Source organism: Melitaea cinxia, chromosome 14 (genome assembly GCF_905220565.1).
Source record: "Melitaea cinxia chromosome 14, ilMelCinx1.1, whole genome shotgun sequence".
NCBI classification, from domain to species: domain Eukaryota; kingdom Metazoa; phylum Arthropoda; class Insecta; order Lepidoptera; family Nymphalidae; genus Melitaea; species Melitaea cinxia.
The window spans coordinates 7366302-7438390 of NC_059407.1; the positions used below are offsets into that span (position 1 = coordinate 7366302).

The 72089-nt window shown below is 33.0% G+C and overlaps 4 protein-coding genes across 4 annotated transcripts; 3 read left to right on the plus strand and 1 right to left on the minus strand.

Moving 5' to 3' along the window:
* Positions 1–22609: 22609 nt before the first annotated feature.
* On the plus strand, positions 22610–24496 carry LOC123659885. The gene has a single exon (XM_045595047.1). The coding sequence runs from the start codon at positions 22610–22612 to the stop codon at positions 24494–24496; it is 1887 nt and encodes a 628-aa protein (XP_045451003.1).
* A 4282-nt stretch (positions 24497–28778) lies between these two features.
* On the plus strand, positions 28779–30656 carry LOC123659886. Its single transcript, XM_045595049.1, has 4 exons — positions 28779–28854; positions 29252–29458; positions 30128–30199; positions 30484–30656. Exons 1-4 carry the CDS (start codon positions 28815–28817, stop codon positions 30654–30656), a joined length of 492 nt encoding a protein of 163 aa, XP_045451005.1. The 5' UTR covers positions 28779–28814.
* Positions 30657–33509: 2853 nt separating this feature from the next.
* Positions 33510–34007, minus strand: LOC123659887. Its single transcript, XM_045595050.1, has one exon. The coding sequence runs from the start codon at positions 34005–34007 to the stop codon at positions 33510–33512; it is 498 nt and encodes a 165-aa protein (XP_045451006.1).
* A 1226-nt stretch (positions 34008–35233) lies between these two features.
* On the plus strand, positions 35234–48726 carry LOC123659888. Its single transcript, XM_045595051.1, has 2 exons — positions 35234–35643; positions 47493–48726. The coding sequence occupies exons 1-2, from the start codon at positions 35234–35236 to the stop codon at positions 48724–48726; spliced, it is 1644 nt and encodes a 547-aa protein (XP_045451007.1).
* Positions 48727–72089: the final 23363 nt, after the last annotated feature.

Consider the following 72089-nt stretch of genomic DNA (forward strand, 5'->3'; position numbering starts at 1 on the left):
GTTAGATTCCAACTCACGAAAGACATTTGTATAGGCCATATAGATATTTGTCGTGCTCTTGGCGTTGTGCTTGTGTATTGTGTGTGTTCCCGGACCCCCAACACAGGAGAAAATCCTACTGAGTACCATTAAGTGAATTCCATTGATTGAAGCGTTTATTATTTATTATTATTATTAATTATAAATAATTCAAAGACTAAAAATATTTATTATGAGTAAATGTTAAGCGATGAACATACGGACTACGGATGTTCGGATACGGAGTTCTAGTTTAGATAGCCCGGCCTAAGTATCTCTTAGTCTGGCTTGCAAGTGATAAGCAAATAAAGAAAAAGAAAAAAATTATACCAAATAAAGTATCCATCCGACACATCAAGTATCAAAATTGAAAAAAAATATTGTTGCTGCTGTAATTGACCAAATTTATAAGACATCTAAATGAGTGAGTGAAATTGAGTAAATTGCTTATAATTTTATAATAAATATGATTACAATCAAGTAGAATAAAAACCTAATATTTAAACTTAATAAAATCAGTATAAAATTCGTATTTATTGCTGTGAACGTTTAATTTGGTCCATTCAGCCAGGTTTAGACCCTTTTCAAGCCGTTTTTGCGCATTAAGTAAAACCACTCCACCCATTTTACAGAGCATACAGTTTTTGTTCGCTTCCTACTTCTAAACAAAAGGATACAAAACAAAGGTACTCGCATACACGTTTTAAAAATATATTTTATTTAGTATGATAAACATTACGAACATACTCTGTGAGTGAAATGCGAATTATATTATTAAATAGATTGATATAAACGCAGACACTCGACACACTGTAATTAAAGGTATACAGTAAGTAATTTTACAAAACTCATATCCATATTCCTGTATATATAAGGAATAATATTCTTTTAAGTTTTTATATAAAGTATATTATACCTCTTTTATAGCAGTAATGATATGTTTTGTTTATAAAAAGATTTTGACAACTGAATTGTATATAGGACTATCAATTATAAAAGAAATATTTTAATTTAATTTTAAGGAATCGGTAAAATAGCTTTAAATGTCGTTTTTTGTTTTTGCAGAGCAACACATGGTTTAATTTTCCGATCCCATATCTAAGTATTAAACTAGCGTCTTATATATATTTTGAATATATCTACAGATGTAAAATTTATTGAGAAGTTGATTTTTAAGCACTCCGTTATAAATAAAATTAAAAAAAAAAGACTTTTCAAATAAAATTAAATATTTATACCACAACACAACGCGTATAGAACCGCGAGAGATATTTTAATTTAATTTAATTTATTTAGGAAACAAACAGTACAATTATTAAAAAAAAATTTATAAAACTGATACATAAACCAATAAAGTTTCCAATAGTAAACAATTCATTTATAAGCTAAAAAGCACACATTAATAAGAAATAATCAATACACACAGAAATATAAATAATTCAAACAGTAGTAAATTGAATAATTTTGTAAACATGTGCGAATAGAAACATTTCATACAATTATCAATTAAATAATAAATAATTAAAAGATAATTAAAAGATAACAAATTCAGATATATACAACATTAAAAATTAATCATACCAACTATAATACAATTATAATTAAATTAATTTATAACAAAATCAAACTAACCTACTAGAAATTCATGAATTATGTAAATAATTAATGATAAATTAAAAATTTATTGCATATCGTAATTCACTCCTTAAAGATTGCACTGAACAAGTAGCAAAATCAATGTGATGAAAACATTGGTTGTACATTTTACATGCTCTAAAAGTAAAATTATTCTGCGTATATTTGGTCCTAGTTCTAGGCACATAAAATAGGGACTGATTACGTGTATTTATTTTGGGACACCTAAATAATATATTATTTAGTAGATAAGGGGAATCAATAAAATTACGAAGTAACTTAAATAAAAATATTTGGTCTTTCTCCAATCGACGATTTTCTAAAGAAGGAATATACGGGATATCTTGAATATGCGGCGAAGCTTTGTAACTTAAAAATTTTATAAATTTATTATTAATTTTTTCCAATTGAGCAACATGACATTTGTAAAATTTGGTACAGTTGAGCAGTATTCCAAGATAGATCTTACAAAAGAGTTATAAAGAAGAATAATTGTGCTGACATTTTTAAAATCACGTCCCACTCTCAACACAAAGGCAAGCATTCGGAATGCTTTAGCAGTAAAAAAATTAATATGTGACTTAAAAGTCAATTTGCTATCGATGTAAACACCCAAGTCTCGCACCTCGGTAACTCGTGTTATTGTCTCTTGATTAAGTTGATAATTAAAATTAATTGTGTTAGTCTTACGAGAAAAGGATATCACATAGCATTTTTTTTATGTTCAGATACATAGAATTCACTGAGCAGTAAGCACGCAATTTGTTTAAGTCACTCTGAAGTAGTATGCAGTCAGAATTATTAGATACACACCTAAAAATTTTCATGTCATCAACATAAAGAAGTATATCTGAATTCTCGAAAAATTTATGTATATCATTTATAAAAATATTGAAAAGTAGAGGACCAAGGTGCGAGCCCTGGGGTACACCAGAAGAAACGGGCACAAAAGAGGAAACCTTCACCTTTCACTGTCACTGCTTGGCTACGGTTATATAGGTAAGAAGAAAGCCATCGAAGTAGATCGCCATGTATACCGACTCTTTCTAGTTTATTTATCAATATTGCATGTGGTATCTTATCAAATGCCTTAGAATAGTCGGTATATACGACATCTACCTGGTAACCCTGATCCATGGCAATAGAAACGCGATGGACAAACTCACACAAATTACTCTCCGTTGATCTCCCGTCCACAAACCCATGCTGCTGACTCATTAAGAAAGGCCTAAGACTCGGATAAATATTGTCATACACAATTTTCTCAAACAATTTAGCAACAGTAGACAATTTTGAAATCGGTCTGTAATTTTCAACACTATGCCTATCACCAGACTTGTACACAGGAACAACGTAAGATCGTTTCCAAATATCAGGCATGATACCCGATCGTAAAGACATAGAAAACAAAAGCAGAAGCGGATAAGCCAAAGATTTGTGGCACAATTGCAAAAAAATAGGTGGCAAGCCATCCGGTCCTGATCCCTTATCAACATTCAACTGCCTGAGATATTTCATAACAATATTAACGGTAAGCTCAATACGTCATAATGACAAATTACTTTTAGAAGACACATTACCATGGGACCCATAAGAACTAGCAATGTTAGGCGGCGCTGAATAGACAGATTTAAAGTGTTCGTTAAAAAACTGACATATTTTGCTTGCATCGAAGGTGCACTCATTCTTGAAAAAAACATCTTTAGGTATATTTACTGAAGCTCTTTTAGACCTAATGAAAGCCCAAAAAAAATTACTATTCCTATTAATTTTTGATTCTGATTGATATATATATTTATCATAATACTCAATTTGGACTTGTTTTTAACGGTTTCTCAGATAGCTGAACATGTTGTAGTCAGATACTCGACCATAGATTTTCCATCGCCTATGACAACGCAACTTATCACATATTATTTTTATTAGACCATTAGTATACCAAAAAGGATACCTTTTATCGCCTTTTAAAGTTTTTATTGGAACATATTGCGAAATTATGGAGTTAATAGTATCATAAAATAAATTAACAGCATCAGAGATATCACCGTTACTAAGCAAATAACACCAATCAATACCAGATATGACTTCATTTATTTCATCATAATTAGCATTTCGAAATAACCGTACCTTACGAGGAGTGGAAAAAGTAGATCTATCATAAGCAATACTTAATTTCACCTTAATATATGTAGGTTAGAGTATTTAATAATAAAAAAATAACGTTAAATATTTATACAAACACTTATCAAACTTCTTTGGACAATAATAATATAGTTCAGAAAAATTAAACGATGAAATCACATAGCCTCTGGCTATTACTCAACAAATATAATATCCCTTTAGATACTAAGCAATAAATAACAATATTTACACAATGAACTTCAAAACACACAGTAATATTATATTCATAAATAAGTTACTTAATTTAAAAAATAGGTACCGATTTTGATGACATTTTTTTACGTATCATCATCATTATCATCATCACTTCAGCCTATCGCAGTCCACTGCTGGACAAAAGCCTCCACAATTTCGCGTCTAAAATTGCGTGAACTCATGTGTTTTGCCCATAGTCACCACGCAGGGCAGGCAGGTTGGTGACCACAGGGTAGGGTTTTTACGTGTGATGTCATTTAAATTTAACCGAGATCTAAAACGTACTTTTAAGCTATCCTTAATAATGCACATTTAATTTATTTATTTTGCTGTGCTGCAATGCTTCTTCTTATTATTATTATTGTTCATCCTCTTCTTCGTCTTCTTCTTCTTCTTCTTCTTCTTCTCAAAAGCAACGTATTATATATACCTCATAACTTTTTACTAGGTGCACCGGCTTTGATGTTTCTTTTATAAATCAAAAGCTATTACTTGTCACGTGGTCTTATTTAAATATAATCGAGATATAATGAGCACTTTTTGTAGTAATCTTTGATGACGCATATTTATGACACGGTGCAACGCCACGCCTCGCCAACGCCATCTATCTGAAATCATTTAAACTACTTCAATGAAGAATCGATCCAAGGATGCATCTACTATAACGTAGTGAGCTACAGCTACATTAGGGTAGCAGCTTATTCCTTATAAATAATTTTGGTGATTCTTGTTTTAATCGAAAGCGGATGTTTGTCTTGTGTCCCATTTGATGGAGATCTGATGACTACTTTTTGAGTAATCTTTGATAGCACGTATTTACTTAACTATTTTTCTTCTACTTGGGTTATATTATTTGTCAATGTAATTGAAGTCAGTTTTATTTCGTCGGTTTTACAATTATTTCAATGATATCGAAATTTTTCTATAATTATATTTCAAAGGTTTTTTCACAGCATGTCAGAAAAAAGGACGCTAACGAGCCGGTTAATCCGCGCGCGCTCATCAAACGATCCATCATAGGTTAAAACCAAAAAGTATATAAAATATCGTATGTATTATCTCGTCATTGTTATGGCATAAAATAATAGGCAATTTAGAAAGGCATTTGTCACTAATAATACTATAAGAGACATACAGCTAAATATTGTTTTTTATAGCATGTCATTGTTGTATAGTTTGTCCAGTGACATGCTGCACTTCAAATGATCAATTCATACAACACTAACAACCACAAACCAATGAATACAATATTAACAAAATAATTTGTGTAGAGCACAATCCCGATTTTTTGCGGTCGGCTTCGATTGCAGTAAGCGTCATATGCTACGGAAGTCTTTGTCTGTGAACAATACAAGTTAATTGTAGCGACTTACTTGTAAATATGTAGTTATTAGTATAAACAATGTAGGTAAAATGGTAACTTTTGAAGCTACTATCACAAGAGCTTATCAAATTCTAGTAATATATATTGTTAGCATGATATCGATTATTTTAATACGTTTCGTGACGTCGTGCAACAGTGTTAATAAAAATAGTCACCTACCCTCATTTATTATATTACTCGAATTGTTCTGTCGTGTATAAAACGAACGGTTTCACCTCGGCTAAGGCAGTCTTGGCTCTGGCTTGGCACGATACACTTGTTGTATCCTGCTAGTAGCTTAACCTAGACTCATTCAATAATTAATTTGTGCAATCGAATTAATTATTACCTATTACGATTAATTTGGCTAGGCGGGACGTATAACTCGAGCAGTGAAGGTGAGCGTTGATGCGCATTGCAAAGGGGGCCTCCTTAAACCTACACCTGGGTCGCAAGTCCTAGGCACTGCTCTGAGTTACTCCCTCTGCCACACGATGGATTCAGTACCCGCACGGTGAACCGTGAATCCATCGAATGCTAAGAAGTTAGTCTTCGCCCCCTTAACTAATAACTATCCCGCCTTCCGTGCTGCGTTGTCTTTCTGTTAAGTGAATCCTGTTTCATGATAAATCGTGTTTACTTGTGCAGTCAACATTACCAACTGAAGCCCACAGTAGACTGAGTACTCTGAGACGATGAGAAAGAGAAATATACCTTCAAGCCGAAAAGTATACCTTCTTCTTAATATCTAAAAATATAAACATTTTGTATTGAGAAAACAACTTTCGTGTAAATACAAAGAAATGCCGGTCTTTAATTGGGTATCTGCGACCTAACCAACTGTAAGTCGCACGGATCAGAGAATTACGTAGTTTGTCATTATTACTTACAAATTGTACAAACTTATCTTTATGTATGAAAGCCTTAGAAAGGACAAAATTTGTAAGTAGGTTAAATAAACTAACACTTTTATTTTATTTTTATATTGATATAATTCAAACAAAACAATAAAAATGTGTAATACAAAGCAGCATACAGAATATCACATATAATCTTTTAATATTTTTCTTGCATATGTAGAAGAATACGTATATAGAATATTTTTTGTTACGGTCCTAAGAAAAACGACTCGTTGAGCAGATTGGTTAGCCATTTGCGAATTTCTTTCGGCATTTGTAGAGATAAAGGCCGATAGCAGTAAAAGGGCCAATCAATTATGTGATAAGATCACGTTGACCCCCATGCGGTTGGATATTTATATAGAAAAACGTTACCACTCCTTATGTTAAGATAAATGCGTGGAACTCGCAAGGGAGAAGTTTTTGCTACTATGTAAGAGCGAGAAATAACTACTGATTAAAAAAAGAACTAATGTCGTTATGATGTCAGAATAAAAGGAAACATTTATCATTTTTTTTTTGTTACAATCGAACAGGATAACAATTACCTTTCTATATATTTAACGTCTGTTCTGAATAAAAGTTTCATAGCACAATAGTATCCGAAAATCAAATATAACTAGTAATTACTAAAGTGACATCTCGGTGAACTTAAATATCAGTACATAATAACAAATTATGCGTCCAGGCAGAGTTCAGTTGTTTCCTTAAATATCAGTGCCACTTACAGGCATTAAATTGTTTTTAACGAAAATGTTGGCACAAAATTAATTTAGTTATTAGCTAGCGATCGACTAGCGTGGTATTTATTAGATACAGTTACAATCGATCGCAGGCCTATCTCTTAATGCTTAAATTTACGTAATGAGTTCGCGAAATTCTCTACCAAACACTAAAAAAATGTTAGGAACCTATGTAAAAGTTGTTATGTGACAAAAAAATAGTATTGACGCTATAATATATGTATATGCAAAAAATAGCTATTAAAAAGTAAGAAAATAAAAACCAGATTGTGGTTTTTTAAAATACACTTAATAGCATATAATATAATCGAACCTAAGTTAATTGTTAGCAATTTATGTATATGATATAATGTTAGTAAATTATTAAATGGATGCAGTATCTGTTTGACTGAAATGAACGAACACAAAGCTTGCCTAGTTAAATTATGCTATCAAATTATAGTAATAAGGTAATGCAAATAATCTAATTAAATAATAATATTATAATAATAGTTTGCTATTGCTAATATAAATAATAATAATTCTTTTAACTCTCGTTCCTCTCATACAATTTTTAACAATTTTTGTTTATAATTCATAATACATTGCAAAAATGCGATTTTTAATGTTACCCTCACATTTCTACATAAATTTAACTGTTCTGTTTTGTACTTTGTTCGGTTGATGTTTAACTAATTAGCGGGTAATCAAATTTACATGCTGTTATCTGATGTTACTTTATTTATAACTTACATTTTTATGCAAACCTTATATTGTTTACATCATTTATTTAATTTTATATACAGGATAAAAAATAACAAGAAAAAATATAGATCGGATAAACTTGAATTGAATTTTTGTTAACTTGTAGGTACTTCCATATATTAGTATGCATGTTGTATTCATCTTAAAAGGTAGCACATTTACTTTTAAGTTGTTTTTTTTCTTTGTATTTACATTCATTGCTTTGTATCTATGGAGTTGCTAGGTGGATTAAATCTATACATATGATAAAATGGTAGGAAAGTCAAAACTGTACATTCAATATTTTTTTTAAAAGAATGGGGTGGGAGTGATCTATAATCGATACCGAAGCCAAAAATATAGTTTTTAGAATTTTTCTCTGTTTGTCTGTTTGTCTGTATGTATGTCCGGGATAAACTCAAAAAGTACTACATGGATTTACTTCAAATTTGGCACGAATATTATTAAGAAGTCGGGTCAACATATAGGCTACATATTATCACGCTACCACCTACGAGGAACGAGCAGTGAACCTTTATTTCCTCAACGCATTCTGTAATAACGTGTAATCTAACGACGCATATTTGAAGGTTGTTGTTATTATTTTAATAACCATGTCATAAGCTAGCTTCACACTATAAATAAAGACATTATGTAGTATATTTATTATCAGCATTGCACCCGTGCGAAGCCGGGGCGGGTCGCTAGTAAATAAATAAATAAAATTTATTTTCAATATATTATAAAAGAACTATTTTTCTTATACATATAGTTTTACGTACATATTATACTCGTATAATAATATAAAATTTAACGTAAGAACAATAAAAATCGTCAAATGATAATGATATTGTGGTTGTTAAAAAAAATCGCCTTAAATTTACATCGACCCGTAACTATAATGAGAATATATATGAGAACATCATGGAAATGAAACTAATTAACAATCACTGCTTTTGAATATAAAAAAAACATCGAAATCGATACAACTGACCAAAAAATATTACTGTCTGTAAAGTTGGTTTACGGAAGATAGTTTAACGTGACAACATTATAACATAATACAACGTAGATCGACGAAAAAATACTCAAGTAACTGCGCGTTATCAAAGATTACTCAAAAAGTAGTTATCAGATCTCAATGAAATTTATATGTGACCACATGACAAATATCAGATTTCGATTAAATTAAAAATTATTAAAATCGGTACACCCAGTAAAAAGTTATTGCGGATTTTCAAGAATTTCCCTCGATTTCTCTGAGATCCCATCATCAGACCCTGGTTTCCTTATCATGGTACCAAACTAGGGATATCCCCTTTCCAACAAAAAAAAGAATTATCAAAATCGGTACACCCAGTAAAAAGTTATTGCGGATTTTCAAGAAGTTCCTTCGATTTCTCTGGAATCTCATCATCAGGTCCTGGTTTCCTTATCATGGTACTAAACTAGGGATATCTTCTTTCCAACAAAAAAAGAATTATTAAAATCGGTACATCCAGTAGAAAGTTATGCGGTATAATACAACGCAGGTCGACGAAAAAAGCGTCAAGTAAAACCGCATTATTAGATATAGCTCGAAAAGTAGTTGTTAGATCTCAAATAAATTTAAATGGGACCAATTGGCACACACCACCTTTCGATTAAAAGAAAATTTGTCGAAATCGCTCCACCCAGTCAAAAGTTCTGATGTAACATACATAAAAAAAAAAAAAAAAAAAAAAAAAAAAAAAAACAGTCGAATTGAGAACCTCCTCCTTTTTTGGAAGTCGGTTAAAAACATCTCCTCGGACGCATATTCCAATCGAGTGGAAGAGAGATAGAAAAGAGATAGATGCGAGACGATGAGACATCCTTTTTCGTGCATGCAGCCGGCGTTCATCGATTTATTAAACGTTGTCACGTCAAAAACAGATATAAGAAAAAACCTGTACAACTTTATTTTAATCGGTTAAATATGAAAACATAAATGTATAATATTTTATCATGATTTGTAAAATTTGCCAATTAAAAACGTACACAACGATAATTTTTCCACATCAAACAGTTCCTAGCTGATGTAGAGCTCTGCTTGTATTAATTACAGTATGTAATTATATATGAGTTACGCATATTTAACTAGCTATGTTGTCTACAAGGTCACATTACGCTGCATTGATTATAGGTTAAATGACATTAACTCAAAAAAGTATCGTTATACACATGGGTAGAAATTCTATTCTATTAAGAGTATTTTCGTAACCTCTGCAAAGCCATACATTACAACCCACAAACATAAACATAGTCATAAATTTAAAAGCTTTTAAGCTGTCTGTTACAGATAAATTTTTATAAGCCTATACTTGAAATTAAAATAAAACTTAAATTAAAATATACGTGGAATCATGACGCTTCATGTTTTGCATTGGTACTTTTAACAATAACTAGTGTATGTTTATCTGCATTTAGACGTTAATTTCAATGTGTTTGTTCCTGTCGTTAAAAAATATATTTGAAGAGAAAGAGACAAAATTGCTTTTAGAAGAAAGAAAGTGGTTGAATTAAGGTTTAATTTTACGCGAATTCACTGCCAGCCATTTTGGTAACAAGGCAATATTAGTAAAAAAAATTGATCCTTATTGTAACATAATCCGAATCGAACCTACGTTATTTGATTATTTGTAACCAGTTAGTCTTAAGCTGTTTGTTTCGCTTTTATAAGTAACTAGCTGTGCCCGCGGCTTCGCCCGCGTCTAAATTAGTGTGTCACAAAGTTTTTCCGGCAAACTTCCAGTGAAACTCTCATCAAAATCGGCTTAGTCGTTCCGTAAACCTCCCTCTTGAAGCCCTGTCTCCATTGGTGAAACCGCATGAAAATCCGTTCAGTACATTTTGAGCGAATCGATCACATACACTTTTGGGGACTTTTATAATACACTAACTGTTGCCCGCGACTACGTCCACGTGGTTATGAAGATATGCATTACTATTAAGATGTTTAACGCAAATTATTTTTTATGTCAGTCACTTAAAATGCTTATCACACTGAGTAACTTTTTAAATGGCACAATAATTATAACTTAATAGTTATTTTTATAAAACCTCTTTATACACCACATTTTTAGTTTTATTTTCAAGCTACAGTATAAATAACCTATCAGGCGAACTTATAGCTGCTGTATATGTATCATACTAAATATAAACCCCAAGTAAGCCCGCTTAACGGTGGAATCCGTTCTTAGCGGACGTCTAATAACTATAATCTACTTCACTGCCAAATTTCATCTTTGTCCATCCTGGATGGATCATCCATGTTTAAGTGACCTTTCTCTTTTATATATATAGATTACGATGCATTATTTGGACACCTCCTCACCATCTAAAGAGCATACATTTTAAACTTCAAGTCTCTTACTTCAAAAACATAGGACTCTCATACAAACTCTCATCAAAATCGGCTTAGCCGTTCCGTAAACCTTCCTCTTGAAGCCCTCTCTCCATTGGTGAAACCGCATGAAAATCCGTCCAGTAGATTTTGAGGGAATCGATCACATACGCTTTTGGGGACTTTGTTTTATAATACACTAACTGTTGCCCACGACTACGTCCGCGTGGTTATGAAGATATGCATTACTATTAAGATGCTTAACGCAAATTATTTTTTTATTTCAGTCACTTGAAATGCTTATCACTCTGAGTAACTTTTTCAAATGCACAATTTAGTATAATTTAATAGTTGTTTTTATAAAACCTCTCTATACACCACATTAGTTATTAGTTTTATTTTCAGGCTGCAGTATAAATAACCTATCGGGCGAACTTATAGCTGCTGTATATGTTTTATACAAACTATCAATCAACCCCAATTAAACCCCCTTAGCGGTGGAATATCGTGAAATCCGTTCTTAGTGGATGTCTGTTAACTATAATCTACCTCCGTGCCAAATTTCATCTTTGTCTATGCCGGATGGATGGACCATTCAGCGGTTTTTGAGTTCTCGAGAAGAGTGAGTCAGTGACCTTTCTCTTTTCTCTCTTCAAAATCATAGGACTTTCATACAAACTACCAACCCCCGTTTTATGCCCTTAGGGATTGAGTATCGTAAAATTCGTTCTTAGTGGATGTCTACACCCTATAAGAAACCTACCTGCCAAATTTTAAGTTTATAGCCTTTATAGTTTCGGAGATTTCGTGATGAGTGAGTCATACCATCCCCCCATTTTAACTCCAAAAGTGAGTTTATTTTAAAAGATACATTATTTGAACACCTTCTCGCCATCTATAGAGCATATATTTTAATATTCAAGTCTCTCACTTCAAAAACATAGGACATTTATACAAACTTCCAACCCCCGTTTTACGCCTTTAATGGTCGAGTTTCGTAACATCCGTTCTTAGCGAATGTCTACACTGTATAAGAAACCTACCTGCCAAATTTCAAGTTTATAGCTGTTATAGTTTCGGAGATTTCGTGATAAGTGAGTTAACCTCCCTTCCCCCCGTTTTAACTCCAAAAGGAAGTTTATTTCTAAAGATACAGTATTTGGATACGTTCTCACCATCTATAGAGCATACATTTTAAATTTCAAGTCTCTTACTTCAAAAACATAGTACTTTCATACAAACTTCCAACCCCCGTTTTACCCCCTTAGGGTTCGAATTTTGTAAACTCCGTTCTTAGCAAACGTCTACGCTTTATAAGAAACCTACTTGCCAATTTTCAAATTTGTAGCTGTTATAGTTTCGGAGATTTTGTGATGAGTAAGTCAACCTACCATCCCCCGTTTTAACCCCAAAAGGGAGTTAATTTCTAAAGATACATTATTTGGACTCCTTCTCACTATCTATAGAGCATACATTTTAAATTTCAAGTCTCTTCCTCCAAAAACATAGGCCTTTCATACAAACTTCCAACCCCGTTTTATCCCCTTAGGGGTAGAGTTTCATAAAATTCGTTCTTAGCAAATGTATACGCCCTATAAGAAACGTACATGCCAAATTTCAAGTTTGTAGGTATTATAGTTTCGGAGATTTCGTGATGAGTGAATCAACCTACCATCCCCCGTTTTAACCCCAAAAGGGAGTTGATTTCTAAATATACATTATTTGAACACCTTCTCATCATCTATAAGGTATACATTTTAAATTTCAAGTGTCTTACTTCAAAAACATGGGACTTTCATACAAACTTCCAATCCCTTTTTTACCCCCTTAAGGGTCGAATTTCGTAAAATTCGTTCTTAGCGGATGTCTACGCCCTATAAGGAGCCTTTCTGTCAAATTTCAAGTTTGTAACTGTTATAGTTTCGGAGATTTCGTAATCAGTGAGCCGACCTACTATCCCCCGTTTTAACCCAAAAAGGGGTTGATTTCTAAAGATACATTATTTGGACACCTTTTCACCATCTATCTATAGAGCTTACATTTTAAATTTCAAGTCTCTTACGACAAAAACATGGGACTCTCATACAAACTTCCAACCCCCATTTTACCCCCTTAGGGGTTGAGTTTCGTAAAATTCGTTCTTAGCGGATGTCTACGTCCTATAAGGAGCCTACTTGCCAAATTTCAAGTTTGTAGGTGTTATAGTTTCGAAGATTTCGTGATGAATGACCTTTCGCGTTTATATATATTATAGATTATAGATATTGACTGTTTTAAACCTTGAAACAGGCTTTCACAAAAAACTTGAAAATCGACCGAGTACACAAAAGACCGGTGCTTATTAAGGTAAAATGAATACTCTATTTCATTATTTTTATTGCATACGTTTAGACATTGTTGTAAGTATGTGTATGTCAATGTAACATCTGTAACCGGTATTGGCTCTACGTGGGGTGGTCAGTTTCGTTGATAATAAGTAAGCCGGACGTGTATTATTTCCACAGGCAATCTTAGCTTAAGGTTGAATGTTATTCATTAATCACACGTAAGGATTAAGTTCAACTCCCCTATACACAATTATTTAAAATGTATACCGAAAAATGACACTGGTTTATTTTCATCAAGTATAAATAATATTTTATTAAATATAAAATACTATTAAAACAATATTAAACATTGCTTAAAACCTTCATAGTTAAATCCTACATAACTATATGGATCGCAAATCTCAAGTGAAATCTGTATTGATTTACTTAGTACTGCATCCATTTTACTCGAGAGGCATGTCGTCTTTAAACGCAGTAGTAAGCTTATGAAATAACATCTCACTGGCTCTACAATGTAGTTCACTGCACACAAACATCTCGGAAACTAGATACATCCTAAATCAATAAGGAATCTTATCGGAACAGCCCTACAGATATCGAAGGCGTTTTGCAAAACATATGCTATATATTTTTCTGTAGTAGATTTTTTTTTGAAGATGGCATCTGCAATGGGATGATAAACTAAATATTGACATTTTATAGACGTATAGAATAAGCGCATATGTCGTATTTATGCGGTATGTATTCTAAAAAATAAAAATCTGTACTATGATTTCTGTAAATTAAATAGTTAATTTCAAAACATCGTCTAGTAATAAATAATCTCAGTCTAAAAGTAGCAATTCAACTTTGTGAATTACTTATGTACCGCATATATTTTTACGGTGAGAAAAATTTGAATTGAAGCTTCAAATAAAAGTACTAAAGTAGTAAAAAATATACAAATATATAAAGCCTTTAATGATGGCTATAATTAAGTACCTAAGACGAACAACGACACGGCAAACGACACGGCGAACGACAACGGCAAATTTTTCTCTCCGACAAAAAGGTGTTTATTTCAAAAAAGCTTCCCAATGTTGAAAGCATCCATACATTATGGTTACTTCTTACCATCAAGCAGACGGCACGCTTGTTTGTCACCTTAGTAGTATAAAAAATGCATTTATATTGTGGTAATTACTACTTTACCTAATTGCCTAAAATAGTCTTAAGATAGTTTACCACATTGACTACATACCCAATTAAACCCAAAACCCGAAATTAACCCGTAGCACTCATAAATTCCATTTATAGCATTATAATATCGTGAAACCTCAAGCACTAACCACAAATACTGCGTCTAACCTGAGTTGGTTAATTGTAATAAAATAAATTAAGATGACCACCTTACGAAGCATATACATGATTCATGAAAGCAATAATAATTATCTGCCTTAGCATCATTACCTTCAACTTATGTAGTATATAACGTAATTAACTGGACCTGTGTACGTACTATGTAACTGAGTTATGATGATACAATGAGGTATTTAACTGAGGTAGAGCACAGCAGGAGCTAAAGTAAAAAAGGTCTAAATACGTGTGTCGTAGTAGCCATGGCCGCCGTGGTATAATCTCTAGCTCACCCCTATATTAATCAAGCGCAAACATTATGAACTACTACGAAAATTTATATTATTATTATTACAAGATAAAAATCCGATTTTATCCCTAGCAGCCTTCAGATAAATAATAGTCCTTTTTTTGTATGTATGATGGTACGTGGATGGACGTCTTTTAGATACATGGTTGTCTTTTCAATACCAGTGGGCCCCAACGACGTAAGTTCTAGTCGACAACAAAAAAAAGTGCCTGCGTACAAAGTACACATGTCAAAAGTGAACTTCTTTGGCAAACTAATTTTTAAGTCTCGTTTATATTTATACAAAGCTAAAGCTTTGGATTTCCGTTCCAGCTTCATCTATTTAGTTTTGCAATGTAATACTATCGATATCAATGTAACAACCTATAGTTTCTATAGAACACGCTAGGTGGCTCTGTTGTTCAACAAAAACGTTGCACATCTTCGTGACGCTAATATTATTATTATTGCGTTTCATCCGTAAAAATTTTACCCTCATGCGCCTAAAGAAGATTCACTTCAAAAATTAAGTACCAGTTTACTTAAAACTTGTTTCAACGTCTTATACCTAAGTCCAATTTAAGTAGTTTATGTAGTCTTATGTAGATACAAAGAATATTGAATCAAAAAATTCTCAATCCACCTTTTTTACAAAACATATATTTCGATGATACTAACAAAATCTCATATTTGAACTGTAATTGGCTACGTAACGTGTATTACGTTACAACCCACACAGCTGTTTTCCGCGAAAAGTCTCTAATTAAAATTGAAGTTTGTGATATGCTCGCCGAATGCTAAGCTGAACTCTCATTAATAATAATAATTATTATTATTTTTATTATTTATTTCAGACAAATTCAATACAATCAAATAGCCGTATACAAAAATAATTAATAAGGAAACAGAGAAAAAAATTAAAAGGATGAAAAATCAAAAAGGAATTAAAAAAAATATTTTTTTTTAACCAGTTATAAAAATGTCACACTTGTAACTTTTACTTGCCCATCTTATAAAGACAATATAAATATTTTTCTCTATTTTTAACCAGAATCTAATTTATCGCATCTTTAAGTTAAATTCATCTATTGATTTTATATTGGTTCTTCTTATATAGAACAAAGAATTATTGCGTTTGAAATTTAATTTTACTTTAATAATTGACCGTTGATTTTCTACGATGACAAAACTCTGATTTTAGTACCCTAATCTAACAATATCTTATCTTATCATCTGCGCTGAACTAATAATAACATTTTTTATCTATTATAGTATTTTTACAATAAAACGCTTTGTCTTTTATAATACTACTAGCTGACCTGGCGAACTTTGTATCACCTTATTTTTTTCTGAAATATAATAATAACATAATATATCAAAATAAAATATAGCCTATCTTTTAAGTTGAATCAAACTGCACACGGTGTGCAAATTTGACTAAAATCGGTTAAATAGTTTAGGAGTCCATTGAGGACAAACATTGTGACACGAGATTTATATATATTAAGATAAAAAGCAATATAGTCTCCGTTGTCAGTAATAACGGCAAAATTTGACGTGAGTAATACAATATTTTGAATTCACTTCAAATAAATCGAGTTAAAATGTCCTAAAAATAGACACTTAATAAATTGAGTGAAGAACTCCAACAAACACGTGTCCAGTTAAATATGAATCTACTCGGAATAATATTGGGAGTCTGTCACAACATACACAAAAGACCCAGTCAGATCAGAAAACAATATTCGTATGAATACAAAATAGATCAAAACAATAGAGATTTTTATAATTTCAACTTAAATATTAACTTAATATACTCACTTTGCGTAATAATTTTAAAACAAATCTTAAGAAAATTGTGAATACTTTATCATATTTTATAAAAATGTAATTTTGTAAATATGCTGTATTAATGTGAATATGCAAAAGAAAAAGTATGAAAATAATAATATTTATTAATTGCAAAACAAGAACATTTCCAAATTAAATAAAATAAATGAGATAAAATTATGCAGGTTTCACGTCACAGATATAAAATCAGGGCGTTTTTCTGCACCATAATAACGTCACGATAAATTCACGTGCGAAATTATAATATCATTTCGTATTCAGTAACGAATTTTATCAGACGGTTTTTTTATTGGTTAAAATTAAAGCATATTTGCTCGGGTTTTATGTTATACAACTGAATTTTCATTTATTTATGTAATAACTTCATAAGAAATTTTTTATTCTGTAAAGTATAATCTTATAGATATTACCTGTAACTTTCATCATGTTAACTTTCAACCTTAATAGATTTTATACAATTTTGCTGTTGTAGTTCAGTTTATTTCATAAATACCTATTTGTTTTAGGTAAAATTACACTAAAGCAAGCGATATTCATAATATCGACGTACGAATTATTGACATAAGGAATAATAGGCGAAATTAACTTTTAAGCTTTCATACTTGTTTGTATTATTAACATCATATGTAAAATTATTTACGATATTATACGGCTTAACCTGTAATATCCCAATGCTGAGCATAGGCCTCTTTCCCCATCTAGGAAAAAAATTTGGAGCTTAATTCACCACACTTCCCCAAGCGGGTTGTCGCATATTCCCTACTATGAGAAACGATCGCTATCAGGTGTACATAGGGTCCAAACAGCAAATATAAATTTCAAATAGACGGAAAATAATATATCAAAGAGCAAATTATGCTAATTCCACTTGCCGTGAGGATCAAGAGCACAAAGTCGGATGGTCAGACTCACTCAATAAAAAAAGGTCGCACAGATTTGATTTGTACCGTAACAAACATGACACGAGCATAATTTATTCTCTTTACCTATATATCTTGGGATTAAAGTACCGGTTAACGATCAAATATGTTTGAAAAAAAAAACAAACGTATTTTTGAAGGAAACGAGGAAGACAAAGATCAAGAGAATTATCTAAATAAGCCTTTAGCCCAGATTTTCTTCCTGCCAACATCAAACTGTTATCTTTTACGATTTTTGACAAACACCATCGTAAACTTTCAATATTGTTTGTCAGATATCAGATCCATCAAATATGGACCGCACATCAGAACATGTTAACTTTTTGACAAACGTGTAATACATATTACAGACAGTTCGGTCGATTAAGCATACTTCAGAGATATATTTATTGACCGAGAAAATTTAAAGTATAAAAATCCGAACTTTATTTCATTAAAAAAAAAAAATTTTATTTACCTAGCTAACCCGGTGAACATTGTACCGACTAGGGCTTCCAATCCTGCAAGCCGAAAAGAAAAGAGAGAAAGTATCGCAATGGATTGTGGACAAACGAGATGCTATTTATGTTGAGGTTTAACTTGGGAAGGCTTATGCCCAGTAGTAGACTTCAAGTAATTACTCAAATAGAAAGAGACTTTTCAAAACTTCATCAAGAATCAGCCGCTAACTTGAGCGGTTTTCTTGTCTCTTATACTTTAATAAGGTGCCCTAAAATTGTTGCAATACACACTTATATATAAATACAACTTTTATCGTCGTCAAATATACAAACGCTTTTAAAGCGTGATATTTTCGTCAAAATATAACCAAGTGTTTCCTTATAAAGTAAGGATAACAGGAAAACAAAAATCAGTTCGATCAAGATACGTTTGTATGTGTAAAATATATTTATCCTAAATATGTTTTAGGATAAGATGTTTTTATCTGTTCGTGTTTTAACAACACGCACTCGGAAATAATTTTATTTATCCTCTTTATCTATTTTTAACTTTATAAATGAAAATAAATCTGAGTTTGAGTGTGTCAAAACTAAAAAAATCTTCCAAATTAAATCTCTCTTCATGCATAACAACTACAAATATCAAATATCAAAATATGCAAAGGGATTTTTGAACATCTGTGTAAAACTTGTTTTATATCCCTATGAAACTTTGTTTTGAAAATACTTTGCTAAAAATAGTATAACATTACACTAAATAAATAAATACTTAGGAAAACAACATTTGACACAAATACTGAGAAATGTTTATGATCAACCCTAGTGATTCTGAGAATTATTTCGTTATCTCTTACTTTCTTGGATCGCTTTTTAATACACAGTTTATATTGACCAAAGCCTATAGCCGCTACTGCCTGCTCATTCAACTGACTATTTTCCGAGAATGTTTTTTCTAATTCATCTTTATTTAGCTATACACGTGTTGTTACTTGTCTCCTATAACGACTAACTTACATTTGACTTACGCTCGAATCGGAACTTGTTTTTGATTTCGATATTATTAGTTACATATTAATGGAAACAAGATTAAAACCATGCTCTATCACAAATACAAGACTGGCTTGAGATTAAATAACTTAATCGTAAACACAAATGTTAATGTTAAACATCCGAATTATAATTTAAACATAAATAGAAAAGGTCTTAAAGACTCTACAGTTATTATATATATCAATATCATAGACATCAATTTAAATGCAAAACATCAGAGGAATTTCTACATCCAATCCTTCACGCTTCGAGTAATTATTAACAGGTCTTTTGTTTTCCGTGTCTGGTGTTTAAAGCTGGCACCAGCAAAGGTGGTGAATTTACATGGAACGAATGGATTTTCTTCACAAATAAAATAAATGGTAAGCTCTAGATTTATGTTAATTTTTTTGTGAACTCCCATCAAAAAATGTCACAAGCCACTTCTGGTCTTATATTTTTATATTAGGTTCTGTCGGAATTACCTTCCAAAAACTATTTACTGCCTTAATAAATAATGTATATCAATCTTTTCAACAATTTTGCACTCTTATTACCTACCCTTAGTTACTTTTGGTGCGAATAAAGTGATAAGAAATCGTAAACTATGCAGTTAAGCAATTAATATATATAAATGAATGAATTTATAGATAACAAAATAAAACTAACATTACTAAAATGACTGACAAAAAAGCCTGGATAATCATAACACATTGAACTTTTGAACCAATAACAACATTATGTATATTCTTGCACCTAGATTTATTTAAAAAAATTCCCTGTATAAAAATGAAAAGTATTCATATAATATATTTGATGTGTATTGTATGTATGTATTTTATAGCATATCAATGCATTTTTATAAATAACCCTTCCTTGGCAGTCGGGTAAAAATATAGATTTTTAAGAAGCGCTTCAATTATTTTTGATTTTGTGGGACTAAAGCACAGCTTCCTTAGAGACACGCAATTGTGGCTATTTAATATCACATAATAACTAACAAATACAGTAAGGTACATACAATATGACATACAATATAAATTTCTCTAATTTACATATAGTAGAAACATCCTCAGACGGCAACAAGGCAACAGTAATCACTGGTAGTTAGCAAGTTGCCACTATTCAATGGCAGTGCAGTGGAAAATGAGCAGCACAATAATTGTTCCTATTGTTCGCACTCTTTACCCTTCGTATCTGAACTCATGTTATCCTGGTAGAATATTCGACGAGTATGTACTTTTATATATTGTTTGTGTGTTTTCAGTAACATAAATTATCTTTATCTATATTACTTTATAAATACCTAGCTGTCCCCGCGGTTTTGCCCACATTAATTTGAGAAAAAATATGTTAGAATGTTATATAGCTTCCTTGGGTAGATGGAGTATCCGACACAAAAAGGATTTTTCAGAGAACACGATCGAGTAGTTCCTGAGATTAGCGCATTCAAATAAACAAACAAACTCATTAGATTTATAATATTGGTATTGATATAAAAATGTAAATAATTGATAAAGACTTTGCTGAATTTGATACGACACAAATTTTATGAATGTATCATACCATAACTTTTAACTGTTTATATTAGCAGACACATTTACTCATCTTTTTTACTAATACTTATCGACCAGATATATTTTTTACTATTATACAGTAACTTCATATAAACAAAATTCAAATGTATGTACTTCAACAACGACTAAAAACTAAATTAAACTACTTACAATTTCGGCCATGTAAGTCTGCCATCTAGCTTGATTCTCTTTTTAATTAACAGCCTATCCTTGTTACGGCAAACTGCAAACGGTACCTTTCAAACAGACTTTTGCTACTCTATAAACATTCAATAATGAGCTACTTACATTTTTATTTAAAACGCAATTTGCTATGTATATCTATGCATTAAATACTGTACGAACCAAGTCGTACATTTGCGAATCAGCAAATTTATTAAATAAATTGGTTATCAATATAATAATTATTCAGTACGTTTCGATCTATCAAGGCGATCGCGCGTGCTCGCACACCGGGTCATTTGATCATTATCAAGGATCAATAAATTAATTTATTTAATTAATTGTGATTCGGGTTTATTTCATATTAACAAGAAAAAGTGTGTAGAGTCGATCAAGGACGCTACATCCTTTTATGGTCCTTCGAGCTTTTATGGTCCTTCGAGAAAAAACTGACATTTCGTGAAGTAAACTGTGGACATTAGATTACAGACTATTTTTTATCGAAGAATTTTTAGCATATCAATTTAAGTAAACATGGAAGATCTTCTATCAACACAGCAGCAGTTGGTTGGAGCTATTGAGCAGCTCTACAGCAATTTCAAGAAAGACGGGCCGGAACGCAAGACCGGTGATTACATCAGAAGGAGACTTGAAACGCTAGATAAGTATTGGGAGGAATTTCAAAACAACCACCTTAAATTATGTGGTTATAGTGACAAGTCACATGATTATTTTATGACCGAGCAATTGGACACAACTAGGGAGCGCTACGAGCATGTCAGGTCCGTCATCGTGAATTATCAACCACGTGACGCCAAACCGGGCACTCCGCTGCTGCGGCTATCGACTGCACTGGCTGGCGCTGGGCCGCCGCAGCCGCCCACGCGTGCCTCGGCGACGGCAGCAAGGACGGAAGCACATCAGGTAACTTTCAGGGCACAGGGCGTCAATAGCAGGACAGATGAGTTGCTAAGAAAGCAAGCGAGCAACTTCAGGGCGCTTCAGAGAAAGGTAGCTAGTATTAACTTAGATACGGAGTTAGATAAATGGGAGTTTGACGATTTATTAAAAACGTTACAATCCCGGTGGTCGGCTATAGATACTTTCTAGTTTCAAAAATACATATTATAATAATTCACCAACAGAAAATCGCTTAAATTACAAGAAACCCACATACTTTACACAATCAAAGGTTTCAAGTAGCAGAGTTCAAAAACCTGCACATACGGCAAAATTACCGTGTCACTTTTGTTCAAATCGCGAACATGGCTTATATTATTGCACAAAGTTTCTAGAGTTGCCTAATCATATGGAACGAAAATTTATTATAGACAAAAATTTATGCAAAAATTGTCTTTATGATCACGAAGGCAAAAATTGTTATTCTGAATCGCGTTGTCGAGAATGCGATGGTAATCATAATACAATTTTGCATGACGTATTTTGCAATAAAGTATTTACGTCGAAAAATACAGAGTCGAAGATTTCGAAATCGGACGTGGGTAATACACATGTTTCGGTAAATTGCAAAGACCCTGAAATCCTGTTGGCAACAGCCATGGTACAGGTACAAGCTCGGGACGGTACATACCATAACATTCGAGCCCTACTAGATCAGGGGTCTGAGACTACTCTCATATCAGAGAGAATAGCTCACATTTTAGGTTTACCACGCAAACATTGCAAGGGAACTATAACTGGAATAGGTGAAAAGGAGAGCAATTGTAAGGGGATTATTAAAATCAAGTGTAGGTCTAATCAAGAAGACTTTTCTTTCGAAACAGATGCGTATATCATGAGAACTTTAATAAAGAATCTGCCCTCCTACAGCTTTCCTAAACCAGAGTGGCCCGCATTAGAAAATTTGCCTTTAGCGGATCCTTACTTCAATATGAGAAGACCGGTAGACCTTTTACTTGGAGTAGATGTTTTTAGTAACTTACTATTAGACGGAATTTATAAGGCGGGGCCCACTCTACCGATGGCTCAAAAAACGCGTTTAGGTTGGATTTTGAGTGGCTGCGTAAAAAAGAGTTTTAAATGTAACATAATTGTACATAACATCGACGATATCTGTCAATTTTGGCAAGCAGAAAATATCTCAGAGCCATCTACTATATCACTTGCCGACCAGCAGGTCATTGATTTTTATAATAAAAGTACTATACGTCAGTCGGATGGCAAGTATCAAGTGCGCCTCCCCCTTAAAAATGAAATAGAAAATAAATTAGGCCAGTCAAAATCAAAGGCCATTGCACAGTTTAAACAGTTAGAAAGAAAGTTTGTTAAAAATATAAGTATAGCACGAGAGTATAAATTATTTATAAACGAATACAAGCAATTAGGTCATATGATACACTCAAATAATTCCGATTCATCCGGTTTTTACCTACCGCACCATTGTGTTATTCGAGATGAATCAACGACAACTAAGTTACGGGTGGTTTTTAATGCTTCCGCGCCTTCCACTTCCGGTTTGAGCTTAAATGACTTCATGGAAAGAGGTCCTAACTTACAACAAGATCTACAGAGTCTTCTTATCAAGTGGAGACAGTTTAGATATGGGTTTACTGCGGATATTGAAAAAATGTTTAGAATGGTTTGGTTACATCCAGATGACCAAAAATATCAAAAGATCATTTGGAGAGAATCGCCGTTAGATAAAATGAATATTTTTCAATTAAAGACAGTGACATACGGCACCAAGGCCGCGCCGTTTCTGGCGATGATGACACTTCGACGTTTAGCTCAAGATGAGAGACAGAATTATCAAGAGAGTTCCGCGCCGAAAGTTATTGAATCATCATTTTACATGGACGACTTAGTCTACGGATGTCATTCTATCGAATCAGCAAAGCGTTTAATAAACGACATTATTTCGATTTTAAAGTCAGGAGGGTTTAATTTACGAAAATGGAAGGCCAATAATCAAGATATACTCCCAAATAAATATAGTAATATAGAACAAATCAATTATGACTTTAAAAACACCGAGTCATCAAAAACGTTAGGCCTGAGTTGGGACCCACAGCAAGATCAATTTACATTTACCTCAAAATTAGACTTCATGACGAAAAACCCTACAAAACGTATTTTACTTTCAAATATATCAAAATTATTTGACCCACTGGGCTGGCTATCTCCAATTTCAACTAAAATAAAACTATTATTTCAACAAGTATGGCAATTACAATTAAAATGGGACGAACCTTTACCGGAAAATATATTGAAAGAGTGGGAAAGTATGAAAATTGACTTAGAAAATATAAATAAATTTTATATACCTAGGTGGTTAGGAACAATAAAGAATAATGTCATCGAACTCCACGGATTTTCAGATGCGTCAACAAAATGTTACGCTTGCGTTGTTTATTGCAAGGTAATGACACATGAACAGACATCGGTAACTATGATAGCAGGAAAATCAAGATTAGAACAAGATTAGATTGAAACAACCGTGTGCCGAACTTGTGACAGACTAAATCATCTTTATTGAAAAAAGTTATACATAGGTGGCGCTACTTGTAACAATTTACAATTTATTAATTTTTTTGTTATCTATATTATAACACCCCCACTTAACAAAATAAATGTGAATTCCTAAACAAAATACATAATATTATTTGTCCTTAATTCCCAGTATATTCATAAACTTATAATGCTTAGTTGACAAAAGTCCTTTAGTTAACAAGTCTGCAGGCATTTCCTGAGTTGAAATATATTCAATATTAATTAATTTATTTTTAACAGCATCCTTAACATAATGAAAACGCACATCAATATGCTTTAATCTACTATGTGCCTGATGACTTGTTGCTAATTTTAATGCACTTTGATTATCACATTTCAATTTAATAACATGTTTAACACCAGTAAGCTCGTACAACAAATTTCTTAAATAAACAGCCTCTCTAGATGCTTCTGAAAGAGCGACATATTCTGCCTCAGTACTAGATAAAGAGACACTCCTTTGTTTTTTACTTTGCCAGGAAATTACTGAACCATTCATTACAAAACAAAACCCACTGTAAGACTTACGATCTAAACTATCACTGGCCCAGTCTGCATCCACAAAACCAGTCAGCTCTACATTATTCTTATGATATGTTAAACAATAATGTTTTGTTTTTTGTAAATATTTTAATATTCGTTTAGCATAACTAAAATGAGTTTCATTATAACAATTATTAAACTGACTGAGGTAACTAAGAGAATATGATAAGTCTGGTCTAGTCAAAACTGCCAAATACATAAGGCTTCCAATTAGATTTTGATATGGAATGTTTACTACACAGTTTTCAGCCTTTTCTAAATTTAACTTACTCTCAATAGGAGTATCTATAGTTTTACAATTAGACATATTAAACTTAGACAATAATTGCTCTATATATTCCTGTTGATCTACAGTAATAGTCTTACATTCTTTATTTACATTAATTCGCATACCTAGGTAACATTTAACAGGACCTAAATCTTTTAATTTAAATTCAGAATTTAATACTTTTTTTAATTTTTTAGTCTCAGAATAACTATTCGAAAAAATTAAAAAATCATCAACATAAACAGCTACTATAATCTTAATATTTTCACAAAAAAATGTAAACAAACATGGTTCAAATTTACTTATTTTAAAACCAAACTTAAGCAAACAATCTTTTACTTTTTCATACCAGACTAAAGAAGATTGTTTAAGTCCATATATAGCTCTTTTAAGTTTTAAGACCTTTCCAATTTGCTTATTTTCAAAACCTTCTGGAAATGACATATAAATATTTTCTTTTAAATGACCATTTAAAAATGCCGTTGTTACATCTAAATGTGTAATGTCCATATCCCACTGTACACTTAGAGCAAACAACATTCTCAGTGTAGAATGTTTTACGACAGGAGAAAAAGTGTTCTCGTAGTCTACACCCCTTCGCTGCGTAAAACCTTTAGCCACGAGTCTTGCACGATATCGCACTTTATTATTCACATCTAGTTTTTTATTTAACACCCACTTATTTTGCACAATTGATCCGTTACTTGATATATCAACAATTTCCCATGCATCATTGTCCTCGAACGACTGAAGTTCCTCTCGCATGGCCTGCTTCCACTGATCAGCTTCTGGTCCATTCATAGCTTCTTCATATGTCATCTGGTCTTCGTACAGACTCATATCTGTTTCAACACACATATTGCTATAACCATATCTATCAGGCTTTTTCTTCTCTCTTACTGTTACTACAGGTTGACTTATCTTAGCAAGATTCTTCACCTCATTCATCGGTAAACAGTCTGAGAAATCATCAGAACTACTTGTTTCACTCTGTTCTTCTACATAGGTAATGTCATCATTACTTATCACTGTGCTTACAGAATTGCGTTCGGAGTCAGATTCTGTGTCATTGTGCTTCTTCGTATGACCTAATGATGTTCCTTGACCTTCACTTATATTGACCTGTGTCATTTCTGGACTATCATTGGGTTCCAAGATGATAACATCTCTGCTCGTAATGACTTTGTTACTTTTGGGGTTGTAAAGACGGTAACCTTTTACATTATCAGCATATCCCACTAAATAATGTTTTATAGCCTTTTTATCCCATTTCAAACGTTTTTCTTTGGGCACATGAGCCATCACTACACTACCAAAGATTCTTATGTGACTGATATTTGGTTTTCGGCCAGTCCAAACTTCATAAGGAGTTTTCTTATTTAATCCTGAAGCTAATGTTCTATTCTTTAAATATACTGCTGTATGTACTGCTTCTGCCCAGAATTTCTTCTCTAATTTACCATCATAAAGAAGACATCTAGCTCGCTCAACTATAGTTCTATTGAACCTCTCGCACATACCATTTTGTTCAGGAGTATAAGGATTAGTTCGCTGGTGAATTATTCCACACTGTTTTAAAAAGTTCTTCATTTCGTTTGAACAAAATTCTGTGCCATTATCTGTTCTAAAAATTTTAATTTTATAATTTGTTTGGTTCTCAACCATGAGCTTAAATTCTTTAAAACGGGTAAACACTTCACTTCTGTTTTTCATGAAGTAAACAAAAGACATTTTGCTATGATCATCCACAAAAAGCAAAAAATATCGAGATAATCCAATGGATTTTGTTTCCATCGGGCCACATACATCGGCATGTATCACTTCTAGGACTCTCTCACTTCTATGACTACTATTTTGAAAAGGTAGTCTCGTCTGTTTTCCTTCACAACACACTGTACAGTTAGCTTTACTTATGTCTGCTCTGTTAGTATAATCCATACCTTCTACAGCACCTTCCTTCATGATATTCATATCACTACTATTAATATGACCGAGTCTTCGATGCCAAATGATATCAGAAGCTACTGTAGCCGAGGCTGCTAACAAACATGCTGGTTTGGTCTGTAATCTATAGACCCCGTTTGTCATTTCTGCAATACCAATTAAAGTATTTTCTCGGTTTCTGATATAACAATGTTCATCACTGAAACTAACTTTGTTACCATTCTTTATTAAATTACTAACTGATAACAAATTCGTCGTGAGATTTGGAACACACAACACTTCTTTGACAACAATATCATATTGTAACTTGCCAACAACTGTTGTAATCTGTGTTTCTCCTGAACATGTCACAGGCATAGTCATACTATTTGCAACTGTAATCTGATTAGTCTTTAGGTTATGTGACGCGTTTATTATATTTTCTTGATTATTTATCATGTGAGTGCTGGCTCCAGAATCAATATACCACTCGTTTTTGCCAAAATTACCATTAAAGAAAACTGTATTAAATGCATTCACTGGTTTATCCTTTAATAATGGACACTGATTTTTATAATGGCCGGTTCGTTTACATTTATAACATTTAATTACTTTGACAGATCGAGTATTCGTTTCCGCAGTTTTGCCAACCTTATTTTTTCCTCGCTGCAAACCTTTAGATGTCAAAAATGCACTTTCCGGCTCATTGCTGCCAACATTATCACACATATCGATCAATTTGGATTTTATGACATCTGTTGAGATTTCGATTCCTGAATGTTCGATGGCCATTAACCAGGGGGGAGACACTTTCCTATAATAAGATGATTAACAAAGATAAAACTGCCATCTGTTTTATGGGGTAACAAACTTTTCGGCAAACAGTGTATATAAGCCTCAACAGGTGGCACTATAATTCAGAATTCAATTAAGTATTCCCATACCAAAAATTTACTACCATTTAGGTACAACTTCATGGTTCTAAAGTTTAAAAAAAAAACTTATTAGGTATTTTTCAATTCAATATTAGACAAAAAAAAACATTATATTTTTGTATAATTAGTCAAAAATTAAGATAATTTGACCACAATGTTCGTCTTATTTTTTTTTGTCCTCTGAGTTTTAAGTAAGTAGTATTTATCAATAAAAAAGTCAAAGCTGGCAGCCCTAACTGAACGTTATACTGGCTTTTTTCAAATCAGTTGCTTTATAAAATTTTGAATTATTAAAATTTTGTGATTCAGTTTTGCCTTGGTATATAATTTATTTTGCCATTTAATTTTCGTTTTGCGTTGACTTGAGTTGTTTCTCCTCCGTATTGTCGAAAGTTATTGTTATTTGCGCTTCATTTTCCTTCTACGTTGAGTTGAGTTTCGTCTCCTCCGTATTTACTGAAAGTTTAGTGCTTCAATTTGAGATAGGGCTCTAGAATTGCGAGAAAGACGATTGTTTTATTGTGATAAAGTTTGCGAAGGACGCTGATTCGTGTTAGATACTAAGTGTGCCTGAAATTGCAAGAATGCCGTGCTCCTGCGCTTTTGGGTGCAAACCTTCAGCCGGTAAGCTTTCATTAAATTGATTAAAATAGGTACTAAATTCTTACGAAATACTTATAATACATATCTGTAAATTATATACGAACTATTTATAAGCTTAAAACTATAAGCTTTGACTATATTAGTCATCTGAATGTTATAACATCTTTTCTAAGCCCTCAGTTTACTTAAAATTTTGTAAACTTAAGTTAGAAGGAAAGAAGTAATAAATAAATAAATTGATAAATTACATGACACCAGTTACCTGTGTCCAAAAACAGGAAATTGGATTTAGTATTCCTTATATGTTATATAGGACATGATCGACTGCCTGACCATAGCAGATGTCTCTTCGTCAAATACAATTCAATGGATAAACTTCAAACACATTTAAAATTCATCACACACCTTTTTTTTTTAGGTGTTCCAATGCACAGATTCCCCAGTCAAGAAAAGTTTCCTGAGCGCTTTAAGACTTGGGTTACTCTCTGCGGGGGAAAACTTGAAACATCTGCTGACTATAATATTTATAAGGAGAAAAGAGTTTGTGATAGGCATTTTGTCGAAAAAGATCACAATCGTAACAAAAGACTCAATGCTTTAGCAGTTCCTTCACTTTATTTGGCAGGTAAGAACTATTATTTGTTTAATTTTTTTATCTATATTTATTATGATACTGTACTAGCTAACTCACCTAGGGTTTCAGTGAGGTAAATAACTACTAAACAAATGTGTGATTCACATACTACCAATTTTAAATGCATGCTGGCTGATCATTTCAAGATCCTTTATAGTTTTGATCGGAGGTGATTTCCGGTGGGCCTTAAGTGGTTGATGAACTTGTTATTGGGATAGGTTATTTGCTTATCTGTCCTGCTTTTTTTTACTTAAAGTACTTTTTTTTGTTTTTGTTTAAGTTTAATTAAAAAAAATAAAATAATAATACACATACATTATATATAATAATTTTAATATTACTTTAGAGTAATATGTTACAAAATATATATCAAAATTCACAAGCAGGCCAGGTATTCAAAGTACATGACACACTACTCAGAACCTAAGGCTTCATCTTTCAGAAAATAAGTTATGTCTTAAGGCCCTGGGATCTTGGTCTATTATATTGCAATTACAGCTTTACATCAATACTGATGCTTGGAAGAGTAAGGGATGAGATGGCATAGCTACTCATAAACTTTAGGATAATTATGACAACATATAATAAACATGATATACAAAACTTAAAGACAGGAATGTAAAAAAAATGCTTTAATTGTTTTTATTTCTCTACTTACAGAAATTCCATTGTTTCAAGCACTTGAGCCTGATATGGAAAACGTTGCAAGATCATCGAAAATCAATAAATCAGGTAAAGGATACAACTTACTATCCATTAAAAAGCAACAAAATTGTTTTCTTTTGATTTATTTAGGTATAATTTAATTTGCATAGATTATTACCTCTTCAGGTCAATGAAAATGGTCTTAACATATTATTACATTATGTATTTCATTTTCTATTTTAATTGTGTAGTATGATTTTTATAAATAATTTCATTGGAAGCTGGAAGATTGGATTCATTTTTTTTTCTCCAATCATCATTAAAAATATACACTACATATTATGCATAACCTAAAATTATTTGAATTTCAGGGAAAACTTCTAGCACTGCAGACACAGTTTTGTCTCATGTAATGGAAGAACACAATTACTTTGCTGCTAGAAGGGAAAGACAACCAGCTTTTAAAAAACGTAGGTGTAATTTCTCTACTATATATCTTGGACAAATTACTCCTGACCCTCTTTACAGTTTTCAAGTGATTTAATGTAATTATTATTTGTAGGTTCAAGAAAACACTGGGGTTCAACTGCGCTCAAGTCAGTAATATGCGTACTGAAATGAAGCAGCTACGTAGTGAAATTTGTCGTTTGAAGAGGAATGGAAGTTTCATTTCAAGATTGAACAATGCACAAAAAGTGTCTGAAAGTGTGGCATTTCAACAAGCTTTAAATAAGATGTCAAAGCCGTCGCAGTTATTTTTAAACATGCAATTGGAAAATGTAAAAAAACCTAAAGGCAGACGTTTCACAACACCAGAAAAAATATTGTGTTTGTCAATATATAAAAAAAGCCCAAAATGCTATGAATTTCTTCAAAGAACATTTACATTGCCATCAGCAAAAGCTATGAAAAGATTATTAAGTAAAATAAAATTGTGTCCTGGCATAAACCCAGTTATATTTGAAAAAATTAAAAAGACTGTGGCAGAAAAGTGCAAGGCTGACAAACTATGTAGTTTGTCATTTGATGAAATGTCCATAAGTCCACAAATACATTATAATAACCAAAAAGATATATTTGAAGATTTTGCGCTTAATGATGACCATCAGTTTGCTAACCAAGCTCTTGTGTTTATGGTTAAAGGGGTCAAACAAAATTTCAAGCAACCGATTGCATATTATTTTACTAGTTGTTTAAAAAAGACAGAATTAAAAACTATAATAAAAACAGTCATCCGTCACGCTCAGGACTCTGGTTTAATAATAATAAATACAGTATGTGACCAAAGCACCGTAAATGTCAGTGCTATAAACGAATTGATAGATGAAACGAAAGCATCTTATTTGAGAAAAGGAGTTGAGTGGCGGTATGACTGCTTTTCTATTAAGGGTCGTAAAATCATTCCTCTGTTTGATACTCCCCATTTAATAAAAGGTATCAGAAATAATTTGCTTACTAAAGATTTAGTATATACAACAAAAAATAAAGAAAAACTTGTTAAGTGGGAGTATTATCAAAAGGTTTATGGAGCTGACAAATCATATGGCGATCTTAAATTATTACATAAAATTACTGAGGAGCATATTGATCCTGAAAAAATAAATAAAATGGGAGTGAAGACTGCAACACAGATTTTTAGCCACAGTGTTGCAGTTGTTACTGACCATCTGACTGCAAGGGGAGATCTGCCAGAGGAATGTCTACAACTGGTAGATATTACGCTTCTACTTGACAATTTATTTGACTCTTTAAATGTAAGTACGTTAAATATACCAGATGGTAAAATTTTTAAGGGAGCAGTCAAATATAATTCGCCCCACCATGAACTATGGAAAGAAAGCAAAAAAGTTTTAAAAACTGTAAAATTTATACAAAAAAGAGTTTCAGGAAATAAAATTCGATTAATTACAGCAACTGTACCATCAATCACAAATCTTATCAGAACCATAGAGGGTGTGGAAGCAATTTGGCAAGTTTTGTTTAAAAAGTTTGGTCTAGACGCTATGTTGACAAGAAATTTCAATCAGGACCCCGTTGAAAATTTTTTTGGGAATATCAGAAGTTATGGAGCAAGAAATAATGCCCCTAACACAATTTGTTTTGAAGGTGCATTTAAAGCGTTGCTTTTAAATAATTATAGCTCTCCTCATTCGAGGAGAGCTAATTGTGAAGAGGATGGAAATGAATGTTTGCAAAATTTAGACTTTTTTTAAGAGAAAATTGCAATACCTCTATTCCAGAAGAAACATCTGATATTCCCGAAGAAATACATTTTAATGAAGATTTGTGTTCTGAAATGCAACCTCAAGAAGATGCAGGACAGGGAAATTATGTTTGTGGATGGGTCTTGACAAAATGCTTAAAAAAAATTGTAAATCTTGTCAACAATGCCGAAAAACTTTAATTAACACAGCCAATCAAAATAATAAATACATAAAAGCAAAAGAATATTGCAACAAAACTTGGCTGTGTTATCCAAGCGAACTTGCTGAAAAATGCTTCCATAGTATTCAAAATATAACGAAATCATTTTTAAAAAAGAATATTCCCAAAAAAGATATTAAGAAAAGTAGTATCGTACTTTGTGATATATTGGTGGAATATCCCTTTGATTGTTTAATCCATAAAGAAAAGCTAAAAGCATGTTTTTTAGATTTGACAATTAATATTATTTTGTACAGTTGGTGCAGAAATATTAATCGAATTTTGTCCGGCAAAATCACATATGAAGGTGAAGAAGAGTTAAAGAAAAACGCTGCTATTTATTACAATAAACGTAAACATTATAAAAATAAAAAATAGTTTGAAAATTAAACTTTTCTTATTTTAGCTATAAATTCCTACCCTTTTGTGAATTCAGAGAATACTAGGTTTGTTCTAATAAGCTATTTATATTATATATATGTGGCATAATAAGTATATATTATTTTTTAGTCACTTTATTTATTGGTATAGGAAAAAGTTCCTTTGCCACAATATTAATTAAATAGCAGACTGGAACATTATTGTGGTATAGTTTTTTTTTGATATCTGAAAGCTATAATTATTTTGTCGTGTTAGCACTGTTCACAGGAAATCAATATTTTGGCGCCAAACTATAAGTTCTTCGTTAAGGAATATTAAGGATATCCTGACTTTCTGTGAATATTATCTTAATGTTTGAAAGTATACAATAAACGCAGAAAGTCGGAATAACACAATGTCCATTATATTCCTAAACAAAGAACTTCTAGTTTGGCGCCAAAATATTGAATTCCTGTGAATAGCATGGTAGATACCAACCATATTCACGTATGCATGTATATATATATACACCAATTAGTGTTGGAACCAAAAACTAGATGGCGCTTCAAAATGAATTGGCTTAAAATGCTGCGAGAGGGCTCTCTTTTTCCCTTTATATTATTATACTCTTTGCCATTAACATAGGACTATATTTTTCGGGTAATCCTGCTAACATTAATGCTCCTATCCATTCATCCGTAATTTTGAAGCCCGTACCTTGTAATCTCTGGCTCGTTTCTACAATTTCGGTTACATACTGGGTCATCGAATCACAATTATCAAGCCGTATGCTGATGAGCTTGCGTAACAAGCCTATTTTCCTTGTATAGCCGGTATCATCAAACATTTTCTTCAACTTGATCCATAAATCAAAGGTTGTTGATGCATGCTTAATATGCACATAAAGTGATGGGTCAATTGTCAACACTAATTTTGCTTTAGCTTTGGCGTCTTCATTGATCTGGCTAGTCGTAGGTGAAGCGGGTAGCTTCTCGGCGATAGCATGCGCCATGTTTTCTAACACCAACACATTTTGCACTGCAAAACACCAATCCTCGTAGTTTTCGCGCCCTTTTAGTTTTGGAATATTAGCAATGTAGTTCATGGCCATTTTATTCACAAAAAAACAACAGTACTACGCGTTATAACTTTTAAAATTATTTTTAATGTCTGGGCCCATAACCTATTGAAACAACCGTGTGCCGAACTTGTGACAGACTAAATCATCTTTATTGAAAAAAGTTATACATAGGTGGCGCTACTTGTAACAATTTACAATTTATTAATTTTTTTGTTATCTATATTATAACAAGTTCCTGTAAATAATAAACTTACCTTACCGAAACTTGAGTTATGCGGTGCCTTATTACTCATAAAGTTATTGTCAAAAATAAAAATTTGCCTTGAGACATACCAAATTAATTACTACTGCTGGGTTGATTCTATGGTAGTTTTAGGATGGATTAACGGTGTACCTGAGCGCTGGAAACCATTTGTGGCAAATAGAGTAAAGCAGATTATCGAAGTGGTACCGCCTAACAGCTGGAATTACGTTAAGTCGGAGGAGAACCCCGCAGACTGTGCTAGCCGTGGTTTAACAGCGTTACAATTAAGAGATCATAAATTGTGGTGGAACGGGCCGACTTGGTTAAAAACGCATAAAACTAAAGATCAATTTAATACTAAAATAACATTTTTTACATGTCAAGAAGCCAAAAGAACTAAAAAGATCGTAGCAACTGTAATTCATAATCAATATGAAAATATCATAACATCATTACTTTTTAAATTTAGCTCGTTAAGCAAGATTGCGAGAATATTAGCCTGGGTCTATAGATTTATTAATAATAAACGTGAAAACAAGAAATACTTAACGTTAAGTGAAATAAAGCAAGCCAACATAAAAATCATTCAACAGTGTCAGCAAGAATATTTTGTTCAAGAATTACGTGATATACAGAAAGGAAATAATGTATCATCAAAGAGCAAGATTTGTATACTACACCCTATACTTGATGAGGATAAAATTTTAAGAGTGGGGGGACGTCTAAAACACGCGAATATTAACCTAGATATGAAACACCCCATTATCATACCCAAAAATAGTCGTTTATCAGAATTAATTATCGACCAGTGTCATGAACTCACCTATCACAGTGGCATGAATTAAATCAAGTGAATACTTACTTTTATTTTTATTGTAAACAACAGAACGTAAAAATACTATGCGACGATCAAGTTTCATCGTTACCGTTATTGTATTCTGGCTTATTGACAATAAATGACGGATGTATACTGAAGTTCAAGGACTTCACTGTGTATACTCATAAACAAGAAATGAGTACTTTGCACTTCAAAGCCGAAATTATTGCTCCAAAGTTATCTCCGATAAACTACTTTTTTAATATATCGGTTCCGACCCTCGGTGCTACTAACGCAAGCGACAAAGACGACGTCAGCGAGCATTCGAAGCGGCTAATGCAGCTGCAGGAGCAGATCGAAGAGATGAAGCAGACTGTTCCGTTGTATGACAGCGTTAGCAGCCACGACATTCATCATTATACGGCAACCTACATCATCGTTGCCGTGGCTACCGTCGGGATAGCTATTTGGGGATCGCGCAAGATCCTCCGCAGGCGGTCGGCGCAGGCGGCGGCGGAGCGCACGGAGCGGCCGACGCTGGCCACCCCGTGGCCGGCGGCAGCTCGGCGGCGGCCGCCCTCCTCCACAACGGGTATTGACCAACAGTGTGTGTGCAGTGCGAGTGACGATAGTGTTAAATAAATAGTGTTAAATTTAATTCTATTTAGATAATTAGTTTTTTTTTTCTTACTAACAAGTGTAGGTTAAGAACAAATTGAAATCACCTTGTATCATCATCTCATCACTACTAACTTTTCTATTTTTCGGTGTGGGAGCATGTACGAACCAAGTCGTACATTTGCGAATCAGCAAATTTATTAAATAAATTGGTTATCAATATAATAATTATTCAGTACGTTTCGATCTATCAAGGCGATCGCGCGTGCTCGCACACCGGGTCATTTGATCATTATCAAGGATCAATAAATTAATTTATTTAATTAATTGTGATTCGGGTTTATTTCATATTAACAAGAAAAAGTGTGTAGAGTCGATCAAGGACGCTACAAATACAAAGATAATTTAAAAATTACTAGTGGTCGCCCAGTGGTCGAAATTCGATCATAATTAATTTAAATTATAGGTTTGAACATTATACATAAGAGTGTATATGCGCGTGTGTTTGTTTGTGTGTGTTTGTGTGTATGCTGGTAGTGTGTAATATTGTTTTTATTGATATAACATATTTTTTAATGCATAACTTTAAAAAATTCTTGCATTCTGCACTCCTTCTCTATATAAACTCGTTTCTATATAAACTATAAGTGTGCGAAATTTCATATTTCCTCTGTCCGCACAATTTTCGTAAAAAGGGCTATAAAGTTGTTGCTTCACGTAAAATTACGTACTATATAATGTATCAGATAATCTAAGAGTCTATTCTAAAATCTCAAACTACCTTCAACTCTTAAACTTCTTCCTTGTATGAACTACAAAATACGTTTATATTCCTTTTTATCTTCGAACATGATAACCTTAAGTACTATAATATCAATATTCACAGGAAAATTAAAAAATATGGAGCATTTATTTTAAATTAATATAACTTTCATTAATTTAATTCAAAAGTAACTACGTAGATAATTTATAAAGGTACTTTGATAAAAACAATTTACGTATAGATAACTTCAAACCCTATATGTACATTATAAATTCTTCTATATTTTCATTCTGATCTCCATAATCTTATCCAATCCTTATTTCAAAATCCTTTTCTATCCTGCACAATATATGCTCAATAGAGAGTCATTCAAAGTGTATGGGAGGCTTTTAGGGAGAGTAAACATCATTAACGCATCGCGGGCGAAGGTTAAAAACATTTAAGCATTTTTTTTTGTCCAACCCTTTCAAAGAGGCGTTGCGTTAACCGCACTCGCTATAAATACAGTGAGGTTCGATGTAAAGTGTCAACATTTTGTGAAATTAATACAATATTTATCGGTCGGTGAAAAGACTTGATGCCAAATATTTTGTTTTTATAAAAGCAGACCGATGGTTTTGGAAGTAAACCGTTTGGAATCTTCCTGTTTTATATTTAGTTTTTCATACTAAAACAGGACTGATATTTTTGACGGAACTATTTTTTGTTTAGCTTGGGGCATAAAAACTATGGCAAGTGCATTGAAGGAAGCTTAATGAGTGTGGAGTTCGGCAGGCTTTTGAAATAAATAACATTTTTTTCGCTACCCGCTATACTTTAGAAATGTTATTCTATGGTACAATTGTTTTTATTTCATTTATTTATTTATTTTGTCAAGTATTACTTATATTTTTGTTTAATTATTGTTTTTACTTTTAATAATATTGTACTAAATATTAATATGAAAATTTACGAAATGATGATAAAATTTACTTATAGACTGAATACAAATTTCTTTTTTTTTAATAAACTGAATAATAAAATGCTGTATATATTACGAGTTTTCAATAAATATAATTATAATAATTTTAATATTACATATAGTAAGTACAACAGTATATAAACCCTAAATAAACAGCATTTTTACCATTATTTTAAACTACACTAGTTCGTTTCTGTAGGAATGTGTTTGTGACACGTACCACAACATTTCAAACACGCTGTTTTTAAAATATATGAATTACCGTTAACTTTAACCATCAATATAAAAGCATTGTGAATAGAAGCAAGTTATAAAGTTACCTAATCTATCTTTTCTACGATCATTTTTGAGAATGGTGATGTGAGGAAAACAATATGTACCAGGAAAAGGCAAAGCAAAACATAAATAAGTTTAAACGCAAGCATTCAGTAGCGTACTATGCGTGCATGTCTAGATGTTAAAAAAGAATTGAAAGAATGAACTACGTATTATTAGGTGTTAATATTTTAAAATTTTATCTTAATAAAATACTATAATGTTCGATTTGTTAATTATCATTTACTAATAATTTTGAAATATCTGTTTATTTTATTTATATATTTTTTCCCCAATTTCTTGATTTAAAAAAGGTCATGGGCAAGTAGAGCGTTAGAAATACAAAAAAAAAAAACGACATTTAACAAGTTACATTTGTAACTAAACGCAAATATTGTGTCGCATTAGGCGTTGCTAAGTGAAATAACGGTGGAAAATTTAAACGAAATTTTGGCGATGTGATGCGAATGCGAATGTGTTGTTGTGGATCCACTCAGCTTAAAATTATGCGTGAACATGATCCCGTTGTATTGCGGTTGCCGATTTTGCTAGATTGCAAACCTATCAGGAAAACATTCTTCCGGCGACCGGATTGACAATTGTTACTTAATGTACTTCTATATTCAAACGAGGTATAGTCCGCGACTTTGTTAGCGTATACGAAGACCATATGTACAATTTTTAATAAACAGAGATAAATTTTTCTTTCTTTCTTTGAACTCATCAAATTACCTCATCAGGTACCCAAAAAAATTAAATATAATTTTTTTATTAATTAAACTTATTGGGGGTGAGGCAAGGGTCCACTGGCAAGCTAAGTCGTCTCGAATAAAAGGCGCCAGCTCCGCGCTAGTTCAGTCAGGATCGATTCAATAACCAAGCATCTCAAAACACTTTGAATCCAGAACCTAATAAAAAAATACAACACCCGACTTCAAGGGGAACTTACACATAACACACACACGCCGTCTTCTCCGCGCATCGACCGTCAACAACTCGTCATAGCTCTCCGTATAGCACCTCCTCCACTCCGACGATGTTCTAAGCCGAGGTGTGATCTCGCTAGGAGACACCCTTAGGACGAGCGTCTCCCCCGAGCCCTCTAAAAGGGCTCACATCTTCCTTCGTGGTTTGTGTCAATATTATTCGGCCCCTCTCACCGGTGACGCTGTAAAGGTCAGTAGGGCCAACACTAAAAATCATTTCGAAAAAAAAGCTAGTTCTAGTAAAATTTTAGTTCTAGTAGTAAAACTTGTTTTTCACTCAGCTATACTAAGAAGAAAGAAGACTCCGGTAAATAGAAGCTCGCTAGCGGCCTCTCTCCTCACCTTCGGCATTAGATAACATACGTTTTGTTTTATTTGGACCCTTTGAGTAAACGAATCAGCAACAAAAACGAAAAATATGCAATCCTATTTCCTAACGAAGTGTTGTTTCTTTATCTTGTTTCTAACTTTCATCGAATGAAGTCCCGTACAGAACCATTAATCCCGTTATAATTATGACACTCGGATATTGATCCATACGCAATCATGATTCCGCGCAAGCATAAATTACATTTACAACAGTTATATGATAATACTGTTGTTTTATGGTATAAAACAACAGTATTATCTTATTAATAAACTAATAATATTAGTATATTATTAGTTTATTAATAAGACACTTCAAATATCCTTCGTTTCAAGCAAACGTTAATTAATCTAGTTAACTATCTCTTGATTGCTGGCGCTTTGATTCAAACTTTGAAATAGAATAACTATGTTAATTGTAAATTAGAATTAAGACATATAAATGAGGTTATATAATTACCTACGTGAATGAGCTTATAGGTAATATTACTATACATCTTAATATATATAAATCTCGTGTCACAATGTTTGTCCGCGATGAACTCTTAAACTACTTAACCGATTTTAATCAAATTTGCACACCGTGTGCAGTTTGATCCAACTTGAAAGATAGGGTATATTTTGTTTTGATATATGTAATTATTATATTTAAGAAAAAAAATAAGGCGATACGAAGTTTGCCAGGTCAGCTTGTAATAATAATGTTTCTTTACTCAAAAACAAAGATGTACGGAATATGAATATCATGTGTAATGACGTCTTTAAATAAGGAGACGATTGGTTTGTTACTGACTTAAATTTACAATAGTTTCACAAAATTAGCTACCGTAGGTGGACACTACTACTATACAAACAATCAATTAACATAATGAATAAATAATATTACGAAAAAGAAACCCTTACAATATTTGTAAGAAACTGGGATTTACTAAATTAGCATGTAATATTCGTAAAGCGTATCTCTTTAGTCTCCTGAGGCATTTTTTCTTTCATAAAGTAATGTTTAATCACAACACGAAATCCTTTTTAATCCATTTTTTGAAAATCACTGGATTTTCTCGATATAAGCGAATTCCAAATACACAGAAATAGACCAATCTAGCTGAAACTTGGTGTGTTCTTCAAAGAGATGCTCCATGTGCCATCTCACTAACTTTGCTCGGACTTTTCAAACGACACCCGTTCATATAAATGAAATACATATAATATGTTTAAATAGATAGAATACATAACACAAGTGTAACAATACTCAACATGATATTATGCAGAGTTATAAAAAACAACTATGACGTCTTTAAAAACAATATGTTCTCACAAAATATTTAACTTCAACGAAGTGTAATTTATCACACAGTCGATTAAATTCCATATTCTATGAGATTTTTTTTTTTATTACAACTTTATAATATTAGTACATAAAAATTCAAAAAAAGAACAAAACGCAAATTTCACATCAAAATCTTTAGATTCAGAACCGACGGGGTAAGGCGGTTTGATTGATGGCCGCGATGTTGAATGGCTAACTATTGACGGACGATCCTATATCACTGTGATATATCTCTTCCCTGAGTAACACGATTTACGATTGCATCTGTTTCAGGCTGAATTCTGATTGTTAAACAAGTATGTGTTAAACGATATTGTTGTTACTTTACTATTTCCCTTTTTAGCCATACTATTTCTCTAACATTATAGAATGTAAAACTTTGAAAAGATATCTAGTACTATTATATAAACCGATTATAATGCAGTTTAGTATGTAGGTAGCTAAAAATCAAGACAACACTTCGGCTACATTTAATCTCAAAATAAGTACTATAAGTGATCAAAATTCAAATGCTTAAAATCGCGAAGGCAGTCAGTATTTATAAAACATAAAGGTAAATTTTCAAATGTGCAATAAATAAAACCTTTTACTTAAACCATTTTAATGTAGGTTGTTAATTTAATTATTATACTATTATATACTACCCGCTCACGTTAATGTTTCGTTATTAAACGGTTACCGTAGCTTATAGACACCTTGGCTTGTTCACCTACATTTAATTTATAAATTTGTTAGTAATAATTAATGAAATGAAATAAGTAAGCTCAGTAATGTGATCTGTCTTAGCTTGTTGCTGTTAAAGACTTTTAGGAGTTACACTTAAGATGAGCGTTCGCCTGTCGAACAAACAAGAGCAATATACAGACAAATCGGTACAAAATTACAAAGCTATTGACAAAACTTGCACATGTAGTCCGTAGACCACTAATTTATTCAGTGCATAAATCCAATTATGCACTGGGCACCGAATAAACTTCGTTAGCGTGTAATTAACGGGCTTGCTTGTTTTCCTACGCTGGATTAATTTGACCCATTGTACCATTGTATTAAAATTTACATGCATAAACACAATTGTATTATATTTACAATTTTAATCATTGTATTATAATTTCTCAAAATATCTTATATTATTTCCGACCGAGATAATTCTGTAACGGCTTTAAAGTAGAATTGTATTTCATAGAGATATTATGAAATACACAGTTTCATATTAATACTGGTATTAAGAAACAAAGCGTAATTCTACACAATAAATATAATAGTGGTGATATCATTCCATTTTAAACATATTTAAATTGATTAGATAGATATACTAGTGCATACAAGAAAAATTTAGGCGAACACTGCTATAAGTCCTTTATGTTCAATAAATTAACACACAGCTATGAAAAGATAAAAATATGTTCATTACAATCTTATTATTTATTTAATTTTTATATATCTAGGTCGGCAAACAAGCGTGAAGCTCAGCTGATGGTATGTGATTACCGTAGCCTATAGTCGCCTGCAACACCAGAAGTACCACAAGCCCGTTTCGGAACCTAGCCCAATCCCTTCAGGAACTCTGTTCATCTTACTTACTACAGAAACATAACGCTGCTTGAAAGCAGTATTAGGTATTAATTATTTGACTTGAAATTTAAATTTGACTAGCCCGTTGGAGCAGTTTGTAGTGACCCTGCTTTCTTATTCGGGGGTTGTGGGTATGATTCTCACCCCGAGTCTGGGTGTAATATATATATATTTATTTATATATGTATAATTTATAAGTATGTTTATCGAAAAAAAACATATATAGCTATACCAGTCGGCTGTTACCTATAACACAAGCATTAACTTGCTTACTTTAGGAACAGACGATCGTGTGTGTATAATGTAAATATTTATTTATATTTATTATTTATTATTAAGCTGTGATCTTCTGTATGATCGAAGTACTTCTCCAGTCCTGAGTTATTACCTAACTCAGTTTTTATTTTCTAGCTATTTCGGTTACATTAAAATAATTGTTTACATTTGTTTAATAGACCCAAAGCTACATCATATTAATGAACAAAAAATAATTATTTTTATTTATTTTATTTTATTTATTACTTCTTGCATAAATATAGTCAAACACATTTACGTAGTAAAAAAAAGAAAAAATATTGATATATATACTTACCTTGAATTAAAGTTAAAACTATCTACCGCAATACTAATAAACGGCAAGGTCTAGTTAATCATGCGGGTCTGAGCCGTGAGACCTATTACGAGTTACCTACACTGACCTTAACTTATAAGCATCTCCTGGGTACTGTTTATATAATAGAACATAATATACTTGTCATCAATTATTCACTGACTTATAAATGGTAAGTTTTAGTTCAATCTTTAAAAATTGAAACACAGGAACAAAATTTTGTTGTTAAGAAAAAGAGTGAATAGTTACAAATTTGGCTTATATTTTAAAAATTATTATAATTTGAATTTAGAAATCACTGTTTATATTATTTTCTTTACGCTTCATAAAAGTCATTGGCAGTTGGGCTGGCTTTATCAGCGAACTGTCACAAAGCGAGTCAACTCTTGGAGCTGGACCAAACGCCTGTCACGTTCTGCTTCCCTGGTACCTAATTTTTAAATCAACATGGCACGGATCCAGCGTGTGTCGCATTTAGATTAAATATCTGAAAACACTGTCACTAATAGTGATTTTAATCTTAAAGTAGACATTTAAAGTGACAACATCTTCAAGAGGCCTAATTGACTTTATGCATTTTTGAGGTTTTACCAAATAATATATTTATTCTACAGTGATTGTGCTTAAAATCTTTGCTGGATAATATGTCACAGGACACACAGGAGGAAAAACAAAACTATATGTTTTTTTATAGAAATTTACAAAATTATCAAAAATCAGAAGTAGTTACATTAAAAACGTAGAGATAGTTAATAATAAATTTAATAAACTCCTACTAACTGAAATACGCAAAAGAGCTTCATTTCTCTTAACTTTTTCTATAAAGTTTTAGTTGTTAGCAAATTAAAGTTTCAACCGGTCTTATTGCGTCTACTACTACATAGTTTTACTTTAAATTAGATAAAAGACTTTGCACATTTTATTAAATATGCTTCCTGGTTTAGTGCACTTATTATATTTTTTATTTAATTAAGATACATCAAATTTTAATTACATACACATACACATATCGCAGGGTTGGGTTAGGTTAGGTTGGTCAAGCGGGTTGGTGACCACAGAGCTGGCATTGTCGGACCGAAGACGCTGCTGCCCGTCTTCGGCCTGTGTATTTCAAAGCCAGCAGTTGGATGGTTATCCCGCCATCGGTAAACTTCTTAAGTTCCAAGGTGATAGTGGAACTGTGTTATCCCTTAGTCGCCTCTTACGACACCCACGGGAAGAGAGGGGGTGGCTATATTCTTTACTGTCGTAACCACACAGCAGCTTAATTAATTACATTAAATACAAAATATTCAATTAGGTAGAGTAAAATCGACTAGAGTACACTAGAAACAATGAATCAAAAATTTTCATTTACTGAAAATTCAGAATTCGATCGAACGACAAGTTCGATATCGTGCTGAAAAATTGTTTTATAGAGTCACAATAAAAATTAATATGCAGCACAAAGCACTTTCATCAGTCGCAAAAGCAATCAAAATGATAACAATATATTAACACTTTACCGGCAATTTTTTTTATGACGCGCAATATCCCTCCCTGTCCGTTTTGGAAATAAAAATTAATTAAATAAGAATTATTGAAGTATTTTTTTAAGTTACAGTGCATAATAACTATTATTGTAATAATTATATCAATTCATTTTCTATCAAAGGACTGATTTGTAATTCAAATATTTTTTTAGTATACTTGCTGTTTATCTTTTAGAACACGAATTGCTTATACTGCTAATTACGAACCAGAAATAATTTTAGAATAATATTTTCCACATTTCAGTGGTAAATAAAAAAACTTTATCGGCGTTCCTGACAAAAAAGAAAGAACGATTATGTTAATGTAAATAGCTCAGCAGCTCACCCTATTGCAGTCCACTGCTGGACATAGGCCTCCCCAAGTTCGCGCCAGACATCCCGGTTTTCCGCAATCCTCATCCAGCCTACACCGGCAATCTTACGTACGAGTAGATCGTCGGTCCAACGGGCCAGAGGACGTCCCACAGTGCGTTTTCCAAGACGCGGTCTCCACTCCAGGACCCATCTGCTCCAACGACCGAGATGACCAGCCCACTACCACTTCAACTTGTTTATTCTGTGGGCTATGTCGGTTACTTTCGTTCTCTCGCGGATAGTCTCATTTCTAATCCTATCTTTGAGAGAAACCCCAAGCATAGCCCGTTCCATTGTACGTTGAGCGACTTTAAACTTATGGACCAGTCCTTTCGTCAGTGTCCACGTTTCGGCTCCGTATGTTAACACAGGCAGGACGCATTGCTCGAAGACTTTCGTTAATGTAAATTTGATGATTATGACTGTACAATACTTCGGGAATTCGATAATTATCGCCTTTAGCAAAGTTATGCTAACAGAACTTAGCCCCCTTCTTTTCCCTCTTCTCGTATCCAAAGAAGAGCGTTAAACACATCAGGCACAGTTATCGATCGCAACGAAATCTGATTTTACTAAGACCGTTTTAGCCAACTCATACAAGCAAACTAGCCTAATATCTACATGTATTGTGATTTCAGTGTGTAACATTACGTTATTTATAACAGAAGCTGAAAAAGAAAAAAATGTAAATATCTAAATCTAAATACGGTACTCGAGATTGTCGATAAGACCACGTATCTATTGAAATATCCAAATATCTATTGAACATCTGCCAACGGTATGACCCCTATTAGTTAACCTATAACGCTAAACACTTGTCTGGTCTCCCTGCCGTGGCTTAGTTCTCCATGTATTTAATTTATCATCCACTCATATTTATTTTATTTTTGTTACTGTTAGAAACCTCCTAATTCGAAATAAAATTAATCAAATTTGTAAAAAAAATTTGTATTTCTATATTAAACATTAATCTGTCGATGAAAAACCATAGATCATTAATGTAGAAAAAAATCTATTCTGTTATTTTTAAACGCTTTTTTTAGTAAAGAAATTAACTATTTACCTAATTGTACTAGGTATGTTACTTTTAAAGCAAGGCGAATCTCCCTCAACTTCCGCTTGTCTCTACTCTGTTTGGCAACAAGGTTGTTTCTCTTCTGTAAGAATCATCCACATTATGCCCCCCATGGACGGCGCAATACATCTTGGGGTTATGGCCAAACATTTTCCTCAGACTTCGCCCTTAGTGCTTCCCTTTCAAATAGCTTGAGATTTGGGTCATTCTCCAGGGTGTCTACATCTGCTATGATCTGTGGTCGATCTGCACTAGATGAGTCTGGTTTTATTGGAAGCGACAATATATGTATTTTTTATAATTAATCAAAAATTATAAATTTTCTAAATATAAAGATTATTTTTTTTCTAAAAAAACTAGATACCTATATTTAAAAACAATTAACATTTCATTTCTAATTAACTATTTAAAATTATCATCTAACATTAACTTTATTATTTAATTAACTCTTTTAAATTCGAGATTTATTTAAATAAACTATTAATATCTAATAAACTATGATAGACAAGATACAATAAATTAAATTTACTTTATAATGAATTAAATTATACTTAAAATTTCTTTTACAGTAATATTTTACTATGAAACTTTTAATATTTTTTTAAACGACTTCCAAAAAAGGAGGAGGTTCTCAATTCGACTGTATTTTTTTTTATGTATGTTACATCAGAACTTTTAACCGGGTAGACCGATTTCGACAAAATTTGTTTTAATCGAAAGGTGGTGTGTGCCAATTGGTCCCATTTAAATTTATTTGAGATCTAACAACTACTTTTCAAGTTATATCTAATAATGCGTTTTTACTTGACGCTTTTTTCGTCAACCTACGTTGTATTATACCGCATAACTTTCTACTGGATGTACCGATTTTGACAATTATTTTTTTGTTGGAAAGGGGATATCCCTAGTTTGGTACCATGATAAGGAAACCAGGATCTGATGATGGGATCCCAGATAAATCGAGGGAAACTCTCAAAAATCCGCAATAACTTTTTACTGGGTGTACCGATTTTGATAATTTTTAATTTTAGCGAAAGCTGATGCTTATCATGTAGTCACATATAAATTTTATTGAGATCTGAAAACTACTTTTTGAGTAATCTTTGATAACGCGTAGTTGCTTGACTATTTTTTCGTCGATCTACGTTGTATTACTTGTCGATGTAATTGAAGTCGGTTTTTTTTTCGTTTGTGAGTAAACACAATTATATAAAAAATACTCTAACCCCTATTTTTTTTAACTATTTTCTTTTACTAATTCAACCATTATTAATGTAACCCCTCAAATTAATTAATTTTTAATTTATTTTCAATGTAAATGAAATACAAGCAAGAATTACAAGCTCTAGCTAATTAAAACAAAGTGAATATAAATACCTAGTTGCCGAATTCTTTTAATTTATTTCAATATAATTTTACTATTATTTAATTTAATATACTAATTTTATCATTATTTTTAATTTTTTACAACTATAAATTATTTTTCAATAATTTTTTTATAATAAATTATAATTTATAAAAAACATAAATTTTAAAAATTTTAATTATTAAATGAATTTTATTATAAATTATTTAAATTAAAGCTTACCGTTTAAAATGTTAAATTTTAAATTTATTCTTTACTGCCGTAGCCACACAGCTGTGCGTGAGAATTTTAAAATAATAATCCGTTCAAATACCATAGCAACTAATTATGGTATAGATCATGTTAGCTTGGCATTGTAGCAAGAATGCTTGCAATATTTCGTTAATAGTAATAAATTATATCAATAACAAAATGGGTCAACGCTTCAGCCTTAGACATCATAACATTGCTACGGGACAACATGCAGTTAATAGTGCATAAAAATTCAATAAAAGTTCTCCGATAATGTAACTCGAACCTTGACAATTTTATCCTAACAATATTCTAACAGGACTTACCGTATATATATATCCAATATTAAATCTATACATATATCCGCACTATATACAGAGCGGTGGTTGAGCCCGTGATCTTGTATGCGGCTGCCGTCTGGGCGCCGGCCGTGGACAAGCTCGGTGTCCGCAAGCGGCTGAACGCGGTCCAGCGGGGCTTCGCGCAGAAGCTGTGCAGGGCATACCGAACCACCTCCCTGAACTCGGCGCTGCTGCTCGCTGGGATACTCCCCCTCGACCTCCGCGTTCGCGAAGCAGCAACCTTATACGAGGCGCGGAGGGGAGTGCCCCAGCGGGTGATAGGGGATCAGGAGGTGGAGCGGATGACCTCGGCTCTGCGGTCTCCGCACCCCGCCTGTCATGTCGACTTGGAGTTCAAGTATCTGGTAGACCAGGAACAGTTCAACGCCAATAGCGACAATAATTATAACATCTTTACAGACGGCAGCAAGATTGAGGGCAAGGTGGGGGCGGCGTTATCCGTATGGAACGGCGCTGCCGAAGCCACAACCCTCAAGCTTGGATTGCCGTCCTATTGCACGGTCTACCAGGCCGAACTCCTGGCGATATGCCGGGCGGCGCGGATGGCCGCCGACGACTTGGCCGGATCAGTTGGAATATATTCCGACTCCTCGTCGGCACTGCTCACCTTAAAAAATCCAAAAGCCCTCCATCCCCTGGCCGTTGAGGCGCGGGGACATCTGCAGAGGGCTTTACTCCAAGGCAAACGTGTCAGTTTGCACTGGATCAAAGCCCACGCAGGACTAGAGGGGAATGAGCGAGCCGACCATCTGGCCAAGGAGGCTGCGCTGGAGCTTAAACGCGCTTTCGATTACGACAGTTGCCCTGTTTCATTCATCAAGCGGAGCATTCGTATGCAATCGATTGATGAATGGAACCGGCGGTATCGTGACGGGGAAACGGCTGGCGTCACCAAGGTGTTTTTCCCTGACGCGATAGCCGCATACAAGATCACGAGCAAAATAAAGGTGGACAGGTTCGTCACCCAGGCGTTGACGGGGCATGGCGGGTTCTCCGAATACTTGTATCGCTTCAAGTGTAAGGAGAGTCCGTCGTGCGTCTGCGACCCTGGGTGTCCCGAATCTGTCTTCCACGTCCTCCTGGAGTGCCCAACTTTTGCCTATGAGAGGCTGCGTTTCCAATGCCAAACTGGCGTAGCACTGAAAAAAGAAACTCTAAGTGAAATTATTAAAAACGGAAAAGTCAGACCACTGTTCCTGCAGTATTGCAGTAAAATAGTCATAGATGTAAATAATAGAAATAGACACTAAGAAATTATGTTAACTTAATATAGTGGTATATTTAGAGTAACATAAGCAATTAATGTATATAAGTAGGAACAGTAATAAGGCAAGATATCTTTAATGTAAAAATAGTTAGAATTTTGCATGAAGATAGTTATAAATTGTAAGATATTAATAAGTATATTCATAATTGAAAGGTTAGCTAGAATAAGTGCCTCCATAGGTTGAAGTTACGAATTAGCGAAGTAACTGTGAATCTTACGTTATAAAATAGAAACAAGAATTGTTGTAAATGCAAGTTATGTATATAAAAGATAAAAATAAGATAAAAAGTGTAAATAAAAATATTATGCTCAAACCCCAATCATTTTCCCGTGTTAAAAAAAAAATAATAATAAGAAGAAACAAAATTAGAAATTAGGACTAGCGTAGATGGGAACCCACCCAGTGTGTGAATGTGGAAGAATGAAAGAAAGAAAATTAGTATGCAGGATGAAAGTGCGAGAAGAATAAATGCGAGAACTGGTATGAACGAGTAGCTTAAGTAAGGACTCCGATCCCCATGTCGGAGGTGTATTTAAAAAAAAAAAAAAAAAAAAAAAAAAAAAAAAAAAAAAAAAAAAAAAAAAAAAACAGGACTTACCTGATTTGGGCGACACGGTTTTAAATTAAAATATAATGTATAGATTTATTATTGGCTAATTAAAGTAAGGTTTACACATATAATGAATATTTTGTCAGAACTTTCGATTAGAGAAAGTCGCATAGTGGCCCGTCCTAGCAGCCAGGTATTCACAATTACCCGCAATTTACAAAGATTGCGTACGATGACGACGCGATTATTCTTTGTTTACTCACTTTTGTAAAAAAATATTATTTACTGAGTCGTTTTAAAGTTTGTTACTGATCATTGTTATGTTCCCATAATAAATGTCAATGTAATAAATACGATGTAATCGTATTATCTATGTATATCTGATATCTAAATCTATAAATGATAGCTGTAACTACTTAGCAGCACGATGGCGCCGATGGACAGATTGGTGTGGACTTCATATACGAGTATATCACATAACTTATCTTGGGACATGTGTAGTATCCGACAATCAATATTTCATAATCATCACGGATACATTTAGAGACACATTCATTTATATCCTTTATTATTAAACATATTGTGAATGTGTGACACAAAAAAGTATAATACATCAATGTTAATCTCAATTTAAAAGGCTCTTGAGTAGACAGTTAGGAAGGGACTGAAGTGAACATCGAAAATATAATACCTTTTATCACACAGATCGTTTCCTTTTTCCCACAATTCTCTTCATTTTCTCACAAAATTAATAGATACACTCGGTTACGTGCTCCATTTTGGTGGCAATCTTAATACGACGATATTTTCTTCGCTACAACAATAGCTGAAACACGTAGCACCCTCGTAATCCCTTCAGCGCCAAATTGAGTTTGAGTTGCCCAACACAGTTAATAAAGAGGGCCGATCGTGGTATGAATTATAATTTTTCTTTATAGTGCTATAATGTTACTTCGTCTAATATTAATCAGCAAAATGTTCTGCAATTAAAAAAAAGCGTGGTAACAAATGTATTGATTCATAATTGTGTTTGCTCGCAAACAAAAAAAACCCACTTCAATTACATCAACGAGTAATACAACGTAGATCGACGAAAAAATTGTCAAGTAACTACGCGTTATCACAGATTACTCAAAAAGTAGTTATCAGATCTCAATAAAATTTATATGTGACCACATGACAAACATTAGCTTTCGATTAAATTAAAAATTATTAAAATCGGTACACCCATTAAAAAGTTATTGCGGATTTTCAAGAAGTTCCCTCGATTTCTCCGGGATTCCATCACCAGATCTTGGTTTCCTTATCATGGTACTAAACTATGAATATCTTCTTTCCAACAAAAAAAGAATTATCAAAATCGGTACACCCAGTAAAAAGTTATTGCGGATTTTCAAGAGTTTCCCTCGATTTCTCTGGGATCCCATCACCAGATCCTAGTTTCCTTATCATGGTACTAAACTAGGGATATCTGCGAAAAGAATAATCAAAATCGGTATATCCAGTAGAAAGTTATGCGGTATAATACAACGTAGGTCGACGAAAAAAGCGTCAAGTAAAAACGCATTATTAGATATAACTCGAAAAGTAGTTGTTAGATCTCAAATAAATTTAAATGGGACCAATTGGCACACACCACCTTTCGATTAAAACAAAATTTGTCGAAATCGGTCTACCCGGTCAAAAGTTCTGATGTAACATACATAAAAAAAAAAAACAGTCGAATTGAGAACCTCCTCCTTTTTTGGAAGTCGGTTAAAAAACTAAGTTGTAGTGCTAAATTAAAATGTAATGTGAAAACTAGTAATGTTACAGTATTCCGTATAAAAGCGTTCTTTGTTTACGTTTTCTAACACACGTTAGAAAAAAGGATCATATTTGTATCGTTATTTTATAGGTAACTATCATTAAGAGTACTAATGCAAATTTACTTTTTGACGACAGCGGCGATGCTCAAAAGTACATTTTTATTCGGATGTATGTGAATAAACGTGTGCATGTATTCCAATTCCTGTGTTCCAATTATATAAATAGCACGAGTTTTACTGGCCACAAAATAAATAAAAATTATTGGGCCTGGGATCATACATAGAGTGGATTAAAAAAAAATAATGCTAAAACAACTCCAATTCTTGTATTAGTCCGTAAAAGGGTTCCTAAGTTTTTTTTTTTTTTATATTTTTCGTCTGTAGTGAAAATGCGCTACAATTAACAAATTTAATAGAATAATTTTACAGCATATGACCACACACCATACTACCACACCACCCACCACCACACATACTTATTTTGTTATAAAGAAGACATACTCCGTGAAAAACAAATCTAAGGATCTTTAGCTAAAAAAAACTCATTCCAAACTATATTCAAGCTCTCGGGTAAATATAAAATAAAACAATTACATAAAAAAGGGAGGATAATTAAAAGCAAGCTACAGGCTTACGTTGTAAGTTTAGTTGAAAGTAATTAATACTGTTATTAACTTGAACTATATTTGCTTTAAAGCTGTTGACACTATATTTTTTTCTTTTGACCTTGTAAGATACAACAAGGTATAAATATTTATATTAAGCCTTTATGTATTAATATTTTTTTCGGCTTCTTTTTTTCGGCTTTTTTTTTCGGCTACCCACCTTAAAAGTGAACGGTTGTGTTTGATATCATCTCTGCTAAAAACTAGTAAACTAAGCGAAAAGTGTGTTTAACCAACTAACTATCAGAACTTTTTCCTAACGAATACTACGGGACTCGATTGTGATATTGGGATTTCTTCAGAAGATCGATAATAAGGTGTTATTCGGAATTGTGTATAGTGGTGCCTACGTACCTGCCATTTCGATCGTCGCAGACGTTGTTTATTGTGCTTAGTGTACGTTTAATATAAACTCTTACAAATTACAATAATGGCTGGAATCTGTGAGGCCTGCAAGATCACCATAACGGTATCACAAAAGCGTATCAAGTGTGCCCATTGTACGCGCCTATATCATTCGGACTGTGTCGGTTTCAGCAATGATTTGTCAAGGTCTCAGTGGAAGTGCCCCTTGTGCGTGGCAAGCTCTCGTAAAGTCGGGGATAACAGCAACACGCCGGTGCGCACAGCCTCGAAAACAACAATTAATAGGGATGGCGTGACGGCGACGCTGTTGGACCCGCCACCACCAGCCCCTGTATCGTCAGTACAGGCTCAATCTGCATCACCAACACCGAAAACCGCTCTGCCCCCAGCCCTTACACCTGCTGCTCAGGCCATGGAAGATACAGATTTAATATCCCGTATAGGCTCTATGATGGACTCCAAACTTAGCCTGCTGAAAATCGAAATAATTAACGACTTAAAAAATACGTTACTCACAGAAATCCGCAAAGAGCTAGTGGCTGTAACTGCTAAGTATGATCTCCTTGAGGAGTCTCACTCGAAATTGCTGGACGAACATGAATCCCTGATGAAAGACTTTGCTACATTACGAAATAATATACTACAGACAGAAGACAAGTTGTCAGAACTGCAGGGACAGTTCAGTAAACAGCAACAAAAAGCGAGACTCCTCAACATTGAAATCGTAGGACTTCCCGAAACCGCTGGCGAGTCACCGGTTGAACTTGTTACGAAAATCGCCAATCACGCCGGGGTCCAACTTCAGCCAGATCAAATTCAGTCTGCTCACCGCGTTCAGCCTATGCGTAAAGTCGAAGGCCGACCAAAACCAATCGTTGCAACACTTCAGAGTAGGATGTTGAAGGACCAAATTATCGCGGGACTGCGTAGGGCGAGGGGGATTAGTACCAAAAATCTAAACTTGGCCGGTCCTGACAGGAAATTCTTTGTTAATGAACACCTAACCCCCGAAAATAAACAACTTTTCAACGCCGTAAAAATCCGTGCTAAGGAAAGGTCGTATAAATTCACCTGGATAAGGAATTGTAACATTTTTCTGAGAAAAAACGAAGAATCTCCTGTCATAACCATAGCTACAGAAAAGGATTTGCAGAAAATATTATAGTATTGATGCTTATTCCGGTCCCTATTGTCGTTTTATGTAAAATGAAGTCGTACTCACTATGTGTTATTTATTGTTGTTTAGTCTTATCCCTCCACTGTAGGCACACACCTTACACCACGTCACATTATACCTCAAAATTATATATACATTCTAAAACACATACTCATACACTACTCTTGTACATCACACAACGCATTGATTCACATTTACACTGCATCTACACAAATATCATGATCCGTGCTTATCGTATAAATGAAAATTGCATCTTTTGTTATCAGCGATTTGATATACTACTCTGTAGTAATTTACTAAACGCACTAAAAGGGAAAAAATATTTATACTTAAAATGTAATGTTCCAGCTCCCACGTTCATCTCACTGTATGTAAGTAACCTGCACTCATTTAATCATGTATATTTTAACTCGAATGCGATCAAAGTAAAACAAACTACATTTTATTACATAATAAAAATATCCCAATGCCTCAGTTAAGCTTTTTCTATCAAAACGTACGGGGCTTACGTACAAAAACTGTGCAATTCAGAAATAATCTGTTAACATGTGATCACGACGTTGTGATTATCACTGAAACATGGCTTAAAGAGGGTTTCTATAAGGGTGAACTGTGCGATGACCGCTACGACCTATTCCGATGCGATCGTAACGAATCTACATCTTCCAAAAAGCACGGTGGCGGTGTCATGCTGTGTATAAAGCAGAAATTGCACGCGCGCGAGCGTCCTGACTGGGCATGCGCAGGCGTCGAGTGCCTTTGGACGACTGTCGCAGCGACTGCACTGGACGCTCGCGATAAGCGCAACTTACATATATGTGTAGTATATATTCCACCTGACGATAATCACGTCCAGCGTCTTAACAATTTTACGCGTCAGCTAACTAATATCGTATCTTTACATCCTAACGATCATTTTATCATAGGGGGAGATTTCAATATCTCGCATATTACGTGGTCACCATCGGGCCACACGACCCAAAGAAGCGTTTCTACGGACTTACAATTAGCGACTGATTATTTAATCGACTCATGTAACCTATCTGGATTTTGTCAATATAATTTATGTATTAATAAATGTAATAATATTTTGGATTTAATATTTAGTGATACCCACATTGATGTTTCTCGTTCTTCTACTGCGTTAGTCTCTGAGGATAGCTATCACCCATCTTTGAATTTAAATGCACCGGATCTTATGTTGCCTTGTATTAAACGCGAATCTTTTATAAAGTATTGCTTCTTTAAAGCCGACTACTACGAAATCAATAACTTTCTACGCAACGTTGACTGGCACACAATACTTCAGGGAAATAACATAGACGAAATAACTCAAAAATTTTACCAAATTATTAATAAAGTCATACATGATTTCGTACCAAAAAAATCATTCCACCAGACAGATAAATTTCCCGTTTGGTATTCAAGACCCTTAATACGCGTAATAAATGACAAACTCCGAGCGCATAGGCGGTGGATTCGGCACGGTAATCCCAGAGACTACGATGAGTTTTCTATTCTACGTAGGCGACAAAAGAAAATCCAAGCAAAATGTTACGATTCGTATCAAGAATATATACAAATAAATCTTAAGAGGAACCCTAAATACCTGTGGTCATACTTAAAAACATTACGTAGCAACAACACAGGATACCCCAACGTACTCACATTAGGTGATAATTCTTACCGCTGTGAAGCGGACGCCTGCGAAGGTTTCAGCCATTTTTTCGAGAGTGTATTTCAAAAACCAGCTTCTCAATATAATCTCCCACCACTAGCAGAATCAACTGATACAATTCATAGGCTAAGCTTCTCTGAGGATGTGGTTTTAAAATTACTAAAAAATATTGATCTTAACAAGGGCCCAGGTAGTGACAAGATCCCTCCAACGTTTATAAAAAACTGTGCTTCTTGCCTAGCTAAGCCGTTGACTTTAATTTTTAATCTTTCTTTAAACGTTTTTGGCACTTTTCCTAGTATCTGGAAAGAAGCGTTAGTTATACCCATTCATAAAAGTGGTTCCCGTGGTCGGATTGAGAATTATCGGCCAATCTCAAAATTAAATTTATTTTGTAAAATCTTCGAAAAATTAGTATACGAATCTATAAGTCCGTTAATTCTTTCTTCGATCCCGGATGAGCAGCATGGATTTATGAAGAGGCGTTCTACTGTAAGCAATTTAACGGTATTCACAGATTACATCTTTCGCTCAATGGATAGTGGTATTCAAGTTGACGCTATATACACAGATTTTGAAAAGGCGTTCGACAGGGTTGATCACGTAATTCTGTTACACAAGTTGCATGCCCTGGGTATAAGAGGTGACCTTTTTAGATGGATAAGCTCGTACGTAACAAATAGGAGTCAAGCCATAACTTTGGGAAGAGTGCAAAGTTCTTACGTTTCAGTTATTTCTGGAGTACCTCAGGGGTCTATACTGGGCCCATTACTCTACAATGCGTATCTCTACGATATTGGTTCATCTTTAACTTACTCTAAATTTATAATGTTTGCTGACGACAAAAAAATTTATTTAAAAATTAATAACATCACTGATTGCCACAAAATACAATATGACCTAAATAATCTATACATATATTATTTAACTAATCGTATCACTGTAAACACAGCTAAATGTCATCAAATTACTTTCACTCGTAAAAAGAATCCAATATTATATACTTATGCTATAAACAATGTCCCCATCGTAAAAGTCGACTCTGTTCGAGACCTAGGGGTGATACTAGATTCCAAAATGACTTTTGTAAATCATATCGATAGAATAATTTCTAAAGCATATAGTCAACTAGGTTTCATATCACGAGTTTGCAACACATTTAAAAATATAGGTTGTATCAAAATTTTATATTTCTGCTTCGTTCGAACTATACTGGAATACGCTTGTAGTATATGGGCCCCTGTATACAATGTACACATCGACAGGATTGAATCACTCCAGAAAAAATTTATAAAACTTTTAAATTTCAAAAGTTACAGAACCTGTCCCACCTATGTTGAATCATGTAAACACTACCAAATTGAATCCCTATCCCAACGTCGTAAGCAGTACGATATTATCTTATTACATGATATCGTGAGTGGGAAAATAGATTGCAGTGAGCTTTTATCCCAGATTGAATTCCGAATACCATCAAGACGCTCTAGACATATTAAACCATTGTTCCATACACCTCGAGTAAAAACTAATTACGCACGTAACTCGGTCCTCTGCCGTATTGTCAATACGTACAACACGCAGTATCCAAACTTAGACCTGTTTCACCTAAGAACGAAGACGGCACTTAAAAAAGAAATCAAAATGATGCATTTTTCGTAGTATCATCTAAAATATTCAAAACCAGCATCTACAGATTTACACACAAACCCACACTAATACACCTTCGTCTTACATGCACACACCTACACGAACACGCATTCACCTTTTCATGTCTTACACTCACCTCTAACTGCAGTGGATGGGATGGAACATAGCCGTTTACTTTTTACTACTTTCTGTTATTTTTTTAAATATAGTGTCTAGTTATGTATTTTATAAAGATTAATATTTTTATATATCAGTGTGATCCTATTTTGGCCATATTTGTACATTATATTGTAACATACTATTGTAACATAACGCTGTCGGATTGCCTATAAAATAAATAAATAAATAAATAAATAAATATTTCACTTCTGATGTAGTACAGCAGTGATGACCGAAAACGTAATGGATATATAAACATCATTTTTTGATACATTCTTTTAAATGTTTTTTAAACCGTGGATGACAACAAATGCGTGAAAATACTCAGAAAATTATATACTTTTTAAAACTATAGAAAATAATTACTTTGAAAAATATACGATGAATATTGAACTAAGGAAAACGTATTGGTATAAAATATTTCATAATTTTCATCACATTGTATTTATATAGATTTTATCAGAGACAAATTTACAGTTATTAATACAATATCTGGCAGAATTTAATTCAAAGAGGCGATGCAAAATCGCGAAGGTTTACTTAATGATATTGATAATCATAACCTAATGCTTTACTGACTGAATAGCTTTGAAAGCGTAACTACTAGAGAACTACATAATTGTGTTTACTCGCAAACGAAAAAACCTACTTCAATTACATCAACAAGTAATACAATGTAAGTACAAGAAAAAAATTAACAAACGACTAGTCGTCACTACGATTTTCGAGGGTTTGAATGATGAGTAACCTCCTCCTTTTCTGAAGTCGGCTAAAAACCAGATTCACTTGCGTTCGATTTTCATATTTGTTGCTATCTATAATATTCTAAGGAAAATTAATATTTATAATAAGATTCGTTGTTGTACATAACAAAGCGTTTCCATTCACATTTTCTTGCTGAAGTATTAAAATATCAGGCATCATTTGACTCCGACGAAAACGATAACAACTAAATTTCGACATAAAAAAGTAACTTATTGAGAATTAAACAACCTTTTATCTAAAATAAATTAATGTATTGTCTTCATCTCTTTAGAGCAATATACCTTCAACCCAAAATCATTAACTCGATTCGAAACGAAAGCCGGTAAAGAGTCGGATTTCCGAAGGGAATTTTAATGAAATTTTCAACGGCTTTAATAAACTTGCACTAAACTTTAATTCTAAAGAAACAGCTATCGAAACGCTTACGGATTAGTAGTAAATCCAACCAAAACTAAGACTATAATTATAGGAAGTTCTAAATTAATTAGCCGTATAAATCGATCTCAACTACCTCCTGTAATTTTTAATGGTATTGTAATTCCATATAATAATAATAATAATAATAATAATAATAATACACTTTATTGTACACCAAAAACAGAAATAATACATATCAAAGAAAAAAAGAAAATATTGACAATATATTCATTAGGTACAAAGGGCGGCCTTATCGCTAAAAAGCGATCTCTTCCAGGCAACCTTAGGGCAAAGGAAATGGTCTAGCGTCAGCATAGGTGTACAAGTTACAACAAATTTATCATAAATATTCAAATAATTAAACATATACATACATACATACATACATAAATAGATACATAAATACATACATACATACTATAATAGATATATAAATACATACATACATATATACATATATACCCACGTACATGCATACATACATATAAATACATATATGTATACATTATAATTATGAATTACTTGTTTATTGTTGAGTTTCAAGAAAATGCTTCCAAACAGTCTTTTTAAAAAGTGCAGGTGTTTGTACACGTCTGATATTCAATGGCAAGGTATTCCATAAGCGAGAGGCTTGAACTGTAAAAGATTTGTCATAAAAGGAAGAGGAGTGAGAAGGAATTTCAAGAAGAAAATTACTGTCAGAACGAAGACAGCGTTCGTGAGAATCACCAAGGAATTTGAAACGTTCTTTCAGATAGGAAGGGGTAAAGGGATTAAATAAAATGGAGTAAAGTAGGGTAAGGATATGAGTATTCCTGCGAAGGCGAATTGGAAGCCACTTGAGTTTTTTTGCGAAATTCCGAAATATGGTCATATTTGCGTAGTCCAAAGATAAATCTTATACATACATTTTGAATGCGCTCAAGCTTATTAAGCTGCTCCTCTGTGATGTCAAGATAGCAAGTATCAGCATAATCAAGAATTGGTAATAGGAGACTATGTGCAAGAGCAATTTTAGTAGGAATAGGCAGAAGATTACGCAATCTGCGGAGAGACCCAACCGAAGCGAACAGTCTGCGACTAATTTCACATATTTGAGGACCCCAAGAGAGATGTTGGTCAAAGATAACACCTAAATTTCTCACGCTTTCGCTATATGGAATGGTGAATCCATTAAATGTAACAGGAGATAGCTCAGATTTATCAATGCGGCTGAGCAGTCTGGAGCTTCCTATAATAATAGCTTTCGTTTTAGTTGGATTTATATTTAGGCCATAGGCTTTACTCCATTTACCAATGGCTAAAAGGTCATTGTTTATACGCGATACACACTGGGATAAGTTATGAACAGTGGAGTGAGAGTATATCTGGAGATCATCTGCTAGAGGTGGTAGAAAGAAGATATTACATTACAGATAGAGTTTATAAATATTGAAAACAAAAGAGGGGAGAGCACGCCACCTTGCGGGACACCGGTATTGACCATTGACCAATTGGAGTATGAGTCATTCAATTTAACTCGCTGCCGGCGACCCTGCAAGTAACTAAGAAACCAATCAGCAACCTCAGGAGATATGTTAAGAGAACGTAAAATATCACATAGTATATCAAAGTCCACGGTATTAAAGGCGTTACTAAAATCGAGTAACGTTAATACCGTGACCTGTTGGTTTTCCATATTTGATCGTATATCATCAGTTATTTTTACAAGCGCAGTAGTCGTACTGTGACCTGGACGAAAACCGGATTGCATGGGATTCAACAGACGGTGTTTTAAAAGGAAACTGCTGAGCTGTTGATGCACAAGCCGTTCAAGTGCTTTGGACAGAAAAGGGAGGATGGAAATAGGACGATATTCGGATAAGGACGACGGATTAGGTTTTTTTGGGAGAGGTACAATTTCAGCATCTTTCCACATCGATGGGAAAGTGCAGGTAGAGATGGAAGTATTAAAAATGGATGTAATTACCGGTGTTAGTATATCAAGGAGAGGAATGATCATTTTCCGACTAATGCTATCAGAACCAACGGAATTTGAAGTTATTGCTAATATATTCTTCTTAACATCACATTCAGAAAGCTGATCAAGAAAGAAAATGGGAGAATCAGGAACTGACAAAGCTGAAAGTTGATTTCTTGTATGGGCTTTAGTTGCACTATCTATGGCAACAGACGAAGAGAAGTGGAGATTTAACTCGTCAAGATTAAGATTTTGAGAACTATTATCCAGACGCGCTTTGCCAATTCCAAGAGATTTAAGAAAATTCCAGATTTTGCTAGAATCTTCTTCTTCAATGACAGATTTGTGGATATGGCGACGATGTGCATCTCTACACACCCTATTACAGTGATTCCGAGCCTTTACGTATACCTCTCTATTAGCCTCACTGTTATTCAGTCTGTACCGCGACTTAGCACGAACTTTTTTTTCCTGCAATTTTTTAATGTCGGGTGTAATCCATGGGGCAGGTAGATGTTTTATTCTTACTGGTCGAATGGGTGCGTGAATATCGTAAAGTTGTGTAAGCAGAGAGCTGAAAACAGCTACCTGGCTGTCAATTGTACCTGCATCGTAAACCGCAGTCCAATCAATCTCAGCTGCATCCCTCCGCAGTTGTTCCACATCCATTCCACCAAAACTACGTTGCAGAAGAATTCTTGATTTAAGCTTAGGAGGTTTGATTTTGTAGGTTTGATTTTGTAGGTTTGATTTTGTAGTGAAAGTGTGAAGAATCTTGGCGTTATTTTTGATCAACATCTATCATGGGGCCCACAGATTTGTGAAGTCAGTCGTAAAGTTTTTGCTTCGGCTGGATCTCTTCGCAGGCTGCGTAATCTACTTCCAATTCCCACCAAAATTGCTCTAGCAAATAGTCTTCTATTACCAATTCTGGACTACGCAGACACATGTTATCTTGACATTACTGAAGAGCAGATTAATAAACTTGAGCGAATCCAGAATTTATGTATACGATTCGTATTTGGACTTCGTTAATATGATCATATCTCTGAATTCCGTAAAAAACTTAAGTGGCTCCCTATTCGCTTTCGCAGGAATACGCATATTCTTAACTTACTTTACTCTATTCTATTTAACCCTGTTGCACCTGCTTATCTAAAGCAACGATTTAAATTTCTTAGTGATATCCATGAACGCAGTCTTCGTTCTGAGAATACCTTACTTCTTGAAATTCCCCCTCACTCCTCTTCCTTTTATTCTAAATATTTCACTGTTCAAGCTTCTCGACTTTGGAATTCTTTACCCTTGCATATTAGACGTGAACAATCGCTTTCTATTTTTAAAAAGGCTGTCAAGAAGCATTATCTTGATATTCAACGTGAATAAAATTATATATATATATACATATGTATGTATGTTTGTATGTATGTGTTTGTGTATGTATATGTTTATGTATATATGTATGTATATGTGTATGTATGTATGTATGTATGTATGTATGTACGTATGTATGTATTTATGTATATGTTTATGTATGTATGTATGTAAATAAGTAAATACATTCAAACGTTTATGTCTCAATTTGTACACCTACACTGACACAATACCATCTCCTCTGCCCCTAGGTTGCCTGGAAGAGATCGCTTTTTAGCGATAAGGCCGCCCTTTGTGCCTGATGATACTCTGTTTAAGTTCATAATATGTATTATTTCTGTTTTGGTGTACAATAAAGTGTATTGTTATGTTATGTTATGTTATCGAAACTTAAAGGCATTCGACTGGGAGGGACTATATATAGCCTTATTTCCTTTATTGTCACAAATATACATTAGAAGTAGCTTAATTTTATATGTTGCAATAATGTCTATATAAACGCGTTGTTTTCACTAAGAGCATATTTAAAAGACCATCACATAAAATATATGTCAAATTTTTATTTGGTTCATATTTTTTTATTTATTTGTTAAAACTTGTTATAAGAAATTTTTGGGTAAAAAGTCAGTTTGTGAATTTCTAACAATTTTTTTCCGTTATTATATTTTTATAATAAAAATTTGACGTCCCGTTTGACAGTCCAGCTGTCATATTTTGACGCAAATGTTGAAGTTAGAGGGATGTTTCACGGCTATTATGTAACCGAAATGGGGTTTTAAATATTTAAGCGTTGTGAAGAAAATTTATATGAAGAAATGTGTTTTATTCACTTTTAATGTAGCGTGTGGTGATACGTCAAATTAAGAGCTTAAAAAATATTATAACCATGAGAAGTTTTTTTTTAAATGTAACTTATAACAATATTTTTAAGTTAAATTAGGATTAGCTATTTATGAGTGGAATTGTTAATATTTGAATTATTTATTGACCTATTGTATATACCTTAATCATTTCATCATCAAACTTGATGAGTTTAAAATTGTATATTTTACGAGAAATAGTAATTCTATTAATAAAATTGTGTTTGCTCGCAAACGAAAATAAGCCAACTTCAATTACATCGACAAGAAATACGACGTAAGTAGGAATACAAGACAAATATCAGCTTGCGAATAAAACAAAAATGAACAAATCCGGTATATTGGTGAAAAGTTATGCGGTATAATACAACGTAGGTCGACGAAAAAATAGTCAAGTAAATACGCATTATTAGATATGACTCAAAAAGTACTTTTTAGATCTCATATAAATTTAAATGGGACCACATGAAACGCACCACCTTTCAATTAAAATAATAATCATCGAAATCGGTTAAAAATTCTGGGGTAACATACAAAAAAATAAAAAAATACTAGTATAAAATAATTTAGAACCTCTTCCTTTTTTGGAAGTCAGTTAAAAAGTACACTCTTTCCATAGTAATTAAAGTAAATTATAGAGTAACTCTAAAGTTACCGCTGTATCAGAAATTTAAATCAGAAAATCAGAATCAGAAAATATAGATTACGTACATCGTTAATAAAACATAAAAGCTAATGTGAAACTCATTATATCCAACTTTGTTATTACAAATAGCGGACCCGTATCGCAGAAACTTATTCGACCATTTGTCACACAACAAAAGATATGTCGTAACTGGGACGTTTTGCGGTTGAATCTACTTTCGAGTAACATTAATGAAATGTTTTATTACTTCATTTGACGCTCCCTTCGTAATGTTGATATAACATTTTTTATTTAAAGACAATATGAATATCCTTGTGATGAACAATATACAATTACCACTAGGGTATGATGATGTGATGACTTCACAATCACGTCATTTTATGTCAGCGTAATGCAATATTGACATTTTTGTTTATTAAGACATAAAATAAAAGCTGTTTTTAAAAAAGCCTAACATCAGGGAAGCTGACGTCAATCAGGGTTTCTTGGTTGACTTCGTCATCATAGAAATAAAACTCCAAGATAGTTTCCAAAGCTTCGTTTATTAAAATGACAGCGTAACAACGTCTCACAGAGGTCCCTATTTCTATGAAACAAATGTGAATCAAAGTTTGATGTTTTGAATAAAAGTAATTATTCATAAATTATAATGATCAATCAACAGCTTTTAGAGTAATTATAAAACAATTAAATTATTAAACTGAATTAGTTCAATTGACGAAAATTTGTTATTGCGCCGTCATACATATATTTTATAATTATAACTTTATCTATTTGCTGTTAAATAATAACATCTCACTAAGGAATAAAACACATTAGCGCATCTAAGACGAGTTTCCATAATTGTTATGTTACGATCAGAGTTAAGGAGTAACAACTACTCAGAGTCTCTAATCTAGTTGTCTTGCTGACAGAACGCAAATGTTTTGCTGCTATACGTGCAATATCGAATTACAGTTGCTATTTAAACAAATATTACTTTCAATATTAACAACATCAAAATTATTTTATATTTTTACTAGCTGTGCCCACGGCTTCGCCCGCGTTGAAATTAGTGCGTCACAAAGTTTTGCCGGCAAACTTCCAGTGAAACTCTCATCAAAATCGGCTTAGCCGTTCTGTAAACCTTCCTCTTGCCAATGGTGGAGCCCTCTACAATGATGAAACCGCATGAAAATCCGTTCAGTAAATTTTGAGCGAATCGACCACACACACTTTTGGGGACTTTGTTTATAATACACTAACTGTTGCCCGCGATTACGTCCTCGTGGTTATGAAGATATGTATTACTATTAAGATGTTTAACGCAAATTATTTTTTTATTTCAGTCACTTTAAATGCTTATCAAACTGAGTAACTTTTTAAAAGGCACAATTTAGTATAATTTAATAGTTATTTTTATAAAACCTCTCTATACACCACATTTTTAGTTTTATTTTCAGGCTGCAGGATAAATAACCTATCAGGCGAACTTATAGCTGCTGTATATGTTTCATACAAACTATCAACCCCAATTAAACCCCCTTAGCAACGAAATATCGTAAAATCCGTTCTTAGCGGACGTCTGCTAACTATAATCTACATCCCTGCCAAACTTTATCTTTGTCCAACCTGGATGGATAGACCATCCAGCGGTTTTTGAGTTCTCGTGATGAGTGAGTCAGTGACCTTTCTCTTATATATATATATATATATATATATAGATTACGATGCATTATTTGGACACCTCCTCACCATCTATAGAGCATACATTTTAAATTTCAAGTCTCTTAATTCAAAAACATAGGACTTTCATACAAACTTCCAACCCCCGTTTTATCCCTTTAAGGGTCGAGTTTCATAAAATCAGCTCTTAGCGGATGTTTACGCCCTATAAGGAACCTACCTGCCAAATTTCAAGTTTTTAGCTGTTATAGTTTCGGAGATTTCGTAATGAGGGAGTCAACCTACCATTCCCCATTTTAACCCCAAAAAGGAGTTGACTTCTAAAGATACATTATTTGGACACCTTCTCACTATCTAAAGAGCGTACATTTTAAATTTCAAGTCTCTTACTTCAAAAACATGGGACTTTCATACAAACTTCCAACCCCCTTTTTACCCCTTTAGAGGTCGAATTTCGTAAAACCCATTTTTAGCGAATGTTTACTCCCTAAAAGGAGCCTATTTGCCAAATTTCAAGTTTGTAGGTGATATAGTTTCGGAGATTTCGTGATGAGTGAGTAAACCTACCATCCCCCGTTTGAACCCCAAAAGGGAGTTGATTTCTAAAGACACATTATTTGGACACCTTCTCATCATCTATAAGGCATACATTTTAAATTTCAAGTCTCTTACTTCAAAAACATGGGACTTTCACACAAACTTTCAACCCCCGTTTAACCCCTTTAAGGGTCGAATTTTGTAAAATCCGTTCTTAGCGGATGTCTACGCCCTATAAGGAGCCTTCCTGCCAAGTTTCAAGTTTGTAACTATTATAGTTTCGGAGATTTCGCGATGAGTGAGTCAGCCTACCATCCCCCGTTTTAACCCCAAAAGGGAGTTAATTTCTAAAAATACATTATTTGTACACCTTTTCACCATCTATAGAGCTTACATTTTAAATTTCAAGTCTCTTACTTCAAAAATATAGGACTTTCATACAAACTTCCAACCCCCGTTTTACCCCCTTAGGGGTCGAGTTTCGTAAAATCCGTTCTTAGCGGATGCCTACGTCTTATAAGGAACCTACCTGCCAAATTTCAAGTTTGTAGTTGTTATAGTTTCGGAGATTTCGCGATGAGTGAGTCAGCCTACCATCCCCCGTTTTAACCCCAAAAGGGAGTTAATTTCTAAAAATACATTATTTGTACACCTTTTCACCATCTATAGAGCTTACATTTTAAATTTCAAGTCTCTTACTTCAAAAACATAGGACTTTCATACAAACTTCCAACCCCCGTTTTACCCCCTTAGGGGTCGAGTTTCGTAAAATCCGTTCTTAGCGGATGCCTACGTCTTATAAGGAACCTACCTGCCAAATTTCAAGTTTGTAGTTGTTATAGTTTCGGAGATTTCGTGATGAGTGAGTGACCTTTCGCTTTTATATATATTATAGATTATAGATTAATATTTATTATATTATAGTTATTAAAAATGGTTACATAACAAAATATATATTGTAAATGAGGTGATGTGAAGAAGTCAGTTATATCGGTTGATTTTATTCCCAATATATTTAAAGATAACTACTTAAGAAAAGATATAAGACTCGTGAGTAAGGAAGAGCAAATATAAGAGTAAAGATACTTATTAATGATAAGTTTAGGTAAAATTATTTTGAAACTGAAATATCAAAATTCAGTAACACTACTTAAATACTACACACGTAAATTATTCGGATAAAACAAAGAGAAGCGATTAAAACAAAACGCTTCTAGAAATTATCTACTGGGTCTCCATACATTTTTCATTTGATTTTATTTTATTTAATAATTGTGTTTGCTGGCAAATGAAAAAAAACCGACTTCGATTACATCGACAAGTAATACAACGTAGGTAGATGAAAAAATAGTCAAGTAAATACGCATTATCAAAGATTACTTCAAAAGTTGTAATCAGATCTCGATGATTGAAATGTGACCACATGATAAACATTGGCTTGCGACTAAATTAAAAATCATCAAAATCGGTACACCCAGTAAAAAATTATGTGGATTTTCGAGGGTTTTCCTCGATTTCTCCGGGATTCCATCATCAGGTCCTGGTTTTCTGATCATTGTACCATACTTAAGATATCTCCTTTCCAACAAAAAATGAATTAAGAAGAAGTTAATCCCGAAGTTATTTCCGAACATACATATATATAAACGGTCGAATTGAGTAACCTCCTCCTTTTTTTAAGTGGGGTAAAAAACTGAATACCAATTACGCTTTCAAAGGGTTAGCAACTTTTTAAGATACCCTTGTGACAGTGTGACGGATGGAATGTACTCTGTTTGGCTGTCTTTGAGTACGATATATTAAAAAATGTAATTTATTAAACAAAGGTACACTCAGTGGAACGAAATTGAAAAACTTTTAGTTATTTATTGAAAACGAGGAAGTTTTACGATACCTCGAACATTGTTAGTAAAATTATTTTCGAACATTTCGGAATGTACCTGTTAAGTAAGTACATTAAAATTTCAATAGAAGATATTAAATTATATTAATTTACTAGCTGTACACGGAACTTCTTCCGCATGGAATTGAAAAAAGTTATTTTTCAGTTCGCAGAGTTATGTAATAAATACATTTTAAAAATAAAAGTAGCCGAAAGTCCCGTGAAAATCGGTCCAGCTGTTTCAGAGATTAGCCAGAACAAACAGACAGACAGACAAAAATTGTAAAAAATGTTATTTTGATATATGTACCGTGTATACATCCATATACATTTAGTAAAAAACGGTTATTTTAATATTACAAACATACACTCCAATTTTATTTATTTCTGTAGATCTATAAAACTATTTTAAAATATAACCAGGAAAATATTAAAATTTTTAATCATCATAGCAACTAAATTAACATTAAATTATGAAATTAATTAACCTATAAAAGTAACATATGAACGACATTTATAGTTATAAAATGCGTTTAATCTGTGCTAGAATAAATAATATTTTTTTATTATTTTAAGATTTTGATAGCACGGTTTATCCAATTAAATACATCAATGGTTTTCAGTTTAAACTTGAATATTGCTTTTATGGGAGATAAATATTTTTTATTTCTTTGTGTTATAAACTCATTAGTATCCAGAAACTAATAATAAAACAATTTAAAGTAGCCATTAAATTAAATTACAGTAATTAGAAATACATTTCACTCGTTATCTTGTGATTCCAGTTGCCTTTCCACACGATTGTACCACGCGATAAATAGACCGCGACCTGTAATAATTAACGATACTTAAACATATTCATTTAATGTTTACGGAAAGTTTAATGAATAGAAAAAAAGGTACTGCAGTAGTTTATGAAGAATTACTACCATATATTTTTATTTTATGCCTCCTACTGAGATACATTGAGTTACAGGCTGAAACATGTGAAACTAAAATAGCGCCCAGAGCACGCATCAAATTTGCACCCTACCGTAAATTATCCTACTCATCATCATCATCATTACAGCCTATACAGTCCACTGCTGGACATAGGCCTCCATAAGTTTACGCCAAAAATAACGTGAACTCATGTGTTTTGCCCATAGCCACCACGCTGGAAAGACGGGTTGGTGACCGCAGGGCTGGCTTTGTCGCACCGAAGACGCTGCTATGCCTGTATATTTCAAAGCCAGCAGTTGGATAGTTATCCCACCACTGGTCGGCTTTTTAAGTTCCAAGGTGGTAGTGGAAGTGTGTTATCCCTTAGTCGCCTCTTACGACACCCACGGGAAGAGAGGGGGTGGCTATATTCTTTAGTACCGTAGCCACACAGTACAAATTATCCTACTCGTAATATACAAAATCTAGTAATTAAATAAAACGGACAAAATCGTTGTTTATAAAAATACTAGCGACCCGCTCCGGCTTCGCACGGGTATAAAATATAATTATAGCCTATGTCATTCACTGAAAAAATGATTAGAATCGATCCAGTAGTTTTGATTTATTCATTACTGCAACCGCTGCAAACGCGATTTTTAAATCTGTAATATCTTCGAAAATATTTATGTAAATCATATGCTGTAAAGGACCATATAGATCTATATTAAATAAAAAATATATTTAAGGTATTTAATTGGATAAGGATTAATGCTGTATTGGTTAAAATCGCTTCGAAAATTAGCCATTATTTGTCGTAAAAAGTAAATGACAAAAAAATGTTATTGTGGGATATCCATAAGAGATAGGTATATACCATCGCGGAGTTTTCTGTAGACCTTTTCAATGTGTACAATACTTAGTACATTATTTTGATAAATCTCGTAGGGTTCAGCCTGCGTTTGCAATTTAAGCGAAAAAAAATAATAATTATTTACGACATAACATTAGAAAACTCAAAAATAACAGTATTTCTCCACTATTTAATGGATGTTATTATACATATAAACCTTCCTCTTGAATCAATCTATCTAGTAAAAAGAACCGCATCAAAATCCGTTGCGTAGTTTTAAAGATTTAAGCGTACATACATGTGCAGGGACAGAGAAAGCGACTTTGTTTTATACTATGTAGTGATTTCTATTGTATTTAAAATTTAATGTGGTGTACATTAATAATTCTGGAAATTTCCCATCACCAGCTACAAAATTTGTTACGGTTCAGAAACAGATACTCAAGTAAAAAGAAACACGCACATAATATGGTTTTTGTGAATATGTGTTATTGACAAAGATTTAATCCACACAAAAATATACTACCAGCAATCACAGCCCAACTGCACCAGTGATAACACAAAATATCATGTGATCATTACATAAAATGTCATGTTATTTTTTATAGACCGTCGCTGATTTTAATTTTCCTCTGTTAACATTTCAATTACTAAGATAACAATGTATCAAACACACCTTTTTCCTTGGTGATAGCTTAAAATTTATATGACCGTTTTCACCATAGACTTACGCATAAAAAGATAACCGGAAAATATTACCGACTTATCTGGCCCCAATGACGCTTTTACCAAAAAAGAACGTCTTAAAGAGTGGGTTGATATATTATATGCCGAGTATGAAATATAAACTAAATTTATTTTGAAGCATGTAATACTTTTCTATCGTCTTTTTAAGAATAAGTATCAAATATAGCAAACAAATAAATAAAACATTATTTTCATTTGTATATTTTTTTAGGACATTTTATCCTTGTTGCTTACTTTGTAAAGAACTTAAAATATTATTTTTAAGAAATCCTTGTTTTCAAAGGTTTTGTTTTCTGAAGGTAAAATTATTCTTCGCTTAGTTTAAAAAGTCGGGCACATTAAGTATTGTTACGACAACTTTGGATGGTTGATGATATAACATGAATTTACTATTGGATTTTAAATATAGGATGCCATATTTTAAATAATTCAGATAGATTCATCTGCTTAAAGTTATGATATTTGACAACATTTTTAAAAACTCTTACCTGTCAGTTTTTACTTTATAATAAAACTGCAATACAATCTAATTATTATCATACACCAAGTTGTAGTACTTTCAGCTTTAAAATCGGAAGAACTCTTCATTCAAACCTTCATAAGGATATATTCCTTTATTTTACTTACGTAATATTGGAATAAAAACCAAGATCGTAACAAATTAACTTTGGAGGAAAATTGTCAAAAAACAAAGGGCCCGATGAATAAAATAAGTAACTTTTATAAAAACTTATATGTGTTATATTCTATTCGCTTTATATAATTAAGAAATAAATGTCGTTTACCTGAATAAAATATTATCTAACACAATGACAAATTTTCGTTACCAGAATTATGATTTTTAATATTGCCGTCATTAAAGAAACAAACATTGCAGATAAAACATTCTGCGAATATTTATTGAGGGTATTAATATCAGATCCGTGCAAATATTAATGTATACATTGAAAAGGAAATGGAAAGACGCAAATATATTAAAAGGCTAATAATAAAATTATCAAAGGAATTTAATTTATGATTCATGGTGTACAGAAGGAAAATATAAATTACAATTTAATATTTATTTATCGATAGTATTTTTTAATTTTATCGCAAGTATGATTCATTTAGGTACTTGATTGTTGGAGCACTTAGTCTTTATCCTCTTTCACAAACAACAATTTCTCAAAATAGCAATGCACAAAATGACTTCCTAAAAAACAATATAACACTATGAAAATTAAATTTTCAATCAATTACATATGGAAAAGAGATGTGCAATCAAGCTGCCTTTGTTACCTGTTCTGTTGTTCCTTTTTTTCTAAATAATTAAAATAAAAGGTGAAATCGGTAAAAATATTCACGGCTTACAAAAGTCACGTATCATTTTTTAGGTGCTACGGTTTATAATAATAAGTGGAAAAGTTATTTTTACTCTAAATTGACGTTATATGATTTATGTTAGAAAGAATGTAAATTTATAGATATATAAAAAGTATATATATATAATAATATAAGATATATATATATAAGTATATATAGCAATATAAATCATAGTACACACAGCTTCATACATATACACTAATGCAAAGTCTGCAGTTTTTGTAGACACACAGAATTATCTAATGCTAAATATGTATACGAACTTACTCTATCCGACCATGTGTCTATACATATAGTAAAAATATATAACTTGTGTTAAATGTATTCTTTTTCTTATCTTTTGTTATTTTTATTTTAAATTTAATGTGCAAAATATTTACTAAAATTTAACATTCAATTTTAATTATTGTTAACTTTTACTAGAAAATAATATTCATAAAAGTATTCATGCATTTTCTTGGCACAAAACTAAATTTTAAATCCTATAGCGGTAAGCAATATTTGATTAATCTTAAAAGCCTCAACGCTATGTCTGATCACAAATGCATCATACATTTGTACGCAGATGATTCTACTAAATCCTTTGATCGCAGACTGTAGTCGAGCGACAGAGATTCTATCGTACGTTTCTTGGACTACACATTTAGATTACATAGTAGATTTCTCGTTGTCAAACCAGTTCAATCAATACAAAGCTTTTGATACTGTATACAAATTCTCGAGCAATAGAACTCTATAATTATTTTGAATTAACAAACTAATATAATGAAACAACTTTTTATCGCGGTTTGGAGCGGACTAGAGTTCTCCCGTGTCCATAAAGTATCCGAAACGTCAGGCATCTAAAAAACTTATTAACCCGATAAAATCCGAAAAGGTTGTTTCATTATAATGCGTGAAATTTGCGTAAACATTAGAAAACAATAAACTAATATAATATATGTATGAAGAAAATAGAGGCAAGATAGCCTACCTAAGTAAGGCCTAGGCCAAGATAGCCTAGTGGCTGGAATTGTAAATCGATACCAGACGGTCACATGCTGAATCTATGTCCAACAGTGGACTGCAATAAGCTGAAATGATGATGATAATGATGAATTATTTCGAACTGCTAGGTCCGACGTCACGCGAGAAAAGAGATAAATGTATCACAAGCCAACGCTTGGGTCGATCGTGCCTCTCTATCGCTTGGTCCGTGCTCTCGCTTGCACGCTCAAGCTTAGGAGGAACGCGACACTTTTTCATGCGTGCAGCTGGTGTTCATTGATTTATATGATATTATCATGTAAATTGAGTGTATGTATAT

What these genes read in the sequence shown, in the direction of transcription:
- LOC123659885 (XM_045595047.1), top strand. Translation starts at nt 22,610, where the DNA reads ATGGTACAGGTACAAGCTCGGGACGGTACATACCATAACATTCGAGCC.
- LOC123659886 (XM_045595049.1), top strand. Translation starts at nt 28,815, where the DNA reads ATGCCGTGCTCCTGCGCTTTTGGGTGCAAACCTTCAGCCG. An exon ending in TGGGTGCAAACCTTCAGCCG is followed by an intron (nt 28,855 to 29,251) that starts GTAAGCTTTCAT and finishes TTTTTTTTTTAG; the next exon opens with GTGTTCCAATGCACAGATTC. An exon ending in TCCTTCACTTTATTTGGCAG is followed by an intron (nt 29,459 to 30,127) that starts GTAAGAACTATT and finishes CTCTACTTACAG; the next exon opens with AAATTCCATTGTTTCAAGCA.
- LOC123659887 (XM_045595050.1), bottom strand. Translation starts at nt 34,007, where the DNA reads ATGGCCATGAACTACATTGCTAATATTCCAAAACTAAAAGGGCGCGAA.
- LOC123659888 (XM_045595051.1), top strand. Translation starts at nt 35,234, where the DNA reads ATGAGTACTTTGCACTTCAAAGCCGAAATTATTGCTCCAAAGTTATCT. An exon ending in ACAACGGGTATTGACCAACA is followed by an intron (nt 35,644 to 47,492) that starts GTGTGTGTGCAG and finishes CACTATATACAG; the next exon opens with AGCGGTGGTTGAGCCCGTGA.